We start from the raw sequence: 72,089 nt of genomic DNA on the forward strand, positions 1-72,089 counted from the left end.
TCTGCAATAGGAAAGAAAATTGAATTGCATTAAATTAAATTAACATATTTGGTTTTATTTTTCAGTAATATACATGGCACGGCTCTAAAGAGCAAGTGTAATATAGGTTACACGGTAAAAATAGAAAAGTAACAGATGCTGTGTGCGCTCTCCAGTCATCAAGAAATTTAAATAATCTTACAGAATGTTGCTTCTTTAGGGGAGACTCAAAGTGGAGGATTCAGAAATGGATCGGTGGTGCTTAAATTTAGCATTTGACTTTTATAAGCCTACCCTGTGTGATGTACTGGAATATTTGACATACATTGTAGATATTATGTATGGAGATGAAAATAATTAGGAGAAGCATTTTTTGATATGCATGTTCACAGATACAATAGTTAATCTCCTCTCGAGAACAGCAAGATTGATTCAGTTGGAATATCTAGAAAAGGAAATGTTGTTTCACCTGGTCCTTGCTCTTGTTAATTTACATGTTAAGCAATAGTGCAAAACATGACTTCCTGGAGATGATCTGAGTTACTTTCAGTAAAGTAATAACTATCCCAAGTAATTAGTTTGTTAAGAAATTATTACAATAGTGAATATTGACCAATACAAACCTTTTCTAAAGGCGAACAAACTTAGAAGCAAATTTACTACAACTTGAAAATTACTTGGGGCCTTCTGATCTTGGAAACTGGCTTGTTTTGAGATTTTTAATTTCTGTATCCCAGAAGAGAGAGTTACTACACAATACTGCGGCCACCAATATTTCCTGCTTAAATTAGGGGCTCCATCCAGACTAGATGGACACTAGATGGGACTAGAACAACAGTCACTGTTCCTCCATAAGCACTACCATTCCTAGCAATTGAAACACATAATTGCATATCAAAGGCCATGCCACCTTTCTTCCTCCCTCTCCAGCCAACATACATACAACACTCTCCTATGCTTCCCACTGCATGCACTAGCCAAGCTAAGGCCTATGGAGACCTCTTCCATAGAACACAGGATTGCAGAGTGTGGCTACTTTGACTGCACTTCTTCCCAATGTAGGGCTCTGTGACAAAGGGCCTTTCACTGACCACCCACAAGGAGCTAAATTTCACCCTGAAAGTAGGTTCCATTCTTTGGGTCCAATTCCACACTGGCTAATGGTTCATAAAATCCAGTCCAGAGAGCTTATGTCAGCAGATATTTGCTCACGTACCTCATTTGCTGATTCATGGCATCTTCACTCAAAAGTTTTCCTTAGTTTACCAGAACACATTTAAGGATGGTCAGACTAAATAAAACTGTTTCCTTGCACTAGATGTTATCCATCAGAAAGCATTCTTGAGATTATTTTTTAAAATGCTTTTTGTGAATCAAGGAAGACAAGGAGGAGTTCTCTAGTTTGTATTTGTGGAACACTACAGGTATCTTGATATTCTGTCCTACCACCAGCACAAGAGCTTTTATCTAGGGGTTAGTCAGCAGCATTGTACGTGTCCAGTGCATGAAGTTCAGTTGCCAAGGTTAGTATGAGTGTAAAATGTTAAATAAAAATAAGTGATGGTATCAACTCTGATTTGAATTAGTCCTCCAAAAAATATTCCCAGTGAGCTTTAATATTAAGCAATTTATATTCAGAGACATCTTTAACTTAGAGCAAGAAGAGACAATGACCCAAGTGTCTATTAAAGGCCCTGGTTCCACTGAAGATGTTAGAAAACAGAGTAGCATTTTAAATGAGATACACATAGTGTAGTCTATCTGGTTCTGACTCCCTGGTCTCACACCAGTCTATAGATGCCTCTACTTCTGTTTAATCACTTATAGATTTTAAGGCCAGAAAGGATCATTATGATCTTTTAATGTGACCTACGGAATAACATAGGGCATAAAATTTCACCAAGCCATTCCTGCATCAAGCCCACAATCAACAACCTTCTTAAGCAACCAGAAGGTCATTGTTCTGGAACTATAGCCAATGCAGTTACACTCCAATTAGAAAGCCATTACTCTTAATAAATTCAGACTTTTGCCAGATTAGTAATTAATGTGCAGCTGTTTATGACTGATCAATAAAATCTACAGTTTAAGAACATAGGTAAGATATCAATCAAGGTGAAAGTTTATTATATCAGGATAAATCATGGGTTTGTTAAATAGCACATTCATTTTTATCAGCCCTATAGGTAAGGCCCTACAGCCATGAAATTCACAGCCATGAAAAACACGTCACGGAAACTTGGTCTTTTGTGTGCTTTTACCCTATACTGTAGAGATCTCATGGGAACAACCAGCATTTCTCAAATTGGGGGACCTGATCCAAAAGGGATTTGCCAGGGTTGCAAGGTTATTTTAGTGGGTCATGGTATTGTCACCCTTACTTCTGCACTGCCTTCAGAGCAGGGCAGCCAGAGAGTGGTGGCTGTTGGCCAGGCCCTCAGCTCTGAAGGCAATGCCCCGCCAGCAGCAGCACAGATGTAAGGGTAGCAGTACTGCAACCCCCTCTACAATAACCTTGTGACACAAACACCCCTCCTTTTTAGGTCAGGACCCCTACAGTTACATCACCATGAAATTTCAGATTTAAATATCTGAAATCATGAAATTTTTTATTTTAAAAACCTGTGACTATGAAATTGACCAAAATGGACCATGAATTTGGTAGGGCTCTACTTAGAAGGGAGTGTATTCACCGCAAAGGGTTCTCAGATCTTGAACTTGCTTTTCTCCCAATAGCCTGTCAGAACCAGTATCTGACTATAGTAAAGTGTGATGCAAGATTCTCGTTTGGCCTGACTGTGAGTTCTTTCAGTTGGGTATGCTTTATGAGTCACTGCATAGACAGTGGCTCAGAGCTGTATTAGTTTAGCTATTGGGTAGAATAAAGTTTCTTTTCTAAATATGAATGCAGAATTACTAATAATTTATATATTTTAATAGGTTATGGATCACAAATTAGCATTCATTTTCCCACAAGGCACACAAAGAGCAATTAAAGAATTCCATGGTCTTTTTAAAGAAAGGAGTTAGTGTTTCATTCCATTCAACAAACTATAGTGACCTGGGAACTTTCTCAGTAAGTAAGCTTGAAAGGAGAATAGAATAGAGCAAGGTACTATTCTTGATAAGAAAAAGTAAATTAAGGTATCATCTGTCAATTCAATACCACTCATAATCCTGTTTCCTAGTGATTAGACTTGTGAAATAAAGTAAAATTCAAAGCTGACTTCTGAGCAACAAATACCATGTAATGACAAAAAATTAGTATTTTACAAGTTACTAGAATTAGTGATTTTAATGATATGTGAAAACTCCCTCAAGAAGGGAATCCTTCTGGAAAAGAACCAAAAAACCCAACCAACCAAACAAAAAGCACAGGACAGGTGCATCAGTATGCCTGTAGCTAAGGAAGCAAAAGGCTAATTTTCGTAAATACAAACTAAACATAGAAAACAAAATCACTAACAACATTGCATGCTGGAGACTTCTTCATGAATGCTCTAAATGATCTCAAGTTTAGGAGAATTTTAGATTGAACATTTTAAAGTTTGCTGTACAACTGTACAGCAGACAGACATCTATTACATTGTCATTTTCCCATCCTCTTGGAACTTGTAGTTGACATTGAGCTTCTACACTCCAGAAAAATAGGAATCACCCCTATCATTAGTTGCTGCAGCTCTCCCTAGTTTATCTTTATGCATTTGGAGTGTCATCAGACTGAACTTTGGGCAATATACTGCCCTTGCCTTCTACTGATGTTAGAGACAGTTCTCATCTGTGCTTACTAATATATAGTCATTGATTAAAATTTGCTGTTATCCCTTTCAATGAGCATAGTACATTCTGAGCCATTCATGAAGGCATACTAACTGTTTGAAGTTCATCTCTGTGAACAATCACCTGCAAACTGCAACATCTTGTTAGGGTGAATTTTTCCATGGAAAATAATTCTTCTGGTCTTTGAGAGGACTATTGGACATTTACTTCCGTGTCTCTTGAATGGGGGTAGTGGGAATCACTCCAGAGGGAATGACCCAGCACTCTATGAAGAATTTGTGTCAAGATCTTTGCCTTCATAGAAGCATATGCTTATTTTAGCATTTATCCTTTCAAACAGCCTGGGTGAGATTGTGAGGAATTACCTCATGTTTAAAGTTCTGAGTACTGTGGTGTAGATTCCTCACTTCACTCACATGGATCTGCTGATTGGACTGCATGGGGGTTAGACTGGATGATCCTTACGGTCCCTTCTAACCCTATGGTTCTATGACTATGTCAACCAGCTAACATTGATCCTGTTCATAAACACGGTTATCACACACAGTGACCTGGCCTGTTTTGAGAGACTGGAAGCTGCTACACAATCTGGATCCTGACCCACATCCACTCCAAGTTTGGGAGCGTTTGAATCCAGGCAGCTTTAGGTCCATTCCCAAACCCTCTCCCCCCCCCCCCCCCCGCCATCCTCCGCTCCAAGACTGTGCTCTCTTAGAATCATAGGGTTAGAAGGGACCAAAAGGGTTTAGTCTAACCCCCTGCCAAGATGCAGGATTTTTTGTGACTAAACCAATGGCTATCCAGATGGCTATCCAACCTCCTTTTTAAAACCTCCAGTGAAGGACCTTCTATGACTTCCCCAGCCAGTTTGTTCCCTTGTCCTAATGTTCTTACAGTTAAGAAGTTTTTCCTCAGATTTAATCTAAATCTGCTATGCTGTAGTTTGAACCCACTGCCTCTTGTCCTGTTCTCTGTTGGAGAACAAAACAACTTTTCTCCATCATTTTTATGGCAGCCTTTCAAGTATCTTATCCTCTCCCCGCCCTTAAACTCCTCTTTTCCAAACTAAACATATCTAGTTCCTTCAGCCTTCACTTTTATGGCTTGCATTCCATCCCTTTGATCATCTTTGCTATTCACTTCTAGATCCTTTCTAGTTTCTCTATATCCTTTCTATACATTGGGGACTAAAACTGGACACAGTACTCCAGACAAGGCCTAACCAGCGCTGAGTAGAGCGGTACTGTGTCACCTCCCGTGACTTGCATGCTATGCCTCTGATAATGGAACCTAAAATTGCATTTGCTTTTGTTGCAACAGCATGGCATTGCTGACTCATGTTGAGGTTGTGATCCACCTCAACTCCCAGATGCTTTTCAGCAGCGCTGCTACCAAACCAGTGATTCCCCCATTTTGTATTTGTGCATTTGGTTCTTCTTCCCTAACTGTCGCACCTTACATTTGTCTTTGTTGAATTTCATTTTGTCCTCTATAGCCCAGTTCTCCAATTGATCAAGCTCCCTCTGACTTTTAGCTCTGTCTTCCAGAGTGTTTGTAACCCTCCCCCTAGCTTTGTCTCATCTGCAAGCTTCATCCTATCAGTCTCCGCTACACGGTTGTACGGTAAACTTTTGATAAGATCAACTCCTAACAGTGAAGCGTCCTGTGTCGTTTCGGAAAGTGGGAGGCTTTGAACTGCCTCCCAGCTCAGAAATGCAGAGGTGCCCCCCCCTCACCCCCCACCCCGGGGTCAGAAGGAAGGCAGCAGGGAGCGCGTCCCTAGTGACTTGAAATCCAGTGGCCGGGGAAGCGGCTGAACCATCCTCCACAGCAGGCAGCTGGGCAGGGGGAAAGCGAAGGGGCTCCGCGCCCCCCCCACCCCCCCGTGATCTCCCCGGCGGCTCCATCTGTTCCCCGCCTGGGCTCCCACTAGCAGCGCTCGAGCGGCCCATTCATGCCGAACAAAGGGCCGCCCGGCCCCCTGCGCCGCCCCGCAGCATCCCAGGTACCAAGGTGGGCGCGGGAGGCGGGGAAGGGAGCGAAAAGCGGCCGCCGCCGGAGGGAGAAGGCGCCGACTCGAGCGCCAACTCCCCGACCGCCCGGCGGCGGCGCTGATTGGCGGGACTCGCCGCGGGAGCTCCCCGGCCGGCCGCGCCTGATTGGCCGGATTGTAAAAGCGAGTCTCAGGGCGCCAGAATAGAAGCTTTAGCGCCGAGCGGCAGCGGCCGGGCACAGGGCGCTCTCCTCTCCTCTCCTCTCCCGTCGCTGCCCCCATGCACCCCCCGCCTCCCGGCTGCTCCGGAGTGCGTGGCAGGCCGCGAGCGGCTGTACCCCAGAGGTAAGGGCTGACGAGCCGCGGCCCCCCAACAGAGCCCCGGCCGCTTCTTGAGGCTTGCCGCGCACTCCCGCTGGCGCCCCAGGCTGCCGGACATGGGGGAGGGGGCTGCTCTGAATTGAGCCTCCAACTGCATCGGCAGGTACGAGCCTCCCCTCCTTTGGTGCCTGCGGACTTGGGGGTTCAGTGCCACGGGCAGCCCCCACCCCCGCCCGCCGCCCAGGGGGAGCGGGGCTCCGCCGAGCTCTCCCCGCCCGGGGCTGGCCGGCCGCGCTCCTGTCCCATTCGTTCAAAGCTGCGATTCCTCCGGGTTCTTTGCGCCAAAACTAACTGCCCCCGCCGGAGACCCGCAGCGCCGCTGACTCGGTCGCCGCCGGCTCCCACCGAGCTGGGGGGAGCTCGCTCAGCCGCCTTCCCTCCTCGCGCGCTGCAGCCGTGTCCCACGGGGCTGATTTTACAGCCTTTCTGCCGGCAAGGCTGATTCGCGGGGCTCACGCTGAGAGTTGGTGACGGTCACAGGAGGGCAGCTGCAGGCTGCCGCGGTCACCTTTTGGGGATGGGAGGGAAACGATAGATTAGCCTCTGGAAATCGGGGTGCGTGGGTGTTTTAAATGAAGCAATATCAAACTTAACCTGTGCAATTTTATAACTTGCAGATGGAGGCAAGTTGCTTAACACTAAAAGACTTGATCAGCCCAAGACACACAAGAATCCATCGGGCAGATGAAGATGGGGAAAATGCACAAAAAGTGAGTAAATGGACACAGATAACACTTAACAGTCTTTTTGAGCAAGATTTATGGCCAATACTGCAATACCAGCACCTGAGGACTTCGAATTTTGTTGCAAAATGTGTTGTACCTTGAACTACCTTTGCTATTTTTTTTTCCAAGTGAATGGACTGTGCTAGGTTCTGAAAATGGTTTTAGCACATTACAAAAGTGTACTAGTACTTCTGTAAATAATAGTTTTGTATTCTTAGCCACAGACTAGCAGGTTATATTCATCTCTAGTACAGGACTGTTTGTCTAGTTCCCACTGACCTTTGAGATAAGGCCCAAGGTAGTAAGTTTGCCCTCTTGAACACCAAGACTAAAATATAACATTGTAATATTCTTTCCTCTCTCTGCCATTTTAGTTTCCTTCCTTCACAGCTCAGTTGCTCCTGCCAGCATGTCAAGTTGATAATTTTGGGGTGGGAAATAGGAGACATCTTAGCTTTTAAATTGAATGAAAGGCCCATTTCCACTCCACCCCCTTCTCCTTTCAAGGAAGCAGTCAAGAATTTAGTCAGGATTAATTAAAGAGGATATTAACAATACCTTTGCCATCTGGGGAAAGGATTACAGAAAATCCTATGTATAAAGCCATATTGGGTAACTGTATGGAGCACACTGAGACCCAGTCACATATGGTTGTGAAAGGATGCAGAAAGCACAGGCTTAGATGAGGCAGGGTTAGACCCAGCCAAAATAGTTTTGAAACAGATCTAAGTTGAGTAATGAGGCAGATGCACCTGAAGATGTGCTTCCCATTTAGTCAGGAGCACATCATTTAAATATCCCCTCCCCAGAGCATTTCTGTAAGTTTCCTGCCGGCTTACGACAGAGCAAAGAATACGCATATGTGCACTAGGAACTGGTTGTGTGTATTAAAGTTAAAATCTTATGGGTCTGCGTGTTTAAAAAAGCTTTCAGGATTGGTAATATTGTTGTTTGCAAATCAAGACTAACCAGACAGCTGCATCACTGCTCTGGCTAGCCTTTAAATGGATTGATGCAGTGTCTTAGCTGACAATGTGACCACTTCACCTTGGCCCTCTACTTCTGATGGAACATTATATTATATGCACATAATCAAAATTGTTTCTACCTGTTCTACATTCCCCTTGTACTTTCAACCTCCTTGGAGCAAGAGGCACCCCAGAATCTCTTCTTTTCACCTTTTTTACACGTATTATGAATCCATACGGGTAACAGCAAATTTGGGATCTAAAGACCTCTCAAGGAGTATATGGGACTGGGAGAAAGATGGAAGGGTTGTGGTTTGTTGGTTGTTTTTTTTTTTTTTTTTTTTTAAGATAAACTGGGATGGGTGAGTCAGTGAGGAGGATTAAGATGTCAAGGATAGGTAGTAGGTACATGTTCTGCATCCCTTTACAGCTTCAGCCATTATTTATTGCTGCTCAGTGTAATGTTTGTATTCCTGGGTGAATTAATGGGAGCTCAGAGGGATAACTTTCAAGTAACTTGATTGCTAGTTCTAGGTATCTGCTTTTGTTATAACGACATTAGCACCAAGCATAATGAAAAACAGCTTTATATAAAAGTGGGGTTTTTTTTTTCTATTTTAGATCAACTGTTGAATCCTTGCCACATTTGAAATTGCAAGAATATATTAAGTGGATTAACTAGACTGAACATGTATACCAGGAAGAACCATGACCCCTACCTTGAACCCTTTTTGTCAGCGTATTAAGTCACAACACTTAGCTGAAATAAAAATATCATCTTTTACATTCTTGTGGATAATCCAATTGGGCATTATAATATTTGATGTAATCATTCTGAAAGTCCAGAGCACAGTGCCTTTTCCTACTCTTTGGATATCTGTCCTCATCCCCAGATAGCAAACTATGGAAGGCTTTCTATTGGGAGCAGTAACATCTGGCTAATTTTTGAAGTTTAAAATCCAGTTTCTGCATTCCAATTAAATTGGATAAACTAGTGCACTAGTTTAAACAACATTCCATGATGTCTCCTTAACAATTAGCTATAATTCTCGAGCCACTGAGAATTGAACGGAGCAATAGTTTTAGCTGAAATTCATATAAAAACTTATGCCTTTTAGATAGCTATTCCATCTTGTACATTTTTCTGTGAACTTATGCCTTGCAGTACCAACAATGAAAATGAGACCACTATTATAACAATATCTATCCCAAAAGTTCTATTATGTATATTTGGTTATGTTTTTAAAATTTATTTTGCAGAGATTTTAAATCACCACTAGTCTGAGGTGCAGGAATTTGTTCGGTTCAGGACAAACACCAAGAACACTGCTTGGCTGAGGGACCAGTAACTGTTTCAGGGTCTCATTTCTAGTCCTTATAGTTTAAGAACACTTTCCAGTGATACTAAAAGCTTGGCTTCTAAGAACAGCAAGTTGTAAAATCTGATATTATTTTCTGGTTATCATTTTACTTTCTTCATCTCTTACCTCTCACTTCATCTGAGATATCTGCAACCAGTATTTCAAACGGCTAGATTGAGAAATTGAGTCATACCATTTGAAAGCCAGAAACTGCCATTTTTAATCCATGTAAAGCATCAGAGAGAAGTTATTAAACGGTAATCAGAATGATTTAATGTCTGATGTCTTGTGATCGCTCAGGGCTAAAAAAATTTTGGTAGGGCTTTAGTACCAATGGCTTTCTCTAGGTACTGGTCAGTCCAGAATCAGTGATCAGAACAATAACAAAGAAAAATCCAGTGGTAGCTGGCAGATTCAGTAAACAGATTAGATCCATCAACTTTAGGTTAACTGTGTGTGATGTGTTGCCCACTGGTAATACTCTGTTGCAGCAAACGAAGCCCAAGTAAGATTGTCATATTTTTCTCATTCTCTCCATCCTGTTAGTGTAGGGCAGGGGTAGGCAAACTTTTTGACTCAAGGGCCACATCGGGATGCAAAATTGTATGGAGGGCCAGGTAGGGAAGGCTGTGCTTCCCCCAAACAGCCTGGCCCCCACCCCCTATCCGCACCCTCTCACTTCCTGCCCCCGACTGCCCCCCTCAGAACTCCCCACTCATCCAACCTCCCTTGCTCGTTGCCCCCTGACCACCCCCTTCCAGGATCCCACCCCCATCCAACCCTCCCTATTCCCCATCCATTGCCCCCCCCGAACCTCTGCCCTATCCAACCACCCCCTCCTCACTGTCCCCTGTCTGCCCCCCGGAACCTCCTGCCCCATATCCAACACCCTGGCCCCCTTACCATGCAGCTAAGAGCAGCATGTCTGGAGTCGCACCACCCAGGCTGGAGCCAGACGCACTGCCCTGCATGAGTGTGCAGCCCCGCCATCCAGAGTGCTGCCCGCACAGCGGCATAACTGTGGGGGAAGGGGGAACAGCAGGGGAGGGGCTGGGGGCTAGCCTCCCCAGCAACAAGCTCAGGGACCAGGCAGGATGGTCTTGTGGGCCATAGTTTGCCCACCTCTGGTGTAGGGTGAGAAACCTGTTCAACTGGGGGAGTACCTGTTGCTCAAAAGCAGCTTTTCCCACTAATTAAGGAGTGACATTGATGCCTACTTGAGTCAATCCATCTAAGTAAGTTGGACTGGAACACTACTTTTGTGGTAGGGAGAAGGGACAAAAGGGTAATCGCAGCCTCATTTCTGTATAAGAACCTAAGTGAAAAATGAGCATCAGATCATGTAGCTGGGGGCAAGGAGGTAATTCCTGTTCTTGCCTTACTTTGAGAACAAGTCATATGTAGATTTCCCCTTCCCAGCAGCTTGCTTGATTATAGTTAATACTGTTTTAGTTATATATTTTCATTGTTTTGAGCAGCAGATACTTTAGCAGTCAATTTGCTTCAATTGGGGAAGTGTTTCATCTGGGATGAGTAGCCTGCAGTGAAATCCCCAAAAAGGGCTTTCCATTATGGAGATTCCAAAATAGAATGCTATGTTTTTTTCTAAGTGCAATGTAACTAGAGAACTATTTAAGCTTCAGTCCAAATTCAACAGGAAGACATATGGCTCCAGGAGATAAACTGGGTTCATAATTTGGACCAGTTGGTTTACAATTGTGGCACAGTTGGCTCATATGAAAAGGCAGAACATATAAGAAGTCTGACAGACAACAGGTTTGACTGATTGATTTCATCTTAAGCAATTCATGGTGGTATCTTATCTGCATTGTACACCATACACTGATGTATGGTATACACTTTGCTGCATCTGATGCTAATAAGAGCTGTGCTAAATATAACCTTGGACTGTCAAAGTATGATGGGACTCATTACCTTCATATGAACAATGGCATTGACTGGTGGATTGTTGCTTCTCTTCAACCCTAAACAATCCTCTCTTTTTCATAGGAAAACATATTTGATCAATCCAGAATGACTCCAAAGACTCCCATGAAAAATGAACCAATTGATTTATCAAAGCAAAAAGGCTGCACCCCAGAAAGAAATCCAATTACACCTGTTAAGCTTATCGACAGACCACTGGCAGATCCATGGACCCCCACAGCTAACCTGAAGATGCTTATTAGCGCTGCTAGCCCTGACATGAGGGACAGGGAAAAGAAGAAAGAGCTCTTCAGACCAATTGAGAACAGTGAGCAGAATGATGTTTTTCCTGATTCCGTACAGGTAAGAGACTTAATCTAGTAAGCTTGGACATAACTGACACACAATGCCCTCTACCTGCTTCAGGCTGACTAGTTAATTGATATTTATTATTTGGTTTAAAAAAAAATACTATTACTTCCCCAGTCTTCCTGCCACTCACCTTTACTAGGAGTGGAGAGCAGCACTATTTGAAAGCATCCTCAAAGATGACCATTTATATAGCAACGCCAGCGTCCAAGCCATTTCAGACAAAGATCACCATCTTAAAAGCTTACTGTCTAAGTATTTCTTCAAATACTCTGAGACTGGACATGGTTATTTCCCCTCCCTTGCCAATTGATGTCCTTTTCAAACTAAGGCCTAGCCACAAGGAGAGAAACTGCCAAGTCAGTTAAACAGATTCAGCATAACAGCGCAGTTGGCTACTGTACAACTGTTTTAAAGACAGACTAACCAAGTCTTGGACATTTTTAAAAATAGGGCTGTAGAAGCTGTATTCCTTAGCCACACTGGATTGGCAAACCACATTTTATACCTCATTCAGCAAAACACCTCCACATCTAACAGTCAGGATGAGAGTAGTCAAAAATTACACCTGAATGGTTTCCTGATTAAGCAGGAGTTTAACGTGGTGTTGGGTTTTTGCTAGGGGATTCTGCTCCCCATCCTTCCTTTTTAAAAAAAAAACAAAAAAAAAAACCCACACCCTCCAAGCAGCTTGGAGCGGGAGGAGAGCAATTTCAGCTTTCATCCAACAGCAGCATCCCCTCCTTTTGTTTCTTGCTCCAGGAACCACTAGCTCCCCATCCCAAGTTATTGCTCATAAGATGCCCCTTTTGCCAGTGATTCCAACAGCAGCAACATGAAACTAACTAGAGTCTAGTCACTAGGCCCTCGTTCTAAGAAAATGCTATTTTATAGGCATAAAGGCTCACAATTCTTTAGGAGCGAGTACGGCACTGAACCAGTTTATAGCATTTCCTTGTTTGAATAATGGTGGGGGAAAGACAAACCTGGGGCAAACAGACTAACAAAGTTATTGAACGATCACACATAACTTAGCTTTCAACAAGCAGTGTGTACAAAAATATGCTACATTAAATTTTCCTTCTCCAAAATGTTTCCTTCTCCAAGGAACTCCAAGGATAACTGAAATAACCTCCCCACAGGGCTTCTGCCCCCTGCTGCTCCAGCCGGGTCTTGAGGCAGCCCAGGCTTGGGGCTTCCTCACCATCACCCCGGCTAGGGTAATCCAGGCTTGGAGCTTCGGTTCTTCTCTTCCCCCCCCATCCCCCCAAACTTGAGGCAGTCAGGGCTCAAGGCTGCCCAGGCTCGAGGTTTCTTCCCCCAGGGCTCCTGCTGGGGCTCAGGGTGACCTAGTCGGGGTTTCTAGCCCCAGGGTGGGGCATCTATTTTTCCAGGAGGCTCCCAAATTGGCCAGGGGCCCCTGCCTTAATTGGTCACTACCCTGGACTAGCAGCTAGGAGCCCCAGCTGGGGCACTCCTAGCAGCATGGGGGAGATCCTACCCACCTCCCAGAACTGCAGGCAGCTCGGAGGCTGCTGCCTAGGCAGCACAGAAGTGAGGGTGGCAATCTTGGGGAGGCTGCCCCCCACAACAACTTTGCAAACCCCCCCCCCCCACGGTCTCATTTTGGGTCAGGACCCCCACAGTTACAACACAGTGAAATTTCAGATGTAAACATCTGAAACTGACCAATTTTAAAACCCTCTGGCTGTGAAATTGACCAGAATGGACAGTGAATTTGGTAGGGCCTTATTTATAAAGCCCTTTGAGAGCTACTGCTGAAAAGCCATGTAAGTATTATTATTAAGCATTTTTAAAGGTAGTTATTGACTAAACAGTTCAGTAAAGCTTGTTTAAAATGGAGTTTAACTCAGCTATTGTGCATGTGACTGCTCCAAGTATTCTGAACTTCTTCAGTATGTTACTTGGAACAAATTAATAGACCATATTTCAGTTTTTGTTAAAATTTATCCTCATGAACAAAATCTTGTCTGTGGAAAATAGATTACAAAAACATTAGGTGAAAACTGCAGTTTTCAAACCATTTGAAAACCAAGGGCATTTATTCCCAAACATAATCTTGGGGGTTGCATGAGGGTTCATTACTTATGCTGCAGCAAGAGGTAGCTGAGATACTGAAAGTCTTAAGAGTTAAAAAAGCTCACAGGCAATTGACATACACAACTTCACTCCAACAAGAGAATCAAGACTTCAGAATTACTAGTCCAAATAAAAATTAGTCAGTTCATTATTTAGCAGCTATTGTAACAAACATACCTTCTTATATATACCTGAGGTCTCCAGCTTTCAGGAATACTACAAGGGCCTACTAATTCTTTTCTACAGGATTTTATTCAGTTAACAACCTGCCAAAATGTTTTTTAAAAAAAAAAGCCCAAGATGCTGAGACAGCTGAATTTTATCCCCCAGAATTCGGGTCACATGCCTCTGAGCTCTTAAAGCAATATACCCACAAATAGAGGGATGGTGGAATTTCTGTGCAGAGGTTTTTCAGGAGCCCTCTGGTGGTTGCTAGACCTCTACGGTCAGTGACACTCCAAGGTGTTTGCAGAAATCCTCCTTTTTATGGTCTCAAAAGGGAATGTTACTTCCAAATAGGATCTTATCATCTGTTCATGGTGGGAACATAGTTACACCTTTTGTGTCCTCCAACACCTGGCCACCATGGGATGGCCTTGTAAATGCTTTCATAATCTCCACAGTCTCTGGATTTTGGATAAAACAAGTTCATGAGTCAAGACACGTGACCCAGGTGCTTAGAGAGAAGATCACATTCTAAGCCTGTATAAAGGCACTTAGGCATGTGTATTTTATCCTTTGTAACAGTAGTCTGAGCTTGAATGTTAGAATCTGAAATGTTCCCTGTTTTGCTACTGTCATGCCTGTTGAAGCTCTACAATAAAGGAATAACATTTATTTTTCAACAGTATGATATGGTAGATGATGGCACAGTGGATGAATTTGAAAAGCAGAGACCCAGCAGAAAACAGAAGAGCTTAGGACTCTTATGCCAAAAGTTTCTAGCTCGCTACCCAAGTTACCCTTTGTCAGCAGAAAAATCTACCATTTCTTTGGATGAAGTGGCTTCTAGTCTTGGTATGTATGCCTGAAATAAATGCTGCAAGAAATGGACAACTTCAGTCTTTTAAAATATGTCTACCACATAAAGGCACTTAAAGTAGATCCCATTTAAAAGAACTGACCTGTTCGTAGAATACATTTAAGGTCTGGGTTTTTTTGTTTGTTTGTTTGGAGGTGCTGGATGCACCCTTCTAGTTAAATTTAAGCAAGAGCTGCAGGTGCTCAATACTTAAAAAAAAAAAAAAAAAAATCTCTACCACTACATTATTACATAACCCTATCATTTTAAAAAAAAAGTTGCAAATCACTGAGTGCTCTCATGGTGAACTAATCGTGCTGCTAAATATGTATGCCTACATTTTTATTTTCTTGCTAATTGAAGTCTGAGCAGTAAGCAGCAGGGTTTATAAAGAACAAATCATGCAAAAGAACTGTGGCGAATTTTTGGATAGAACTACAAATTGGTGGCTGAGGGAAATCAGTAGGTTTTATGTCTTGATTTCAATAAATCGTCCGATACAGTATCTTCCAGAATCCTAAATAGCCAAATTGTCTTGGATGTGAACAATGTCTTGCACATTGAAAACTGGCAGAAGGACTGCAAAAAGGGGAATGATAAATGGCAATGTGTTGAACTGGGTGGAGGCATCTGGGTGGTGTGGTTCAGGGACCAATGTTATCTTTGGTCATCTTTAACATCCTCTTTAGTTATCCGCAAGTAGTAAACTGCGTGTTAACTAAACTTGCAAGTCCGACTTAATTTGGAGCTATTGTGAACCTCATCCATGACAAAGAAATAATACATAGGGACCCAGAGAGACTATAAATAATAGAGATAGCAAAATAAGACTCAGCCTGAATGAATGCAAAGTATTGCATCTGAGAAAAATAATTCAGATCACAGATTTATTTCATAGGAAAGAGACAGCAAATTAGATAAAAACTTTCAGAAAATTCGATGCAGTTTTTATATTTTGGGAAGGAGGATGGAGAGGGAACAGAGATGGGATTTCCTCCCTATGTGGCTCTGGTGAGACAGCTCCTAAAGTACTGTATTCATTTTTTGGGCACCTCACAAAGACTTAGCAAAACAGAAGAGAATGCAGAAAAGAATAAATCAAATAGATAAGGACTGATTTCAATGGTAATCATTTTTTAAGAATTTTTTATAGGAATTGTTGTTTTAAGTATTAGAGTTATCCCCATTTAGTTTGAAATCCCAGTGCTCTGCCCTCATGAAGCTGAACACATGTAGTCCTCCACTGCTAACTGGACATGAAATTACTTGGATTTTTTTCCTTTTGAGGAATATTTCATTGGTGACTTAAAACAAAGGAGTTTGTTTAAATGTACTAGTAGAGTTTGTGTCTTATTTAAAATAGTGTTTTGTTTTCCCCTTTGGTTTTCATTTCCCGTACCACTCCTGATCTTTGTGTAGCAAATAATGGCTTTAATGTAGATTTTTGCCATCAGTAGATAAAGTTGTATTCACTCAGCTCCTGGCTATGAAAAATCCATTTACGAGTCACAGCAGTACACAGTGCTTCCCAGTCTCTGCTTGGGGTCTCTGGTACCTGGGCAGCCTTCATTAATAGGATTCCCAATAGTTCTCTGGCCACAGATTAAAGCTGCACTTCTCTGGCTGCACCCATGAGAGACGACAGAGGTGCAAACACCATCTCCCCTCTCCCAGGGTTAAACTGCCTGGGAGATGGTCTCGCCCTGTGATAGAAGTGTGTGAGTCAAGCCTACAGACTTTAGCTTAGATGTGTGTCTGTTCTCTCCCTTCCTGTTTATCTACAAATTCTTCAGACATCACTCCAGCTCTCCTGCTAAATAAATCTTATTGTGAGGGATTTGATCCTGCATTCCTTGTTTGCCCAAAATTCCCACTGAAGTCCATAAGAATGTTAAAGCAATGTTAAGAAATGCAGGATCAGACTGCAGATGGAGACTAAATTTATCTCAATACATTACAGGGTGCATAGATTCTCACTGACTCTAGCAACTTAATCTTGTTTCTACTGAACAGCTTCTTAGCCTATTGGCAGATTACTGAGGATTGGGATGGGAGGGAAGGTGACATTGGTGCACTTTGCTAAAAATATATATCTTGATCTTATTTGTTTTTGGGCTCCAGTGTCTGTGTTTGGGGACAATGTGGGGCTGGGAATCATTGTACAAATATCTTGACAATGTGCCATCATCTCCTTTCCCATCAACATACCTTTGCTAAAGGCACTGGGATTCTATGCAGAGAATCACGTAGGAGAGGGTTTATGGTACTGGTGCTCAAAGGAACTAGTCTTGTAAATTATGTCTATGTATAGCACTCAGCACTTTCATAGCACATTTCACTCAAAAAATCTCCATGCACTTTAAAACACTAACAGATTGGAAAATCCCATGAGACTGGTAAATATTATCTATATTTTACAGATGGGTAAACATGCACATAGAGAACCTGTCTACATTAGGGAAATCTTTCAAAACTTCCCACCATTACCAATGCTTGTTCTGCTCCAGTGCTGGTAGCACTGCTGTGAGTCCTAAGGCAGACAGGTGTTACCAGCACTTTCACTTTTAGACCTAGCTCTTAGTGAGATTAGATGACTGTTTAAAATGGTGACTGCAGGCATTGGCCTGGAAATGGTTAAGGCTCCGAACACTGCTAACACCAGTAGAGCTGAACCAGAGTTGGTACCTATTGGGGAATTTTTGAAAATTTCCCTTTGTGTAGATGAGGTCAGGGATTAAAGTCCTGCTCTTGCTCCCATTGAAGACTATAGGCCCAGTTCTCCATTACTTTACACCTTGTGACGTATTTGACGGTGCCTGTAATTTACACAGTATTACACAAGTTCAAGGCAATGGGAAATCGGGCCCAGTGACTATACTCCCATTGATTTAAGTAGGAGCAGACTCTGTGACTTACCCAGGGAAATGATGAAAGAGGGAACTTGCTGTGAGTAGATCTTGTTCAGTGCGTGATTATACAAAAAGGAGGAGTGAGTAGAAGCATGTTTAAAAACGGGCATGCTTTTAAGTCTTTCTTCCTTAAAACAGGAGTTGAGCGTAGGCGCATCTATGACATAGTGAATGTTCTGGAATCGTTGCACCTCGTTAGCCGTGTGGCCAAGAATCAGTACTGTTGGCACGGACGACACAGCCTGAGTCAAACTCTGAAAAACCTTCAGGAAACAGGAGAGCTCCAGAAGTATGAAGAACAGATGGCTTTCTTCCAGCATAAAGAGCAGGACCTTGAGTATAAATTTGGAGAATGTAAAAAGGAGACCTTTCCGGATTCCCAAGACAGACAGTTACTTGACTTTTCAGAGGCAGATTGCCCCTCTGGTAAGATGACTAATGGTTGATGTATACAGATGCAGTCATACTGTTCAACATACACTGTAGCTTTTTTTTCTTTAATTGATTTGTTTATTAATGTAAAATACACGATATTGCTTGTGAAAGGTGCTGAATTCACCACATTGGAGATGAGGCTCCTCTTTTTATTCACAGTGCAGGTACAGCACAGATGGCAGCAATTCCAGTCTTTCCCCTCACACTCAATGGCCTGTCCTTGACAGGTCCCTTGAAACACATGTTAACTAGTTACTGTATATACTCGATCATAACCTGGTTTGCTTATAAGCCACCCCCCCGCCCCCAAGATGAATAAGTAAAAATGGAAAACTTTTATGACCCATTCATAAGCTGACCCTATAATTCAGGGGTCAGCAAACTTTGGCTCCTGGGCCATCAGGATAAGTCGGCAGGCAAAGATGGTTTGTTTACCTCAAGTGTCTGCAGGCATGGAGGTAAACCTAAGTAAACAAAGTGTCCTGGCGTGCCAGCTGCTTACTCTGACGGGCCGGGACAGCAACTGGTGGGGGAAATTTTTTGGCAGGGAGAAGCTGAGGGTCAGGGGAGTAACCCCTGTGACCACCCCCCACACATGACCCCACCCCTAGCCCAGGACCTCTACACTCTCCCCGTCCCATCCCTTCCCACTTTAGCTGGGGCAGGCCAGGGCAGGATGTCTCTGGCCTGGCCGCAGCCTACTCCGGCAGGCTGGGCCAGACCGGGAGGTGCAGCCGCAGCCTGCCAGCCCCAGAGCTGCAGCTGCTTCGGAGGCTGGGGGGAGAGCAGCGTGGCCAGAAGCAGAGAGACTCTGGCCCTGCCTCTTCCCTTCTGAGTCTGCTGGCTGTGCTGCCTCTCCTTGCTCCCTCTGTTGGGGGGAGGGGCTGTGTCCCACCTCTCCCCTGCTCTATACCCGTTCATAAGCTGACCCCCTTCTCTGGTGCTTCCCTTTTTTACTAAAAAAAAAAAAAAAATTCAGCTTATGAACAAGTATATACGGTATGTTAAACAATCTGTTCCACCTTGTACGTAGCTATGACACTCTGAGTAAGTTTCCAAGATCTGAAGAAGAGTTCTGTATAAGCTTGAAAGCTTGTTTCTCCCACCAACAGAAGCTGGTCCAATAAAAGAGATTCCCTCACCCACCTTGTTTCTCTAGTTTCCATAACAGCCTTTTGTGAAGGACTTTGTCAAACATTTTGTTTCTCTCTTCTCCCTGTCCCCTTCTGACTGGTAAATAATGCTTTGTCCTTTTCTATAACAGCGGGCCAGATCTTCCACTCTGTTACATTGGTCAAATGTTGGTATAAACTCCATGGCACTCAACAGTTATACTATAATGGAGCAGAGAATCAGGCCCGTAACAATTAAAACCAATTCTTTACACTTTAATTTTTATTACCTTTTGAAGATTGCTAAAATGCTGATGTGCATCTACCTTGCATAATTATTTGCTGCCTGGAAAAAGATTTGTTTTTCAACAAGGAAACACTTTACCCTTGTTGTACATGAGAAATCTTCTTAATGCTTTTTTGTCTGTAATAGATGACATATGCTAAGAGACTTGCGTTTTGTTTGTAACGCAGCATCTGCAAACAGCAGAAAGGACAAATCATTGCGGATTATGAGCCAAAAGTTTGTCATGCTGTTCCTTGTCTCCAAAACCAAGATAGTCACTCTTGACATAGCAGCAAAAATACTGATCGAAGAAAGCCAGGATGCAGCAGATCACAGCAAGTTTAAAAGTGAGTATCACTGTTAAGAAATGAATTAATCATCCAGTCAGCAGGGAAATGGAGGCATATTCATTTTGACATCTGAGATTTTTTTTTTCCCATCTCAGACAACATGGATAGAATCATCTGTGATTAAGGGTTTTTTAACTAGAACATATAAAACTTACCCCTGCCTTGAATATTCAGATATGGGGGGGGCGGAGATGGGGGGAGAAGAAGCGTTCAGCTGCACAATTTATGGGTGTTGTCATCCAGCTACATCATCATTCAATCCATTGGAGTTGTAGGGATTATAAAAACAAAAAATGGATTGATATGAGTTTTCTCCTATGCTGCTGCTTTCAGGATGGGATGAAACATTTTTATCGAGCAGTTCTGCTCTTGCTGGGGAATGCATCCATTGGACAGAAGGAAGAAAGGATGCTTTTCCAAAGTGACTTGTGAATAAACTGACGTACTTACTTTTAACCTATTTCCAAAAGTTACCTTGGCATAATGGCAGAAATTCATTAGCTTGTACAGCAGTGGTCCCCAGAGGAGCCTGGGGCTCAGGGCCGAGGCCAGGGCTGGAGCTGTGGCTGAGGACAGAGTGGGGCTGGGTGATGCTTCCTCCCTGCCCCCCGTGGGGGCTAACCTGGGCCCATCTTGCCCCCCCCAAAAAAATTCCTCCAGGCCCCCCAGGGGGGCGTGCTGCACAGTTTGGGAACCACTGTTGTACAGGCATATTTACAGTATATTTCTTTTGTTTACCTTCCAGCAAAGGTACGAAGACTCTATGATATCGCCAATGTTCTGACCAGCCTAGGGCTCATAAAGAAAGTGCATGTCACAGAAGAAAGGGGTCGCAAACCAGCCTTCAAATGGATTGGGCCTGTGGAATTCAGTGGAAATAGTGGTAATTTGTGTAGTTGGTGGTTGGGAGGGGGAGGGCTGTCTGTTTATGTATTTTTGTGGAACTTTCTTCCAAGGTAGATTGATTTAAATCACTAAGTGGAAAGCCTCAGTGTAAAAAAAGGTTTTAATAATTTTCCATTTGTACTTCAGCTATTTTCTAAAGAAAGATACATTCTCACTGGTTAATATAAGCATTAAAATATGTTGATTTACAACTAAATAGAGCCTTTACATTCAATTTTGAACCTTTTTTTTGGCTACCTAGGAGGGTACACAATAACTATATACATTTATATAAGCAATTATATAGCTTAATTTTGTCAGACTCTTATTTATTAATTGTATTAATAAATTAATAAATTGTATTAATTAGTGCGTTAGAAAATGGTGAATAATATATTGCTTATTTACTACATAATTAACTTTGTGCTCATGATTTGTGTCAAGCTGCATTATGATGGTAACTGGAATTTAATTAAGCACACAACCTCATATAACATTTATTTTTATTAAACAAAATAAGCCCTTAATACAGTACGTGACCTAGTATGCCAAATTTATAAAGCCAGACCTCAAAAGTTAACTTTGTTATTCCCTGATTCTTTCTTTTTATAGAAAAGCAGCCTTTCATTGTTGTTGGGGGTTTTTTTGATAGAGGCTCATGGATTCAGCATATTTTATTTTTTATGTAAGAGATTATAATTTTAGGCCTCTACAAATTTTGTATTAATATCAGATTTCTTTTTAAACTGGTTTATTTTTAAAAGGAAAAACTTATTTAAATAACAAAATCCAATTTAAATAAAAAATTATATATTTTTTTTTTATTTAAATCAATTGCTTTTTCTTCAAAACAATAAAAAAAAATTTTAAAACCACCCTGCTCTTTCCCAAATTTTATGTGGTTGTTTTCTAGTTGAAGAGCGAGTCAGAATTCATTACCTTCTGTATCCATAAATGTGTAGTGTCTGATTTCCTAATGTAGGTCATCTATCTAGGCAGCCTTTAAAATCCCTGCCAAAATGTAAGGGAAATGTGAGAGTGAAGATATTTATGGATACATTTGGGTTTTTTGTTTTTTGCATGTTACACTAGTTTAAGGTACAAGGCAGTGGAAAATCAGGTCCTTAAGGCCACATTCTGGCCCATCCAGTGGCCCCCTTTGTGCTGCAAAGGGTCAATAAATCTGCCCTAAATAGGCAGCTGACTTTTCCCCCTACATGGGGAATCACCTGGGTGGTGCAGAGCTGCTCCTTTGCCTCCTGTCCTCTGACATGGAGGGGTTTGTTTCGGGAGATAAAGGGCATGACCATGGTGTACCTACATCCTGGTGATCCTTGGCTCCCAGACATGCCCCTGAGAGACAGCTCAAAGTAGAGCACATATGCGGCTGTATTTTTAGGGTGGGCCAACCCTAAGATAAAGGAGAAGTAAGGATTCATGTTAATGATACTTTGCCCCATCTTTTCATTTTACTCCCCACAGCTGCTCCAAGTAGAGCTTGGATGTAGCCTAGGATCTTGAGCTATATACGGTCCTGGAGTGGGTGAGGGGGACCTTGTCTTGTCTGCTAGCTCTGACATAGTTTTGTGGTGTTTAAAGGGGTTTTCTTCTGCTGTGTCTGTAGCAAAGCTCCACGACATGGCAGAAGCTACCATGACATGTCCTTCAGGTGATAACTTTACAAAAACCAATTCCTTTAGATGAACCGAGAACTGATGTTCCAACATCGGCTGCTTTACCAGAACTGAAAAGAGGGGCTTGTGCCCAACATCAAACCTGTGCTAATGGAAATCAGAGGCTTGCACGGCATGCTTCATTTAACACTGTTCAGCCTTCTGAAGGGATCAAAAGGAAGGTCAGCTCTGAACCCAACAGCCCACATAGGGAGAGGCAAGGTAACTACCAAGAATTTTTGCTCTTTCCTAACCCATTGTCTGCCATTAATAGTCACTTTCAGCCTTGGAGCAGTACTCTTATTTTTCAGTAAATTTTATTCTCTACACACTGAAAGTACAGTGCTATTTCTTCTGTTGAAATCTGGCACAGTCAGATTAAGATTCTTTAAATAGAAAGAGAACAGATTTTTATTGTCTGGTTCCTGGTAAGATGGAGTTTACTGTAACAATCCAGTTTATAGCACTTTCACAATTTAGAATTGTAAAGTTATAAAGCAATTGCAGGTCCTTCCAGAATTCCCTGTCAATTGTCCCAAGTCTGCATGATGCTGAGGTGATTCTTGCAAGGAATTGAGGGTGCTCCACTCCTCAGAGGTGCTGCTCAAACCAAATAGTGAATGTTATAAAAACATGCCTTGGTAGAAAAACTGCATTCCATTCTTTGCATTACCAATATGAAAATGTGCTTAGTAAATCTGTAATTTAATTCAATGTCCCATTGTTCTCTCAGCTTGCATTGTAGGTTCAGATGAATATTGCTCCAGAATGATAAATCTAGCAGCTGTCTGCAGACAGAAGATGGAAAAGGATACAAAGTAAGTTTGGTCTTAAAACTTGAAGTCTGCTCAGTTCCCTGCCCTCTGCATTTTAATTTAAGGTCAAGTTCTGTACTTGAGATGGAGATCTATAATTTCCAGTGACTTCCATTAGAGAATAGAAATTGGCTCTCCGGGTGACTTTTTTGTTCTCCCAGGTGCATGTAAAAGATTCACACCAACATGCGTCACATTTTAATAGAGAAATAAAAGAGCTATTGAGATTTTCAAAGCAGTCATGGGGAATTAGGCACATCTTCCTATACAATTAATGGACACTATATGTATAAATCCCCTGGAGTGTTTTGAAATTTTCATGCAATATATTTGTTGGACGCTTAGGGCTACAAGCTCCCCTACCATGAGTAGGGCTCCGTGTCAGTCACGGAAGTTGCAGAAGTCACAGATTCTGCGACATCTGACTTCTGCAGCAGCCAGTGTGGCTAACCCCAGGGCCAGCCGCTCAGGTGGCCCCGCAGCCAGCTGCAACAGCCACTGCTCAAGTAGCCCCTGGCATCTGGCCCTGGGGACCACCTGAGCAGCAGTGCTGGGGGCAGCTGGAGCAGCTGCTGTTCAGCAGCCCCCGGCAACAGTCCCAGGGCAGGCCCTGGCAAATGTTGCTCCTGGCCCCCCTCCCCCTACCATCAGGCAGCGACTCCCCCACAGCAGCGGTCCCAGGGATGGCCAGAGCAGCCACTGCTTGGCACCCCCTGGTAGCTGGTGGGCTGGCTCTGGCGCCCCTCCCTCCCAGTAGTGGCCTTCCCCTTCCCCCCCCCTCCCCCCAAGATTTAATCAGGGGTATTTATAGTATAAGTCATGGACAGGTCATGGACCGTGACTAAATCGTAGCCTTAACCATGAGCTTTTTCCATCCCAATGGGGCAAGAAAACTGAATTTGTACTCCTTCATTCTTTCGTCAGGGTTGTGGGGGTTCAATTCCCTTAACCAGTTTCAGATGAGCTATCAATAGGCTTGGGTCATCCACTGGCAGGCCCAGGCCCAGAGTCACAAAGGTATTTAGCCACCTAACTTCTACTGTGACTTTGGGCCGCAGTGCCTCTGTACTGGTTCCCAGCCCTGTGTCAGCATGGTTCTTAAAAATAGCCCATGCACACACTGGCTGCTGAATCCAGAACCTTTACAGGGGGTTTTGGACTTGTGGAAGTGCAACCTGTACAAGTAGAGCTTGAAACATTTTTTTGTCAAAAATTTCAACAATCAAAATTTTGAAGCAAAAAACAGAATTTCCATCTTTCAATTATGAAGAAATAATTCTTCCTCTCCCCTTTTTAAAAACAAAAAACCCTCATTTTTTTTTTCCAATGGAAAAAAGGAGAAGTTTTTAATAGCTAAGAGATGAAACAAAATATTTTTAACAAAATAACAAATCTTTTGGGGTTTTTGATCAACTCTCCATGCAAGTTAATACTGACTTTACTCATTAATTTGGAGCCAGAATATACTAATGAGAGCTACTGTTTCCTCCCCATATAAAAGGGTGGAAGTTAAACCCCACAGAGAGGCTTCTGTGGAGGAAAGGGGTAAGCATGCTACAGAGCCGTTCTGCTCCACTGCCAAATTCCAAACACCCTCTGCTAACGTAGGTGAGAATAGCATGGAGTCCTTAATATATGGGTGCATGTTGTATCTCCCTGCTAGCACTTATTGAAAGAACTGAATGGTAGCACAGCAAAAGAATCTGTGAGTCAGCTTCTCTGTGGTTTGACATGATATGTAAGTGACTGATAAAGTGTTGGATAATTACTACATTCTGTCAGGTAGTCTCCACATACAATCCCAGAGAGCCTCACTGTTTTATTTTAAGGGTGGTTTATGGGGATGTCATCCTGAACTAAAAACATTTTTTCCCCTCTTTTCCTTACATCTTTTAGGAGTAAAATTTGTGCCACTGAAACAATCTTAAATTCATCAAGGAACCCAGCCATAATTTCTCCTTTCTCTGTTCTTCCGGATCCTGGGGACTCTGATTTTTGCCTTAACCCCTTACCTCACCCAGTGTTTCCTGTTGCTCACTCAGACATGTCATACCTCTCTCTGCCAAATGGTGTGAATGGCCAAGTTTTGCAGACTCCCACTTTGGCAGCCTCCAAAACAGAGATTGGGAAACCTGCTCTGCTCCCCAACCAGCCTTTTGTTTACCTCCCCTCTGCATCTCTCTTCATGCTATGTGGCAGTCCTCAGGAAAGTCTGTCAAGGAAGAACCTTCCAACTGCAGGAGAAAAGTGCAACAGAAGCCCTGAGGGGCAGGTCTCACCCCTAAAGCCACAAGCTGCTGTATTTGCTGTTAACTGTCACAAGCGTAGTTCCCAGAAGTGTGTGTCTCTCTCCACACCTGCAGCCAGCATAGAGCCAGCTGCTAAAAGGAAGACTATGGAGCAGAGTGATGTCCCCCTCTCATTGGTGCTACCCAAGGTAGGGAAGTGCATTTAATTGACACCCAGATTTGTTGCTAAGGCTGAGAGCAGGGGAAAGATACTTGTGTTACTTGAAATGGTCTTTTCTGCAGATGAACATTCACTGCAGATACCTATTTAGAGAAACAAATGCCACCTCCTTGCACAAGTATAATCGGGGCGGGGAGAAATACATTTGGTGAAGCATTAATTGGAAGATGTGTGCCTCTGGTGAAAAATGACTGCCTCACAATGAGGCACAGATCACCTGTTGCACAGAGCCACGGCCCAGCTCACTCCCTACCACAGAAAAACCTTCGAGAGGGGAAGAAATCTGTCAGGATTCCTCTCCACATTGTCCTGTCACTGGAGCTGCCTCCAAACCTGGCAGTTCCACAGGAGACATTGATCCTCCACACCAGCTCTTGTTCCAGCAGGGTTCACCTTGGCAGCATGGCTCATTCTACAGAGCCATAGGGGAGGTTATATGCTCTTCCCCTCTTCCCTGTCTCGCCTCTCTGTTCTCCCAGGCCAACTTCTCCCCTCAGCAGGATGAATGGCTGGGGAGAGGATGAGGCCTTGGAGGCCAATGAGCCACTTTCTACAAAGGGAGGAGGATCACATTCAGAGTCCACTTCAGGTGCTGAAGTAGAGGGCAGGTCCTGGCACCAAGTCAGTGTTTGTATCTGAGTTGTCTGGGGCATCTACAAGGTATCTACAAACCTTGTCGAGTTTTTCCTTCAAATTAAAAAAAAAAAAAACACACCCCACTTCAGGGGTATTTCTGCAAGAGAACTACATTTATTTAATAAGTCTAAACCTTTACGGTGAAATTCAGCCCTGTGCAGATGGCCCGTGCACTGTGCAGCCCTCAAACCATGACTTAATTGGTGCATAGACCTTGTGCTGGCCGTCTGCACCTGGGTGAATTTCACTCTTCAGTCAAGGAAAATATGTGAGAGATGGTACCTCATACACTATTTTAATTTAATTTGGATTCTTCCTTCCTAATTCTGTTTTTGCTCAGAAACCTTTTGAGCCATCTGATGTAGAATATCCCCTGGGAAGCAGCTGTGCCTCTAATGTGCATCTAGGAGCTTTTCATCTTGACTTAGGAACTCTTGCTGCTGCTGCTGCTGCTGAGGCTGCAGAAGAGGATACAACTAAACCTTTAGATTCTCAGGAGCAGGAAAAGCAATCTCAGAACAGAGACCTTGAAGATCCCTCACAGGGAAAAGAGCACATCTCTCAAGAAAATACCAAACAACCCTTCTTTCCACAGTATCTCTATGTGCAGCCAGCTGCAGGTAGGACTATACAGATACACAGGGATACATTATGACTAATGAGGCCTAAACTTGAAAATTTAGGCATCTTAAGTGAGTTTCTTAAATCCAGATTTGGGCACCTAAATAAAAGTGACCTGAATTTCAGAAAACCTGATCACTCACAATCCCCAGTGAAGTCAATGGGAGCTGCTTGTACTCAGAAACTCTCTCAAAACCAGTACACTTTTATTTAGGTACCTAAATAAGGATTACAGTAAAGTGAGCTGTAGCTCACGAAAGCTTATGCTCAAATAAATTTGTTAGTCTAAGGTACCACAAGTACTCCTTTTCTTTTTGCGAATACAGACTAACGTGGCTGCTACTCTGAAACCAGTAAATAACGAGGGCTTCCCGTATTCCTAAAGTAACACATGTTATCCATCACAATAGTCCTGTTCTTTGGCACCAGAGCTGCTTTTTTTAATGTTTTAGCCCTTATGGTTGTAAAGAGAACCTTGAAAAGGAGAATGTATGTCTGGTGCTGTAGTTAGGACAACCTAACCCCCACTGCAGGCACAACTAGGTCAACCTAGCTACCACCTCCTGAGCGGATGGATTTATGACAGTGACAGAAAAACCCCTTTTGTCACTGTAGTGTCTACATACAGCAGTGTAGCTGTAGCTGTGCCACTGTAGCACTTGTAGTATAGACGTAGCCTTAGTGTTTGGTGTCTTCATGAGCCTGAAATAATAGCTCTAGCAGGTGAGAACTGCCTCGCTCATCTCAAGCAGGGCTTTGTGGATTCCAGTCATGGAATTTGCTGCTGCAGAATTTGTCCTATTGTTATTGCCAGGCACGTAAATTCTTGTTTTCTGGTTCCCTGCCCTATCAGGAGCAGTTTGCAGGTGGCATAAGGGGTAGTTACTTGCATTACAATGTATGCGTTGGTCCATGGAGCTAAACAGCAGGGAGCCAGAGCTGAAGTCCAGCTTGTAGCCAAGAGTGTGGAGAACTAGAAGATTAGGCTGGTGAGTTTAGCAGCCTGGAGAATATTGCAGCAACTGAGGCCCAGGGAGTTGAGTTGCTCTCCTAAAGACAGTTACAAGCTTTCCCCTTTCCAGGCACCTGAGTGAAGTCTAAGAAAGAGGATTTTATGGCAACAGAGTAAGCTGCTGTGGAATGGAGAGGTTGCTCCCTTGGAATTTAGTCCTATTGTGACACTGAGTCAAAGACATTGGAGCTCCACATGGATGCAGGGGTTCCCCTGTGTGGAGCAACTTATGTGCTGGGGGTCTTACTTTGAAAGGTTGATCAAGGTGTTCAGAAGATGCAATAAATTGGGGGCCAGTTCAGATCCTATTGAAGACAATGAAAGTCTTTCCATTGATGGCAGTTACTTTGATTGGGCCCTTAAAAAGTGGATTTTATTTCTTTAAAGTAGGGCTGTCAAACGATTATAAAAATTAATTGCAAGATTTTTAAAAAATCATGATTAATCACAGTTTTCATCACACTGTTAAACAATAATACAATACCATTTATTTAAATATTTTTGGATATTTTCTACATTTTCAAATATATTGATTTGAGTTACTACACAGAATACAAAGTGTACAGTGCTCACTTTATATTTTTGATTACAAATATTTGCACTGTAAAAATAATAAACAAAAGAAATAGTATTTTTCAATTCACCTCATAAAAGTACTGTAGTGCAATCTCTATCGTGAAAGTGCCTGACAGGGTGGGGAATAACAGGTAGCACCTCATAAATGTAAACAAACTTGTTTGTCTGAGCGATTGGCTGAACAAGAAGTAGGTCTGAGTGGACTTGCAGGCACTAAAGTTTTATATTGTTTTATTTTTGAGTGCAGTTATGTAACAAAAACAAATCTACGTTTGTAAGTTGCACTTTCACAATAAAGATATTGCACTATAGAACTTGTATGAGGTGAATTGAAAAATACTATTTCTTTATTACAGTGCAAATATTTATAATAAAAAATAATATAAAATGAGCACTGTACACTTTGTATTCTGTGCTGTAATTGAAATCAATATATTTGAAAACAGAAAAACATCCAAAAATATTTATAATACATTTAAATTGGTATTCTTTTATTGTTTAACAATGCTATTAAAATGGCTAATTTTTAATCATTAATTTTATTTTGAGTTAATCACTTGAGTTAACTGCAATTAAGTGACAGCCCTACTTTAAAGTTGTGTATAAGTTGTTGTTGTTGTTTTTTTAAGTAGTTCAGTAAATTATTTCTATTAGTAGGAAAACAAGTACTAAGCTTGTGTATACAGGGTGCAGCTTATGGTTCTTTTGTTATTTATATAACAGCAAATGGTGCTTGGTGCATTACAGATGTTGGCAATCTAAAGAGAAAAATATAAAAGGAAGATGAGAGGAAAGGTGGGGATATAACAAATGTAGGGAGATTGAGCAGCTCTCTCGGGCTGTTTATTACCTTTATGTTTTGCTTTTTCCTAAACAACTTCACTTTCTGCTTCTCCCTTTTACTGAATAACTGTGTAGTATGGTTAATGTCAGTTAGCAAAGTGCATTAGTTCCTTAATTTGCTCTTTTTTTTTTTATTTATTTTTTTTTTTTGGTTTAGGATTAAGTGGGTTTAACTTCCTGTTTTCTGCAAACCAACCCCCTGGTGCTGTTGGTCTGTCTGCAAGCCAGTTACCATCTCTTAGTGTTCCCTGTGTGGTAGTGCCGTCTACAGCCTTGGCACCCTTCCCTCTTATCTGTTCTCCAGCAATCACCAGTCCGCTTTCTTCTGCTCCTCCTGGCTCTTTTCCAAATACTGCATCCCCGAATTTCAGCATGCCTGGCCTAACGTCAACAACACCCGTCTTTATTGGCACCACAGCAATGGTTACTCCGAAAGCCTCCAAAATATCTTCAGTGGATCCACAGCAGCCAGTTCCTTCTGCTATACATTTGAGCCCTGTACTTGGAAGATCTTGCAGCACTGTTAAACTGGAATCCCCAGTTTGTACGGGGCCTCCAGTCACCCTTCTGAAACTACAACAGGTGAGGAATTAATTAAAGAGAAGCTATACGAAAGTGCAATCCTGGGGTGAAGTGGCTGAGACTGAATGAAAGTGAATTGGTTTTGGAGTTATTTACTCAGCTTCAGAGTGTGTGTGTGTGTGTGTGTGTGTGTGTGTGTGTGTGTGTGTGCGCGTGTTCCTCTGTCTGAAAGTAAGAGGATAACAAACCCTGGTGCAGTGGTTACCATTACATTTCAGCCTGTCAGGGTTTTTTTTTTTTTTAAATATTTAACTGTAACATTAAACAGCATATGTGTATCTGCAAGTTTGCTAGCACCATATATTGAAGTAGAACAAATTATTATTCTTTCTCAGAAATCAGAGTCTATGCTTTTCCCTGGTGCTCTGATTGGTAATGCTGTAAGAAAGTTGTGGGGTGGTTTTAGGGAGGGCGGGAAAGGTTTGGTTCAAAAGGTGCAGACTTTTGTTGAAGTTGTGGTTTAAGGCATGCAGCCTAACTTCCAAAGCAGGGCAGCAGCACAGAAGAGATATGAGTCCTGTTTGGCTCTCAAAGGCAAGCATGACAATGAGGCAGCCAGGTAAAATTTGAGTGGTGTTGCAACCATATGTGCCAGGTTACACACCATTCACTCAAATCTGGCATGGTCACCCCCTCTGCCATGACGTCTATGAGTGGCATTGCAACCAGTGATGAGCTGTCAAAATCTTAACAACTGGTTTCCTCCTCACCTCACGAGGGGCTTGTGGCCCGCCCCCTGGGACTCCTGCCCCATCCAACCCCCCGCGTTCCTTGATGCCCCCCCCAGGACCCCTGCCCTATCCACTCCTGTCCCCTGACTGCCCCCAGAACTGGGCAGGAGGGTCTCGTGGGCCACTGTAGTGGGTGCCCACCCCGCCCTGCCCCTAAGAGCCAGAGGAACCTGCCGGGGGGTGAGGTGGGGAGTCCCGGTGGGGCTCACCTGGGGCGGCTCCCAGGAAGCATCCGGCAGGTCCCTCTGGCTCCTAGGGGTGGGGTAGCTTAGCTAGGGTGGGAGCAGCCGCTCCCTCCACTGATCACATCAAAAGTGGTGCCTTAGGCACCGATTCTGTGGGTGGTCGGGCTGGAGCGCATCCACAGGGAAAATTTGGTGGGTGCAGAGCCCCCACCCATCAGCAGCTCCTCACCCCACACCCGGCCCCAGCTTACCTTCGCTCCGCCTCCTCCCCTGAACGCGCCGCCCCGCTCTGCTTCTCCACCCCCTCCCTCAGCTTCCCGCAAATCAGCTGTTCGCACGGGAAGCCTGGGAGGGCTGAAAAGCAGGCGGAGGTGAGCTGGGGCGGGGAGCGGTTCCCCTGCGCGGCCCCCGGATTATCTGCTGCAGCGCGGGTGTCCATCCTCGGGGTGGGGGCCCCCTCCACCGGCCCCAGCTCCCCTCCGCTCCATCTCTTTGGGCCTGTGTGCAAAGCCGCCACTTGCTTCTCAGCCCTCCTAGGTTTCCTGCGCAAACAGCTGATTCGTGGGAAACTGGGGGGGCGGAGAAGCAGAGCGGGGCAGGGCGTTCAGGGGAGGAGGCGGAGCGGAGGTGAGGTGAGCTGGGGCCAGGCGGGAGCTGCCGGTGTCTACTCTGCACCCACCAAATTTTCCCCGTGGGTGCTCCAGCCCCAGAGCACCCACGGAATTGGTGCCTAAGGTGCCACTTTTGGCCAGTTAAATTTAGAAGCCCTTTTAGAACCGGTTGTCCCGAGGGACAACCGGTTCTAAAAGGGCTTCTAAATTTAACAACCAGTTCCAGCGAACTGGTGTGAACCAGCTCACCACTGATTGCAACCTAGCATTAACAATAATGCCATTAACACTGTGTTTGTGATTTTTCTTAGGTAAAGAAATCACAAATACAAATTCAGAATGGGGAGGAAATCGGCTGTGTTTAGTACTATAAATGAGATCAAACTGCATTCATTATAGTTAAAGCTACGATTTAGTCACAGGTATTTTTAGTAAAAGTCATGGACAGGTTATGGTCAGTAAGCAATAAACAAACTATAAATACCCCTGATAAAATCTTTGCGCTCAGGCCCAAGGAGGCGGAGTGGAGGGGAGCTGGGGCCAGGGAGGGGGGCCCGAGGAGGGCCACCCGTGCTGCAGCAGGTAACCCGGGGGGCACACAGGGGAACAGCTCCCCGCCCCAGCTCACCTCCCTGGGCCTGAGTGCGAAGCCGCCGCCTGCTTCTCAGCCCTCCCAGGCTTCCAGCACGAAGGGGGGATTGCTACTGAGAGAGGAGCTAGGGGCCACTGCTGCGCAGGGTGAGTGCCCTGAGCCAGGGGCACCAGCTACCAAGGGCCAATGAGCAGTGGCTGCTCTGGCTACCCAGGGACTGCTGCTCAGGTGGTCCCTGGGGCCAGCTGCCCAGGGCTGCCCAAGCAGTGGCTAGTGTGGCTGGCCTCCGAGCCTCTCCAGCAGCAGCCAGTGCAGCTGGCCCCGGGGCCACTCCAGCAGCAGTAGGTGTGGCTGTCATTGGGGCCACTTGAACACTGGCTCCAGAGGCAGCTGCTTGGGTGGTCCTGGGGTCAGCAACACTGACTGCTGCAGAACTCACAGAAAGTCATGGAATCTGTGACTTTCGTGACAGACATGGAGCCCTACTTGTAGTACATCACTACCTGCTTCTCATATCCACTACGCTTGTTTTTGCTTTAGTTTTACTTTTTTAAAATTATTATTTCGCTACTGGGGAATGGCCGAGCCATTAAAAATAAATTATATTTTTGGATGTTTGCAAACTTATGAAAAATGTTGTGACAGAGAATTCAAAAATCAATCACAATATAACCACTAAAAAGAGTGTTAGGCTGCATATCCAAGGAAAAGGATTGTGTTATAAAGCTCTCGCTAAAGTTTTTAAACCAGATATCTAGCACTAGGCACCTAAAATCCATATTGGGCACCTGACAGTGAGGTAGGACAGGCACTTTAAACTGAATTTGTATGATTTTTTTTTTTCAGTTGTGTAAATATGAATTTAGGAGCCTAATTTTAAACACCTGGTTTGAAATTCTCACTTTTGTGTGTTCTCACTTTTGGATAAGACACTTCTGAGTTGCTTTGTTTCATTTTTATAACTAGCCATCATCAACCCCACTTACTCCGAAGAGCATTCGTCCTACACATCACGAAGCATTTTTCAAAACTCCCGGCAGCCTTGGAGATCCTATTGCATGGAAGAAAAATGAAGGCAACCAGACCAGAAATGCCAGTTCTGTTCAGAGAAGACTAGAAATCTCCAGTAGTGGCAGTGACTAATCCAGCTCATTGCAAAGGTGTGGTCATAGTGTAATATGACTTCATAGTTGTTACAAAAGAAGCAGCGATTGCATAACAAGAGGAGCATGTTAAACTATCATCCCTATTGGCACACTTCCCTGTTGTGTATTTGCCCACTAGTTCTTTAACTTTCTCTTTCATGAATCATCCCTATCACTGAAATATCTTTATTAGTTGCTCATTTAATACTAGTTAGGATTCAAACTTTGTGCACGGTGCAGCAATGTGAGCATCAAATTGCATTTGTGGTTTTAATTTGAAAAATATCATATTGCTATGAGGATATGCAAACAGACTTACTGGAGCCTCATGGAGCTTTTTTTGTTTTTTCTTGTTTGTTTAGGTGGTGGTTTTTTAAATGAACTGTTTAGCACTTATCTAGGGTGAGTGTTTTTTTACATGTCCTCTACTTACCCTGAGTAAATCTGTGGTAAAAAACAATAACCTCCAGCAGTTGTAAAAGCAGCTGCTTTCTGGGTTCCAATCTGTCAAGTTCTGCCTCAGCAATGCAGCCTCTTGTTATTTATTTTGTACATTGGAATGGGATTTAGTGCAAAATTTTTGCAGCCTCAAAATAACAGATTTTCTCAGGGTACGACTACTTGAATATTGATTGGCTGTTGTACAGTTTTCCCTGCACTTGTTTTACAAAAGCCTAATAAACTTACAGTATGGATGAATGTATACATATGAAAAATATTAAGACCAAAATAACTGTGAATCTTAACTTTTGTTGGTAGTTGTATAATGAACTGTATTAATCCTTGTCTTGTGTCTTTTACTGGGCAAAAAGTACAAGTTAATTGACAAATAGTCCAGAAGCTGATTCCTAAATAACACAATCTGACAAATTAATTTGGGAATAGTGAACCTTTGAAATGTGTGTATTAGGATTTAATCTCCAATTGAAATATGTGGCCTAGAATCTCTCTCTCAAGACAGATTACAGTGATGAGCAGTTACTCACAAGATTAGATCCAGTTTCCAAAGGGAATACTCGTGTGCATAACTGTTCACCAATGACAGTAGGGGGTTTTGGTAACTCTCATTAGAAAGAACTGTTATCCAACTATGTTTTAATATGGCTGGAGATTAACAACAGGGACGGTCCACCATGAATGGCATATTTGAATACACTTGAAAAATGGGAGGGTTTGTATTTAGGCACATATGTGGCTAAATTGTAGAAAGAGAATATCAATGAGCGGGAGTCATGAATGTGGAAAGGGGGAGATATGCCTTTCTTTATTCCTACCTTTCCTCCAGGAATAAAGATAGCTATGTCACACTTAGCATTCAGAGTCCTCAAAGAGTGGAAATAATGTAATGGTTAGTACTGATTTGAGATGTTTTCACAAACTTAATCTGCAATTGTATTTTTCAGTCTTTTTTAATATCATGTTGTTTTGAGGTTTTTATCAGAAATATGGGTAGCCACATCAGCTCTTCTTTCATGCAGTGAGAATGTTGTGTGTTTACTGGTATTGCTGCCTTGAGAGCAGACAGTCTAGTGTGCTACTTCTCCAGTCTTGGGAGTGAAGGATGTTGTTGTGGGGTTTTTTATAATGAAATGTGTCCTTACAATATGGAATTTAAGAATGAGTTTTAGTGGAGCTGGAATTGGGAGTACAGTGGCCTTATGTTAGAAGTAGACCAATAACGGCCTTATAAGGAGGGAGTATTTTAATCCCTTTTTAAAAACAAAAACAACTTGAAAGGAGAATTATAACAGAAAATTTCAGGTGTGGGGAAGGGAAACTTTACCACTGTTAAAACTTGTTTTATTTTTTACACTACAGTTTTGCAAGTTTACATGATTGTATTTGATTCATTTTTTTTCTTACACACCCAATTATAAATTGCTTTTCCAAGTGAAATGAAGTCTGTAGCTAAATTAATATTGCCAAGCATAAATTGCAGCTACTGATGCTGTGACTCTTCCTCAGCTAGTACAAGTCAGTACCTGTTCAGGCTTGAAACAGACTGCTATTGCTCCAGATTGTGAGACTAGTATAGATTCTCCGTACAATCTGTTTGCTCCTGTGCTTGTGAGCAGCATGTTAGTGAAATGGCAGTCTGGAAGGAGGAGGAGTGAGCTAAAATATTAAGCCTTTTTACTCCACAGTTAAATCATCATTGCAAAGCCCATCTCATTTTGTCAGTAAGGGTGTTCTGTTTCATGACTGACCTAACTATACTTAAACATACAGGGACAGAAAATCTTCAGTTTCCAATATCTACTTCCACATGTTGACTTTTCATTAAAACACTGGGCCTGATTCTGATCTCATTTTCGCCAATTGCAATCAGGCAAAACTCTACTGAAGTCAGTGGAGTTAGACCAATTATTGTGAGAGCAGAATCGGGCCTACTTAGCTTTTGTAATATACAGAGAGTGCAAGGGTTGCTAGGGGGCTTGACACTGTCCCATTTATGTCAATGGCAAGACTCTCTCACCCAGGTAAATAGGAGCAGGAGCGAGACCACTGTGGAGTGTAAAATAACCTATCAAACCATGCTACCTGCAGAAGAATTTGCAGCAGTTAGGCCTGCTGCACTTGATTTGGGGTATTTCTGGTAGTCGAGGCAATGGCAGTCTACACTTCCTCTTCCATTGTGTTCAGTCAAACAAATAAGCAAAACTGCGAAAGAGAAGCAGGATTTGAATTTGCACTGAGGAAAGTGCACGTGCACGATATTGTGCAGGGTTTGTGAAACCTTTATGTTCTGGTACAAGTGTTTGGGGGGGGGGGGGGGTGTATAATTTATATACTTGAATCTACCTACCAGGTTTACATTTCTCAATTTCTTTTGTAAAAGGTGCTATTTCTGTATTTAAAAAGCTGTATTTTTAATGTAAAGCTGCTTCCTCTTTGTATCATTGCACTGCTAGTTTTATATAGATATTAATTTTATTGCTGCTTGTAACTGTTCTTCACTGGTTAGACATCACTTCCTCCTTTTCCTCCTATCTAGCAATGTTCTTTGTAGCTACCTGCATATAACTGTACTACAAGCGCACTGTTGTTCGTTACATTTTTTTAATACTTTTTAGAAAAATCTTAAAACTACAAAATAAAAAAAAAGCGGCAATGGTGGAAGTGTGGTTTTTTTTTTTTTTTTTTTTTTTTTTTGCTTTTACCTACCTAAAATGTATCCAGGTTGCTCATCACTTTAGCATCTGAACACCAAATACAGTAACTGAGATCCACACAGAGCACCTTAGAGTGGCTTCCAGGGTCAGCAGCTTTCCTTACCATGGGTGAGATTCTCACCCTTTCTTTGGCCCCTGTATACTGGGTAAAAGCCCCAGAAGAGGGCAAAGGGGCTCCATCATAACTATACAGCCAAGGGTAGCCTAGAATTCCCTCTTACCTGTAAGAGGTTAAGAAGCTCAAATAACCTGGTTGGCACCTGACCAAAAGGACCAATGAGGAAAGAAGATGCTTTCAAATCTTGGGGGGTGGGGTGAGGTGGGGGAGGCTTTGTTTTGTGTGTTCTCTTGGGAAGCAGAGAAGCATCAGGTCATAAAACTCCTCCTATAAACCATCCTAAAAGTCTCTCAATATTACAAAAATTGTAAGTAAAAGCCAGGCAAGGCGTGTTAGATTATCTTTTGTTCTGCTTATGAATTTTTCCTTTGCTGGAGGGAGGTTTATTCCTTTTTTTGTGTGTGTGTAACTTTGAAACTAAGCCTAGAGGAAGTTCTACTGTGTTTTTGAATCTTTTGTTACCCTGTAAAGTTATTTTCTATCCTGATCTTACAGAGGTGATATCTTACCCTTTTTATTTTTTTTTAATTAAATAAAATCCTTCTTTTAAGAACCTGACTGATTTCTCTATTGTCCTAAGACCTGGGGTTTGGTTCTGTGATCACTTTGTAACCAATTGGTTAGGATATTATTCTCAAGCCTCCTCAGGGAAGGGGGTGTAAGAGCTTGGGGGGATATTTTGGGGGAATAGAAACTCCAAGTGGTCCTTTCCTTGATTCTTTGTTAAATCACTTGGTGGTGGCAGTGTACCGTCCAAAGGCAAAGAATTTGTGCCTTGGGGAAGTTTTAACCTAAGCTGGTAGAAATAAGCTTAGGGGGTCTTTCATATGGGTCCCCACATCTGTACCCTAGAGTTCAGAGTGGGGAGGAAACCCTGATGCTCTAAAAGTCCCAGTACAGAAATTGAGGGAGACAGCCATAGGCTGTCCTTCAAAAACTTCCTCATAAGGCATGTATGTTAAGGGGCTATGGGTCAGAGGGGAGTGTCAGGTTAGGGCCATGGCACGTGCTGCAGAGATTCTGCGCAGTGTGGTGCCATAGTCAAACAACAAACTGAGGGTCTCCCTAAATTATGCTAGAGGCTGTTCTGGCTTCCAGAGTAGCTCAGAATCAGCAGGGCTCAAGAATGGCTTAAAGCCATCTTAGCCTCCCTCAGCTACAAATTCTGGGCTGTGCCTCTCAGGAAACTTAGTCCCGAGTCTCACACCATGTGTTCTTTGCTCTGTAATGCCTTGACTTAGCTATTACAAAAAGGGTTTGCAAAGAGACAAGTTTTGTAATGTAACCCTTCTACCAGGTGGAGCCAGCAGCAACAAGGGCCAGGTTCAGGGTTCTAGGGGTTCCTTTTCAACAATACAACACAAAACTTGAACCCCCACCCAGTGACCTGGGACAATTACACTCACCCCCTGGACACCTCTAAGAGGCAATACTTCCCCTCTTGCAAGCACAGAGTCTTAGTGTAGCAAAAACTTTTAATAAAAGGAGGGAAGTAACTCAGCATTAATTTGGGAAAACACTGCAACTAGGGTTCATAAACATAAACCATGAGCAAAAGACCTACCCCCAAGTAAGCTGGGTAGTATCCTTTTCCCCTTAAGTCCAGCAACCCAAAAAATCCCTTTAACATGCCCATCCCTTCTCTGTACCCCATTCATAGTTGCTGTCCTTGGCCAGTGTGGCCCCAGAGTTCAGAGGTTCATCTGCAGAGTTCACCTCCCACCCTGCACTGCTCAGGGCACTCACTCGTCGCCCTAACAGTTGATTGTCACGCCTCTGTGGGGCTCTACCCTGGCCCTCTCCACCAGCTTCTTTGCCACGCCTCTCCGCCAGCTGTCCTCGGTTCACACAAGGATAACAACTCTTTATTACTCCTGCTCCAGGAGACCGGGGATCCAACACCAGCCACAAGTGATCATTTGGATAAGCAATCCCATCATTCTGAGCACCTAGGCAGGGTAAGTGTGTTCATGCAAACAAGATCCGCTTCTGAAATCTTTTTCCATAGCTTGCCACTAGATGTCAGGGGAGAGCTCATCCAGAATCCGCTTACACTAACATGCTCTGACGCATGGTCAGGTGTGGATTCAGCCTAGTCTCCTGCTACATCACTCCATAGACAAGGATGCTCTGTCCCCTGCTTTCAAGAGTGTCATCCTGGGTGCTGTTATATGCTCTCTATTGTAGCTGCTCTAAGCCGATGGGAAAGAGCTCTCCTGTCTGCTTAATTACTCCAGCACCTATGAGTGGCGGTAGCCATGTTGCTGGGAGAAGCTCCCACACCAACATAGCACCGTCCACACCGGCGCCTAAGTCAGCATAAGTATGTCACTCAGAGGCGTGGCTAATTCACACCTCTTAATAACATAATTAACGTTGACTTAGGCTGTAGTGTAGCCATAGCCTTAAACTGCGTGGAATTCTGGAGACCTGGGTTGTATTCCTGCCTCAGTCACTGGCCTGCTGCATGACACTGGGCAAGTCATTTCTCCTCTCTGTGCCTCAGCTTCCGTATCTGTAAAATGGGGATGATGAGACCACCCTTTGTGATGGGCTTTGAAATCTACTGATGAAATATGCTATGTAAGAGCTAGGTATTATTATATGACATCAGGAGCTCCCTTGCGTTATTCTTTTCTACTTCTGTACCAAATGTGCTATTTTCAAGTAAAAGAATAGGATTTTTTTCTTCCTAACTTACAACCCTCCAAACTCAGGGTCCAATTCTGTGCCTCCAGAAAGTTTTACTTCACTTTTGTACCTTGATTCTGGGATGCTCCAGGGACAGGAACAAGCCCTAGTGTAAGTTAGAGCATCCTCAGAGTCACTACAGAACTCTGCATTACTAGCCTGCTCCCTTCTCCACTCCAACCCCTTGCCAACACTGCAGGTTGAGGGGCTGGCGGTGTAGGGTGCCTGACAGAAGCCCTATACTGTACTTATGCTAAGGGAATTCCCCCCACAACCAGCTGTATGGTTGCTATATGCAGCCAGAACAGCATCTTCAATGGGCCCCAACAGGAGTCAAAATTTGTCCCCTAGTCTGAGATTCAAGATGGGTTTTTCCACTTTGTGCTTTACCTCCACTAAATAAACGTTCTGCTGTCTAAATCAGTCCCTCAGTTGACGAGTGGCTCTTGCACTACCCAGAAGCCACCCCAATCCTCGGAACCTACACAGTGAAGCCCGTGAACCTGGGTGAGTGGGCCATGGCTTTCTAATACATGGAGTAGGTGGTGCACCCCACCTTGTCCGTGCATGCAGCACATCTATATGCAGCTTCTCTGGAATGTAGAAATTGAACATTTAGTGACATGACAGATTGTGCATTAATTATGCTGGTCCATCCCATCCCACTAGCAACCACGCACTATTCTTGCCCTTGTTCTCCACGAGATGGCACTAGTGTCTATGTGACAGCTATAGTTATAAAACTAAACACTTTTTTTTTTTTTTTAAAGTCAGCCACCTGCATATAGCCCATCATTTTCAAAGGGGGTGGGTTGCTGAGAAGCGCAGTCAGGAAAGTAACAAATACTTTCCTCATGGATTGAATTTTCTAACTAGACAACCTACCTAACTCTCAATTACTGAAGGACAATCTCCACTCATTGATTTATTTTGCTTTCCACAACCAAATCTCCATATAACTTTTCTTGAGTGATGAACTCGAGTATTCAGATTCTAATATCTAAACTGTATTCTTAAATCTATTCACCTAAATTTGCGTTATTGCTGATTATGTACTCTATGTATCATATGACTTTTAAAAACTAACTTTATTTGTGGATAATCTAAGCACTATACCCAGATGTACAGACACTCTTTCCCAACCTATGTATTATATAATTTTTTTATTAGCTTTAATAAAAAAAATTAAATCTGTTCTTATTAAAAGCATAACGGTCCAGTCTCCCTGAATGTATGTTCACACGCTCATGTGTTTCATCGCAGTGCTTTCATACTCTATTGTCTGTTTTCGTTGCCATGCAACTGCAATCATATTGTTGTGCATGCTTATTAGCCATTAAATGCCTCCCCCCACTCCCCCAAAAAATGAGAATATGGCAGTAGCCCAAGACGCCTCTTTCTCACAAAGGGCTATGTGAACACAGAAGGTTGTGGATTGTTTCTCTGTGTTAAACTGGTGAATCACAATATGTCTTAATAGGCGGGTGTAGGCAAACAATGCAAGGTATTATACGTTAGCATTCACCCAGAGACTCACCTAAAACAATTATAGACATGTTACCTGCAAAGAAGCTTAATGTGAGATGGGGCAGTCGGTCGCTTGCATTTTCTTCTTCCATAATGAGTCAAGGTCAGCAGCAATTCTGCAATATATTTTTAATGTGTAGAATGTAGAAAACTTGCTATATTTGTGAAATCAGCGAAAGCATTTCACTTTCTGTTGAGTTTTCCATTTTTTTAATTGCAAAAGAACAAGTTGATTGCTTGACCTGCAGCCTGATCTTGTTATCATTAATGTCAATGAGAGTTTTGCCATTGATTCCAGTTCGTGCAAAATTGGGACCCCAGCATTTAACAGAATGTGAACTAGTAGCCTGCATTGGGAACAAATGTTTGTAGTATGCAATGAACCTGTCAGTTATGACTGACTGTATGTAGCAAAAATCACTGCTAGTATTCCCAGTGGATTCAATAGTGGATTTTTTCCTGAGTCCTTACCAGTTTTAAGTTTTTCTTTTTAATTGAAAAAGATAACAAGTGTAAATGTGGTGTGAGGACCATTAACTCTGGTCCAACTCTATTACAAAGAACTGAGTTTTAGTTTTCATATGAAAGAGAAGAAATGCAAATCGCAGTAGCTTATCACCTGCACTGTGCTTTTAACTCTGCTTTTTGAAGTAAAAATAGCTAATTAGAGCAGGAACGGTAAATAGCCCCTGATTTAGCTCTTTTAATAAGAAGGGAAAATTAAAAGCAGCAGCTTTGTGGATAAAAGTCTGGAGGGCCCAATGTCTTGGCTGAGCAGTCCAGAGCAGACTGAAACTAAGGATATGTCTACACTACGAAACTAGGTCAAATTTACAGAAGTCGTTTTTTTAGAAATTGTTTTTATATAATTGATTGTGTGTGTCCCCACACAAAATACTCTAAGTGCATTAAGTGCATTAACTCGGCGGAGTGCTTCCACAGTACTGAGGCTAGCATCAACTTCCAGAGTGTTGCACTGTGGATAGCTATCCCACAGTTCCCGCAGTCTCTGCCGCCCATTGGAATTCTGGGTTGAGAGCCCAATGCCTGATGAGGCAAAAAACATTGTCGCGGGTGGTTCTGGGTACATGTCGTCAGGCCCTCCCTCCATCCCTCCCTCCATGAAAGCAACGGCAGACAATCGTTGTGCGCCTTTTTTCCTGAGTTACCTGTGCAGACCCATAGCACGGCAAGCATGGAGCCCGCTCAGATCACTTTGGCAATTAGGAGCACATTAAACACCACACGCATTTTCCAGTAGTATATGCAACATCAGAACCTGGCAAAGTGAAACAGGGCAAGCAGGCGACATCAGCGCGGTGACGAGAACGATGAGAACATGGACACAGACTTCTCTCAAAGCACGGGCCCTGCCAATGTGGGCATCATGGTGCTAATGGGGCAGGTTCATGCAGTGAAACACCAATTCTGGTCCCGGGAAACAAGCACAGACTGGTGGGACTGCATAGGGTTGCAGGTCTGGGATGATTCCCAGTGGCTGTGAAACTTTCGCATGTGTAAGGGCACTTTCATGGAACTTTGTGACTTGCTTTCCCCTGCCCTGAAGCAGATGAATACCAAGATGACAGCACCCCTCACAGTTGAGAAGCGAGTGGCAATACGCCAGTGGAAGCTTGCAACGCCAGACAGCTACCGGTCAGTCGGGAATCAATTTGGAGTGGGCAAATCTACTGTGGGGGCTGCTGTGATGCGAGTAGCCAACGCAATCAAAGATCTGCTGATATCAAGGGTAGTGACCCTGGGAAATGTGCAGGTCATAGTGGATGGCTTTGCTGCAATGGGATTCCCTAGCTGTGGTGGGGCCATAGACGGAACCCATATCCCTATCTTGGCACCGGGTCACCAAGCCAGTGAGTACATAAACCGCAAGGGGTACTTTTCAATGGTGCTGCAAGCACTGGTGGAGCACAAGGGACATTTCACCAACATCAACGTGGGATGGCCGGGAAAGGTACATGATGCTCGCATCTTCAGGAACTCTAGTCTGTTTCAAAAGCTGCAGGAAGGGACTTTCTTCCCAGACCAGAAAATAACCATTGGGGATGTTGAAATGCCTATAGTTATCCTTGGGGACCCAGCCTACTCCTTAATGCCATGGCTCATGAAGCCATAGACAGGCCGCCTGGACAGTAGTCAGGAGCTGTTCAACTACAGGCTGAGCAAGTGCAGAATGGTGGTAGAATGTGCATTTGGATGTTGAAAAGCACGCTGGCGCAGTTTACTGACTGAGGTTAGACCTCAGTGAAACCAATATTCCCACTGTTATTATTACTTGCTGTGTGTTCCACAGTATCTGTGAGAGTAAGGGGGAGACATTTATGGCGGGATGGGAGGTTGAGGCAAATCGCCTGGCTGCTGGTTACGCACAGCCAGACACCAGGGCGGTTAGAAGAGCAAAGGAAGGTGCGGTGTGCATCAGAGAAGCTTTGAAAACCAGTTTCATGACTGGCCAGACTACGGTGTGAAAGTTCTGTTTGTTTCTTCTTGATGAACCCCCCCCGCCCCTTGGTTCACTCTACTTCCCTGTAAGCTAACCACCCTTCCCTCCTCCCTTTGATCACCACTTGCAGAGGCAATAAAGTCATTGTTGCTTCACATTCATGAATTCTTTATTAATTCATCACACAAATAGGGGGATAATTACCAGGGTAGCCCAGGAGGGGTGGTGGAGGAGGGAAGGACAAGGCCACACAGCACTTTAAAAGTTTAAACTTTAAAACTTATTGAATGCCAGCCTTCTGTTACTTGGGCAATCCTCTGGGGTGGAGTGGCTGGGTGGCCGGAGGCCCCCCCACCGTGTTCTTGGGCATCTGGGTGAGGAGGCTATGGAACTTGGGGAAGAGGGTGGTTGGTTACACAGGGGCTGTAGCGGTGGTCTGTGCTCCTGCTGCCTTTCCTGCAGCTCAACCATACGCGGGAGCATATTAGTTTGATCCTCCAGCAGCCTCAGCATTGAATCCTGCCTCCTCTCATCATGCTGCCGCCACCTTTCAGCTTCAGCCCTCTCTTCAGCCCACCACTTACTCTCTTCAGCCCACCACCTCTCCTCCTGGTCATTTTGTGCTTTCCTGCACTCTGAAATTGTCTGCCTCCACGCATTCGTCTGTGCTCTGTCAGTGTGGGAGGACAGCATGAGCTCAGAGAACATTTCATCGTGAGTGCATTTTTTTTGCCTTCTAATCTTCACTAGCCTCTGGGAAGGAGAAAATCCTGTGATCCTTGAAACACATGCAGCTGGTGGAGAAAAAAAAAGGGACAGTGGTATTTAAAAAGACACATTGGGTACACTCTTTCACGGTAAACCTTGCTGTTAACAGTACATACATAGCACATGTGCTTTCATTACAAGGTTGCATTTTGCCTCCCCCCACCGCGTGGCTAGCCTCTCACCCCTCCCCCCTCCCCGTGGCTAACAGCGGAGAACATTTCTGTTCAGCCACAGGCAAACAGCCCAGCAGGAACAGGCACCTCTGAATGAAAAGCACCCTATTTCAACTAGATGACCATGAATGATATCACTCTCCTGAGGATAACACAGAGAGATAAAGAACGGATGTTGTTTGAACGCCAGCAACATACGCTGCAATGCCTTGTTCTACAATTAATCCCGAGTACATGCTATTGGCCTGGAGTGGTAAAGTGTCCTACCATGGTGGATGGAATAAGGCTGCCCTCCCCAGAAATCTTTTGCAAAGGCTTTGGGAGTACATCCCGGAGAGCCGTGAATGCTCAGGCAAATTAATCATTAAACATACTTGCTTTTAAACCATGTATACTATTTTAAAAGGTACACTCAACAGAGGTCCCTTCTCCACCTGGCAGGTCTGGGAGGTAGCCTCAGGTGGGTTCGGGGGGGGGGGGAGTACTGGCTCCAGGTCCAGGGTGAGAAACAGTTCCTGGCTGTTGGGAAAACCAGTTTCTCTGCTTGCTTGCTGTGAACTATCTACAACCTCATCATCATCTTCCTCATTCCCAAAATGTGATTCCATGTTGTCTCCATCTCCATTGAAGGAGTCAAACGACACGGCTGGGGTAGTGGTGGCTGAACCCCCTAAAATGGCATGCAGCTCATCATAGAAGCAGCATGTTTGGGGCTCTGACCCAGAGCGACGGTTTGCCTCTCTGGTTTTCTGGTAGGCTTGCCTCAGCCCCTTAAGTTTCATGTGGCACTGCTTCGGGTCCCTATTATGGCCTCTGTCCTTCATGCACTGGGAGATTTTTGACAAATGTTTTGGCATTTCGAAAACTGGAACAGAGTTCTGATAACACCAATTCCTCTCTCCATACAGCGATCAGATCCCATACCTCCCGTTCGGTCCAGGCTGGAGCTCTTTTGCGATTCTGGGACTCCATCATGGTCACCTCTGCTGATGAGCTCTGCATGGTCACCTGCAGCTTGCCACACTGGTCAAACAGGAAATGAAATTCAAAAGTTCGCGGGCCTTTTCCTGTCTACGTGGCCAGTGCATTTGAGTTGAGAGTGCTGTCCTGAGCAGTCACAATGGAGCACTCGGGGATAGCTCCCGGAGGCCAATACCATCTAATTGCATCCACAGTATCCCAAATTCGACCTGGCAAGGCCGATTTCAGCGCTAATCACCTTGTTGGGGGTGGAGTAAGGAAATCGATTTTAAGAGCCCTTTAAGTTGAAAAAAGGGCTTAATTGTGTGGACAGGTGCAGAGTTAAATCGATTTAACACTGCTAAATTCGACCTCGACTCCTAGTGTAGATCAGGGCTAATACTGTTATGCTGAAAGGCATTAATGGCTGCCTTCAAATGTGTATTTGAGCTATAGGCCATCACAAACCACATTAAAGCTGATGTGCAAGCCACCCTTCATTCAGACTAAATGGAAGAAGCAGTTGAGTCCCCTTATGGCAGAGGTCCCCCAATTGTGGGGTGCCTCCCCCAGGGGGGGCTCAAAACATTTTGTGTGGGGGCCTGGGCCAACCCTCATGAGGGACAGAGAGGGAGCAACCACCCAGCTCCACTCCTGGCCCCAGCCTCTCACCCAACCACCTTTACCCCCCGCCCAAGGCTCCGTTCCTGTCCCTGCCCTCACCCACAGCTGTGGTCCTAGCCTCAGAAATCCTCACCCTCGTCTGGGTCCCCCCCCACCCCAAAGCCGTGGCCCCCTCCCAGCCCCAGCTCCAGAGTAGGTGTGCAGATAGGAGTAAGGGGGGGCATGAGGTAAAAGGTTTGGAGACCACTGTTTATGGAGTAAGATAGCTGAAGCTATTGTCAAGGCACTGGGCCACCTGCTCAAGAAGTAACTCAGGAGGAATCAGAGCATGTCCCTGGGGCAGATTGCAAATGCAGGGGCTGAGACATTGATTGTTTACAGATGTGTTTGTGTGGGTGGCAGAGAGAAAAGCAGTCAGAAAGCCAAAGAGAGCGGTATGAGTGTGGCTGGCAAGCGAGCAGAGCAGGACAGCTCCTTGGGGCACAGGACTGGCTGGCAAGGCAGGCTTATGGATCACTGAGCAAGGAAGCTGCCTGCTGGTGTTTGTTCCTACTTTGTTCAGGAGACCAGGACTCTGTGTGCATTCTTTGTAAACAAACAGGATTGTACCAAAGAGATACGTGACTCAGATAATAAATTTCTTGTCCTAACAGAACAACGCAGCAAAACCCCAAATACTGGGTCAAAGAGACAATACATATTTAAAAAAATGTGGTAGACCTGTATTTTCATTGAAAATGTATCAAAATTAAAAGAAAGGAAACTTGGAACTACAACACTACAAACACAATGGGTTAAATTCATCCCTGGTGCAACTCTGTTGTTAAACGTGGCCTGTCGAGAGGCTCTGGTGGCATTATTTATGAAAGTCCTGATTCTCTTCTCATCTACAGCAGTGTAACTCCCCTCACTTTAGGCTACTGTTCAAGTATCTGGTGCAAAGCCTGTTGAAGTTGAAGGAATGAGTCCCATTGATTTCCATGCGCACTGGCTCAGGCCCCAAAAGCCTCAGCTGTGATCCTGCTCCCACTGGGAGTCAATGGGCATTTTGCTATTGACGTCCATGGGGAATGGATTGAGTTGTTAGCTTGTTAACACTGGGCCAGGTCCTCAGAAGCATGGTTTCTTGCTTGACACAGCATCGGTGGGCTTAGAGCCACTTTTAGCTTCCTCCCCTGCCTCCCTCCCCGCCCCGCAAACACAAAGCTGGGGTTGTTAGCTTGGTTCTGGGGTGCAACTTACTTAGAGCACCTTACACTGGCTGGCATTGGCCACTAAGAGGTTGTTCAAGCCTCTAGGAATTGGCCAGCCATCATGGCTCCCTGGCTATGCCCCCATTCCAAGGATCAGAAAATGAATGAGGTAGGAGCCACTGCCCCAGCATTCCACCACCAGGGGAACCCTCAGGCACATATCAGCCAGACAAGGGCCAGGATCTTTAGGCTGCTGCTGTCTCAGTGTTTAAGTCCATCAGGGTCTAATGCACCTTCAGTGAAATACCAGCCATCAGAAGTGGAGGAGCTCCAGGATTTTTAAAACTCTGATCCTAGGAGTTAGGATGGAATGGAGGTAGAACTAATATGGTAACTCCTGACCTCCCAGCAATAAAGCTACCCCTTCACTGTTTCTTAAAGCCTGGTACACAAGCAGTATAAATGGGTACTTGGCTATAGCTGTCACTGCACTATTTGCTGCTCGGGAATGGCTACAACCTCACTCATTCGTGATCATATTTTGACTTCTATTGCACATGTTATGCTGAGCTTTGTTTTAGTCTTTGTTAAATGGAAGCTTGATGACTGTTCTACTGTCCAGATGGCCGATCAGGAAAAAGTCCTGGAGAGACTGCGGCTTGTTCTTAGGATACCATCCTCAACTCAGTTTCATATTAGAGCAATATGAGGTTGATTTACATACATGTTGGAATACACGAGTGTCCAATATTGTGGTGTAAGATGAAGGCTTTATCACCATGAAATAATATGTTATCTCAAACAAACGCCAGTGAAATGTTAATGCCACACTGTTCCACTGTATTTATATGTCACGTTTTAAAAAAACCTTGAAAAATTCTACTGGGACTATTTTTTGTAAACTTCCACTTGTGGTCAGATTCCTTTGTTACCATGAGTCTAACTGTACTGAGGATCAGAGAGAAAGAAACAATATAAGTGGTATGGGGCACGTCTCAGCAGCCCTGGGACTCACTTCCGGTTTATGTCCTATGTGCCTAAAAGCTCATGGTTCAGGGTTTCAGCAGGCTACCTGCAGGAGTTAGGAAGGACTCCACCCTCACCCCCTAAAGTATTCTTTTTCTTTTTTTTAATCTCCATCCTCTGCAGCATCAAGGATGTCCACATCCGGAGATGGGACATTGGACGAGGTGGGCCAGGGCTCTGAGGTAGAACCGAGCATTCTCTCTTTCAGGTGCTCAGCTGGCTAGATCTGTCAGGGTCTAACAGATCACACCTCCCCTCCCGCAAAGTCAGATTAGCAGAGATAGCGGGGCGGGGGGACGGACTGTTGCCTTCCTCTGTAGCATGTGGGTACAGGTCATTCGCCAGGACTCACTTAATCATTTTCCTGCCATTGTGCAGGCCTTGGGCATTGATGCACCTCAGTCCCTCCTATTCTCTTCCTGTGGCACATAATAGTCTAGTCTCCCATGGGCTGTAATACTTTGGGCTAATATCAGTGGCTCAGTTTAGTGTGCAGGTGCTGGGTGTTGGTGGTGGTCAGACTAGCTGATCTGATGGTCCCTTCTGGCCTTAAACTCTATGACACTACAATATATTTAACAAAAGAGCTTTTCTATATGTAAAGATATCTTGACTTCAACGTCTGATATCTCAAGACCTTCTGGTGCTTTGTGTCTCCTTGGGAAACTGTGAATAGGCACTTTCCAAATGAATAAAGCTTCCATTTTTCCTCCACAAGGTCACACAATGTCCAATCTTAATCCTGTCCCTGGTCCAAGTCTGAATATTGCCCATCCTGGATGGGAGACCATTTTAATTTTGGGGAGAACATTCCATATTTGGGGAAAGGATGAAACATTTTTTGTGTGAGGCTGGTTTCTTTTTTTTAAATGATAGCTGTTTGAAGCTGTTCAGTAGTTTGCAGAGCTAGAAAACATGCATTAGTGGGCAGACTGCAAGTAAGGCAGTCAAAAGTGCAGTAGTTCCCAAAATATTGTAATTTGCTACTACAGAATGCAACCAAAACATCCATTGCAATGGGCATATTCTGGACATGATTAGTACTTTAGGGCTTTGATCCAAAGCCAGTGAAGTCAACGGGAATCTTTCCATGTACTTCAATGGGCTTTGGATCAGGCCCTAGTGAAGGGAAAGAGTTTGGGGAGTGTAAAAGTGAGCTGTGGAGATAAAGACTCTCCTCCACAAAATGAATTGATTAGAGGAAGAATAAATATTTCTTGTTTGCTTTTTTGTGAGTTCATTCTCCATCTCGTATTGGAACAGTGGCAGTACAATGCCATATGTTTTTTTATTGTCCCAGAGCCTCAACAGATAGCCCAACAATATGTGGTTTAATGACCCTATTCCCCTCTACTATCTCTGTTAACTGGTAACAATTAGTTGATGCTAAAAGCATCTGCATGTGCCTGGAATGCAAAGTGGCTTTAATAAATGTAGCATATACACAGAAATGAAAGTCCTGGGCAGGATTTGGATTAGAGGCGGAATGAATGGGACTCATTCTCCTCTCATTTACATCAGTGTAACTTTATTAATGTCCATGGGATCACGCCCAACTTGCATTGGTATCAGAAGTGAATCTGGCCCAGTCGTTCTTAGCTGGAGGACATAACTTGGGTCTTGTGTACACTTAATATTTTTTTCAGTTTCAGTTTTTCAGCTCTAGTTATCCTGGTTGTAAAAGCATCGACATCTGATCTACACTAGGGCACCCATTGCTTCTAGCATTGGGGGAGCTGCACTGGTGTTAGAGCAACTGGGAGAATTAGAAAAAAATGCACAGCCTATGACTGCTGGTCTGTAGACATGGCCTAGGAGTAAAAACTCTTGGGTCTGGATTCTCCTCTGACTTACACCAGTTTTACATTGGCATAACACTAATAATTTCAATGGAGTTATCACAGATGTACACTGGGGAGAGTGCAAGAAGTATCAGGCTACTTTGTTTTATTCCAACTCTGCTCCCAACATACTGTGAGACCTTCAACAAATCACTCTATGTTTAGCCATCTGTAAAATAGTTATAATAATTAACTAATAATACTTTCCTATCTCACAAGAACTCTGACATTGATTAATGCTGTGAAGGGCTTTGAGAACTTCAGATGAAAAGTTCTAGTACAGTTAATGCAAAGTGTTAGTCTCATTCCTTTAATATATTAGCACCAAATCTGAACTTTCCTGTCGTAGCAACTCCTTTCCTCACGTTACCCTGGGCCCTGCAAGTAGCTGATGAAGTTATGAAAGCATGACAGTTCCAACCAACCTGCAATATAATAAAAATCTACCATTGTGTTATTTCAGTACACGTCTGAGAATCTTGGAATAACCTTATCTTGCTGGTTGACCATTAGTGCACCATTGATTTTTAATGACAGGTTTCAGAGTAGCAGCCGTGTTAGTCTGTATTCGCAAAAAGAAAAGGAGTACCCGTGGCACCTTAGAGACTAACAAATTTATTAGAGCATAAGCTTTCGTGAGCTGTAGCTCACGAAAGCTTATGCTCTAATAAATTTGTTAGTCTCTAAGGTGCCACGGGTACTCCTATTGATTTTTAATGCAAGTTTCCTCTTGAAATGGGTGAGGTTGAAATCAGATGAATTGGAACCTATTAGTTCTAATAGACATCTGCAAAATACTACAAGATGCATTAGATACAGGATTACCTGTAAGAAACTGAGGCAGCAAAAGCTATTGCAGCCTTCCTAGTGTATGATATTGGAGAAGAGACTGAATTTCAGGCTCAGTCAGGCATCTACTGAGTACCCAGCCATATAGAGGTGCTGGGGACTAGAGGTCTCTGCAGAAGAAGCAAGGATCCTCTCTCAGGCCAAAAAACAGCAGTGGGGCTAGTCAAGAGGCTTCTGCTGCCTCATGGCTGGAATAGCCTCCATAACCCTACAGACCTAGTGCACCAGAGGACTCAAATAGAATCTAAATCTTTTATGTCTACCCTACCTGCTGGATCGCCAGGCAGCAATCAATCTAGTGGGGATCAATTTATCACGTCTAGTCTAGACGCGATAAATCGACACCTGAGCACTCTCCCATCGACTCCTGTACTCCATCGCCATGAGAGGCGCAGGCGGAGTTGAAGGGGGAGCAGCAGCAGATGACTCACCGTGGTGAAGACACCATGGTAAGTTGATCTAAGTACGTTGACTTCAGCTACGTTGCATAACTTAGATCGATTCCCCCCCCCCCCAGTGTAGACCAGGGCTCAGTCTCTTTCTACAGAAGTCTAGCCATGCCACTAATCATTCTCATTACCCATGTCTGAAACCCCTTTCTTTCTCTCCCATATCCTTTTTGAACTCAAGTGACCTGAACTGAGCCAATCAAAACATTCCCTGAGGCTTTCAAACCTTTCAAGTCTACCTAGGCTCACAGTCGAGCAAACTTAGGCCGGTTTATGGTTATGCACAAAAAACGGGTGAACTTTGCAGTCCGATGTGATAGCAGGTCATACTTGTCCTTTCCCCTGTTTCACTTTGAATCTGGAGGTTTGATCATAGTTCAAACTGAAAGGGAAAGAGAGGATGCAGTGACAGGAGTTGCAAATCAAAAAACAAAGAATATATCCGTACAAACTCACGTACCTGAAAATGCATGGGATCATGCCGGTCTAGTTAAAAAACAGAACACTCACATCAGTTCCGGCAAAACAGCTCTCAAATGAGGGGGTTAATAGATAATATCTGAAGAAGCTATAGCCCTAAAGTTTGGTGTGAACTAATAGAGTTCCATCCTCAGGCAATGAGAGACCCAGCAATTCTAGTACAGTGACAAGGATGGGGTAAATGATTAGACAGATTGGACAGACATAATGGGGCAGAACCCCAGATGGTGCAAATTGTCCTAGCTCAATTGATTTCCATGGAGTTATGAGAATTTACTCCAGAAGAGGAACTGCCCCAGAATTCTTGAAGTCATGGTGACTATGGCACTAATGAGAATGTGTAGCACAGCTGTCAGTAACAGAAAGTGTTTGTGATGGGTTGGATCACAGAAACCCCCTTGGGGCTGCCAAATTATGTGCCAAGACTACTTCTGCCCCTGCTTTCCCTGCCCTCCCAGCTTGGGTCTTCAGTGCCCAGCCTGGTTTGAGCCAGACCCACTCGCCTGCTGCAAACCCAGACCCAGGTCTGAACCAGGTCCCCTAACAGTGGTGGGCTTAAATTGAAAGCAGCTTAAGAAGTGTTTCTGTCTTTAACACTCAGATGCTCAACTCCCAGTGGGGTCCAAACCCCAAATAGATCTGTTTTACCCTGCATAAAGCTTATATAGGGTAAATTCATAAATTGTTCGCCCTCTGTAACACTGATAGAGAGATATGCACAGCTGTTTGCCCCCCCCCCAGGTATTAATACATACTCTGGGTTAATTAATAAGTAAAAAGTGATTTTATTAAATACAGAAAGTAGGATTTAAGTGGTTCCAGGTAGTAACAGACAGAACAAAGTGAAATACCAAGCAAAATAAAATAGAACATGCAAGTCTATGTCTAAGAAAATTGAATACAGACAAAATCTCACCCTCAATGGTGTTCCAGTAAACTTCCTTTTACAGACTAGCCTTCTTCTAATCTGGGTCCAGCAATCACTCAAACCCCCTGTAGTTACTGTCCTTTGTTCCAGTTTCTTTCAGGTATCCTTGGGGGTGGAGAGGCTATCTCTTGAACCAGCTGAAGACAAAATGGAGGGGTCTCTCATGGGCTTAAATAGATTTTCTCTTGTGGTTGGAGACCCCCCTCCTCTCTCCTATGCAAAGTCCAGCTCCAAGATGGAGTTTTGGAGTCACATGGGCAAGTCACATGTTCATGCATGACTCAGTTTTTACAGGCAGCAGCCATTGCTTACCTGCTACCTTGAACATCCTCATGTAGACTTCTTATGTGGATTGGAGCCTTCCAAGATCCATTGTCCCTTAAGTGCTTCTTGATTGGGCACTTAATTTGCACATTCTCAAGAAACTGACCAAATGTTTTACAAAGGCTACTTAAAAATCAAGCCAGTACACAGCCAATATTCATAACTTCAAATACAAAAATGACACGTACATACAAATAGGATTAATAGATTCAGTAGATCATAACCATTACAGAGATATGTTACATGGCATATGTAGCATAAAACATATTCCACTTATGTCATATATACCTTCATAAGCATATTTCCATAAAGCCTTATGGGGGGCACCATCACAGTGTTCACTCTCTGTCTCTTTCTTGCTCCCTTTCCCGTTATCGGCCAGTTTGTAGCTAATAAATCCCACAGCCACCCTGGGAGTGCAGTGAAGCACCATATCAACAATAGTGGTGTCAGCGACAATGTCTCTGGTACTGCTGCTGGAGTGACGCAGCTCTGCACGCAATCCCAGTGCCAGGATGCCTCTGGCTTTCACAACATTCAGGAGCAACTCTTAAGTCTCTTTACTGCAAGTGTACAGCATTTTGCATTGGTGGTGTACCTCCACCACTAACCTAGAGTCACCACCAGTGCACACAGGGGTCAGGGCCATGGGCCCGTCCTTCTCAGCTCATCCCAGGGGAGGGAGGGAAGTGTAGTGTGGCTAGTGAGCTAACAGTCCTCTACACTTTGCACTCAGGGATGTGCAGGCATCACACCAGGCTGCCCCCTGGAAGACATCTATGCCCAGCCCCATTTGTGCCCCCTGCAGGGCAGTCAGAATCTTTTCCCTGTAATTCACTTATTTTAATACCTGCCAGCCAGTGGGTGACTTTTTATGATTGTTCACACTGCTTAGAATACCTATTTGGGTAAGATGAACAGAAAACAACATGGAAAGAAGCCCAGTGAATCTAACCCTCCTTATTACCAAGTGCAGCACAAATATGCAGTGAGAACAAAAGCCTCCAGTTATTTGTTTACAGGATTTGGGAGCTAGATCTGAAAGACAACTTGTTGATCGGGCTCCATCCTGACTCCCATTGGAGTCAATGCTCCCACTGGAGTCAATGAGAGGTCGCACTGAATAAGGCTTTCAGGATCAAGCCCCCACCTTAAAATAGTGAAACACCTTTTATAGAGCTGGCTCCTGCTCCCATTGACTTCACTAGGGAGGGAGAGAAGCCATAGTTAAGTCCCATTGTACAAAGAGCATTTCAGGCTGTAGCAGATCACTGCTTTGGGGGCTCCTGAGTAGAGTGGGGCTTACACAGTTTTTACACCGGTAAAATGCTCAATAATTTCAATAGGAACTCAAGATTTGGCTGTTGGGAAAACTACATGCACTGGGGGGCAGTATTAAGAGGCTTTTACTTCATTTTAAATACTTGATTTTGCCAAGAAGAAATGGACAAGGGTAATAATTTCCATGTTGTATTATCCAAGTTTAAGTGACTAATTAAAAGAGCAAAATTGACATATTTAATACCTGAAGTTCTTTGTATAGCCATATTCATCCGTTCACACAGCGTTCAATCACACTGTCAAAAGGAAATTGATTTACATTGTGCAGAACTAGATTCTGAGATAGAGGAAGAAGGTTACAATGACTATTTAATCCAATGGGCAGATAATGAGCCAAAGTGAGTAATTATACCTCAATAATGAGGAAGAGACTGTGTATGGGCTTGAATGATTTTTAACATATTACCTTGAAAATTGATTGTATATTCACATACACCATCTGGGATTTCTTCTGTCTGCAGACACACTGTAATTATTAGTGCTACAAGCTATAGCCCTAAATTCCAAAGTAAGACACCTGCGCATCTACCAATGTGATATATGCCATCATGTGCCAGCAATGCCCCTCTGCCATGTATCATAGAATATCAGGGTTGGAAGGGACCTCAGGAGGTCATCTAGTCCAACCCGCTGCTCAAAGCAGGACCAATCCCCAATTTTTGCCCCAGATCCCTAAATGGCCCCCTCAAGGATTGAACTCACAACCCTGGGTTTAGCAGGCCAATGCTCAAACCACTGAACTATCATTGGCCAAACTGTACAGTCTCTACGTAAAAGAATAAATGGACACAAATCAGCCATCAAGAATTACAACATTCAAAAACCAGTCAGAGAACACTTCAATCTCTTTGGTAACTCGATTACAGACCTAAAAGTGGCAATTCTTCAATAAAAAAGCTTCAAAAACAGACTCCAACGAGAGACTGCTGAATTGGAATTAATTTGCAAACTGGATACAATTAACTTAGGCTTGAATAAAGACTGGGAGTGGATGTGTCATTACACAAAGTAAAACTATTTCCCCATGTTTATTCCCCCCAACCCCCGATTGTTCCTCACATGTTCTTGACAACTGCTGGAAATGGCCGATTATCACTACAAAAGGTTCCCCCTCCCCTCCCCCCCCCGCTCTCCTGCTCGTAATAGCTCACCTGATCTGATCACTCTTGTTACAGTGTGTATGGTAACACCCATTGTTCATGTTCTTTGTGTATATAAATCTCCCCACTGTATTTTCCACTGAATGCATCTGATGAAGTGAGCTGTAGCTCACGAAAACTTATGCTCAAATAAATTTGTTAGTCTCTAAGATGCCACAAGTACTCCTTTTCTTTTTAGGGAGAAAGGACTGTTTAATGCCTCTCCCTGGCCAAAGGTAGACTAGATGAAATAATTTGTCATAACTGGGGGAAGAATAAGATAATACTTTCCTCTCCAAGTAATACTTGAAACCTAAAAAAGACAGTGGTCTGGTAGGAATCCAGCAAAATAATAATAATTTCACATTTATGTAGCACCTTTCCTCCCCAATGATCTCACCATTTTATACACTGGATACATAAACCATCACTGACATGCTACCACCTCTGAGGAGGAGGAGAGCAGCCAAGTAGACAATTAGTGCACAGTGAATGGCTTCCCACAGTGGGATACAAGGGAAGTTTTGGCCAGGAACATCAATTCTTATGAACACTGTTGTAAGATATTTCGTGTTCACAAAGAGTAGACAGGATATCTGCCTTTCAGGTACCATCTGAGACACACTCAAAAAACGACACTAAGCTCAAGGGCTGAGCTGACCCTAGCAGGCTTTGAACCTCTGATCAGAATCAGAATTTCTATTGATTGAGCAAATTTTGTACAGTCTACATGTGGCTGCTCCGGAGTTTCTGCTCCGTAGTTAGCTCTTAGAAACATTACCTATAACTACAATAAACCAAATCACTATTCTAAATAAAAACATTCAGTTATGAATGGCACTTGTGCAAATTCTGATATCTATGTTTTATTTAGAAAACACCTGCGGTGTTTTACTGTCCTAGAGGCCAGAAGTAAAGACTCCTATGCATTCTTAAGGAAACTGATAGGGATGATTTTTGCTGGTCTTAGCCTGTTTTCAAAACATTCCTCAGCTATTCTCCAACATACGACATTATGTGTCTACCGCAAGCAGTAGGAGTTCAGGCTGTTCTCCATGTTATTTACAGTGGATTTCATCAAGAGTTCATGCAATAAAATAATTAAGAAAGACATTTCTGGGCTGTAATAATTTTGCATCTTGTAATGAATGGAAACACTGCCTCCACACCATAAAGCATGGTAAGGCAACCTGGGCTGCAGTAGACCCTAATCATCTCTTTTAATGTGTTCTCATTAAACCAGACACCTTAGCATCCAAGAACGGTGCATAGAGAGATGCAACATATTGCAAATGAAAGCCTCTGTCTTGTCAGCCCTGATTCTCAGAGAGCTACTGGCTGGTGTATGGCAGAAAAATGGGGAGGGGAATTCCCCATATAGGGAAGCAGCAACTTCAGAGATCTTGTAAAACTCCCTTAAGAACGTAAATGTATCTACGTGGTGGCTGCTGCCACGAAGGGCTCTGATTTGCTCCAGCATTACTTAAGATCCCAAACAGCTCTGCTTCCTCCTGCATTAAGACAGAGATTCCAGTTTAGCTCTGAGGTAAGGTCTGATGGGCAGGTCACTCTCATCCTTGCTGCTGTCCTTACTATCCTCAATGATAATGAATCTTTCTCTTCTTCCCTCTGTCTTTTTAAGGGCAGCAGCATGTGAGCAGATGTAGGAATCCCACTGAAACCACTACCTCCTCCTTTTGGGGAAAGCAGAAAAACATGCAAACATGGAAAGGGAGACAAAATGGCAAAGGAACAAGCTGAGGAGCTGGAAGAGGACAGGGAAAAAGAGCCATTTTTATGGATTCATGCAGCACAAATGTGGATTTATCCTGTACCTTGGCAAAACAATATACATAGCCACAGAAATGCACTAGCAGTAGGACTATGCCTAATGCTAAACACTTTACAATAATATCTGGTTCCATTCCTGATCGCTATCTTAAAGCCCAGTGTCAATTATCATAAAGTTTATGCCAAGTATGGACACGGTGAAGACCATTTAGCTAGGACCATCATAACTTTTTGTAAGGACCATAGCATCAAAATCACTGATCACAGGGGTAAAGAGTATAATAATGCAGGTCATATTGGCTTTTAGGCAAGTTTTATAACATAAATCCATTGGCTCCATTTGTTCCATGTTCAGCTCACCTAAGGCAGCAGCATCCAAAGGGGACAGCCGTGGAGTCCAGTGGATACCACACCAGACAACGGGTTCAAGAGACCTGGGCCCTACTCTCAGCACCCTCAAAGATGTGCTGTGTGACTTTGCATAAATCACTTAGGACAAGATTTTCAAAACTGATTGGTGATTTGGGGTGCTTCAATTTTGGGACCAATGTGAGACACCTGAAAAGGTCAAATTTTCAAAAGTCCTGAGCACTCACCTCTGAAAATCAGGCCCCTTTAATGTGGCTCACATTGGGCACTCAAAAATGAAGGCTTCCAAAATCATGAGTGACTTAAAATCTTGGCCCATACCTCTCCATGCCTCAGTTTCCACGTCCGCAAAAAGGAGATAATGAAGATACTTAACCAGTTTATAAAGTGCTTTAAGAACTATGGATGAATAGCACTGCCTAAGTGCTAATTATTACCTACTATGTTTTGACACAGTTTCAGTTTTCTATGTTCTTCATATCCTCTGTAGCTTTTTTTCCCCTACATCCACTCACCAAGACACAAGCTGTTGAAAGCAGCTTGGAAAAGTGTATGGGAAACAAGAAATGACTTTGAAAACACTTTGAAAACAGGGTAATAAACTGAAACTGATGCCACAAGGTGTGGGATAAGTGGTGTTTAAAAAGCCCTGGCACTAATAACACAGAGTGCCAACAAGTCCTCCACATCTGAACCAGAATAGAAGCTAGGTCACTTCATTCAAACCTAGGAAAACATGAAACAGCTGTGGTATGATACTGGAAACAATACTGCAAAAAATGCACAATGTCAGCAAAACACTGTAGTCATTTAATGGGTATCTCGCTATGGTGCTTGCTCACTACAATTCCCTGAATCAGTTCATTCTGTCCTCTGGATAATTACACTGGGATGAAACTCAGAAACTTGTGGATGGTGACATTGGATATGTAAATCCTACCAACAGAACTGCAGTAAGGAGATTCTCTTTGATGCCTGAGATAGCTTTGTCATTCACAGTATACTTACAATAGGACCAGCTTCTCAACTGTTGTAAAAGAGCATACATCCATTAAAGACAACGTTTACATCAATTGAGGAGCTGGCCAGACGTGTCAAACACGTCCCAAATTCGTCAAGAGGAAACCAAGATATGAACATGTGGACTCACTATATGGGGTCATAATATGTTCCTGCACAATGACACAGACTAAGGTGCCCAATCCTGCCAACAAACTGCAACCAAAGTTCCCAGATCAGTTCCATCAAACGGGAGAGATTTTACTACTTGAAGCAACTGCTTAAGCTGTATCACCCCATAAGTAGCCTAGGATGTGTAAGTATGACTGCTTAGGCAAAGCCCTCTGAGGCACACTTCCTTCCCTGTTTCCCCCTTGTTCCAGAGGGTGATAATCATTTAATGACAGGTTTCAGAGTAGAAGCCGTGTTAGTCTGTATTCGCAAAAAAGAAAAGGAGTACTTGTGGCACCTTAGAGACTAACAAATTTATTTGAGCATAAGCTATAGTGAGCTACAGCATCCGATGAAGTGAGCTGTAGCTCACAAAAGCTTATGCTCAAATAAATTTGTTAGTCTCTAAGGTGCCACAAGTAATCATTTAATGCTGGCCTATACCAGGCCTACACCCTCTGTGATGGCTAGCACGCTGTGGGGTGGAGAAAAGGGTCTGCCTGTCTCCTGCCCCACCCACTCACCTGTTTTCGAAGGTCTGCAGTGCCTACTACCTGTGCATAGTCCAAGTCATAGTCTAGCTCACAGCAATACTAAAGAAAGGAAATCTAGAAAAAAGTCTTTCACAGGACAAGACCATTAAATAAGCATCGGGGTGTGTGGGGGTGTGTGTGTGTGGGGGGGGGGGGAATGGACTGAGTGGTTCCTTAGAAGGAATCCTAGAAATTGGAGATGGAAACAATCTGTTAATCATCTAGTCTGTCCCTCTGCCAACCAGTGTATTTTCCAAAAGAACTTTTGTGTGGCACAACTAGTACTTTTTATAGAATGAAGAGAATCCATGCCAGCTTGGTCTCAGAAGCTTTTCTGTTTCATTTTAATCAAATAACTCGATTGTTGCAGAAGGCCTATGTACCTCTGCTTGCCTAAATAAAGAAATTTAATAATCTTTTCTCCAAGTTATTAACCCATTGATTCCATTGGCATATCGAGATATTATTTTCGCTGGTTTAGATGAAATCATGAGTTCTGGCAGCAGCAATTAATAAATCAATGTACAGCCGTGATTTCTATTTGAGAAGGACTGGAGTCTCTCAGTCTCTGGGCTCTACACATTACAAGATTACACAATGTTTGAAATAGCGATATAGCCACTCAGAGTGCCCAAAGTAGCATACAAATTAGTCACAATATTTTAACATTATATTTAATTGTGTGTGGGTATTTAGCATTTCCATTACAATCTTCTATTTTTAAAGTCTGTAATTCAGCTGCATGATTTTGATATTTCAGGGTAGATATTCAAGAGGTGTGTTGGGCTTTAGCCCTGTAACTCCCACAGACTTTAGGGAGGCTGTATCATATAAAGTGGCCACCAATCCCACTGTATTTTAAATAACAGTCCCACTTTGGACATGGATGTCCTATGTCAGGCAAGGCATTAGAACAGTCCTGAAATATCTTCAGGCTGATTTTGTGCCACAACAAAGACATCACAAATTATTACTTTCCATCTCTCACTGGAATGAGTTTGTCCCTGAGTGCGAAGTACGAAAAGTGACAACCCTGTTTGCTTTGATAGTGTGAGGCTGAAGGAAACTGTTTTAGGCCAGGAGTGATTATATTAACAAACTTGGGGAAAAAATTAAGTCATGGGATTTATGTTTTATGACAATGATGGAGGGACAGATCCTTATTTACACCAAGGCTTCTTTACACCACTCTGACAATGTAAAAGGTCCTCAAAGTGGAGTAAATTACATATGCACCTACTGGAATATATACATATATAAGTTAAGAATTACTTAGACAAATTAGATGTCTTCAAGTCGGCAGGGCCTGATGAAATACATCCCAGAATACTTAAGGAACTGGTTGAAGAGATCTGTGAGACATTAGTGATTACTGTTGGAACACATGGAGGACAGGAGAGATCCCAGAGGACTGGAAAAGAGCAAATATAGTATCTATAAAAAGGGGATTAAAGACAACCCAGGGAATTACAGACCAGTCAACTTAACTTCAGTACCTGGAAAGATAATGGAGTAAATAATCAAACAATCCATTTGTAAAAACCTAGAAGAAAATAAGGTGATAAGTAACAGTCAACATTTGACAAGAACAAGTCATGTCAAACCAACCTAATATCCTTCTTCAACAGGGTAACAAGCCTTGTGGATGGGGGGAAATAGTAGATGTGATATATTTCAACTTTAATAAGGCTTTTGCTACTCTCTCACGTGACCTCATAAACAAACTAGAGAAATATAACCTAAATGAACCTATTATAAAGTGGGTGCACAACTTATTCGAAAAGTATACTCAGAGAGTAGTTATCAGTGGTTCACAATCAAGCTAGAATGGCATATTGAGTGGAGTTCCACAGGGCCCTGTCCTGGAGCTGGTTCTATTCAATATCTTCATAAATGTTTTGGATAATGGCATAGAGAGTAGGCATATAAAGTCTGTCAAGGATCTCAAGCTGGGAGGGGTTGCAAGTGCTTTGGAGGACAGGATTAGAATTCAAAATGATCTTGATAAACTGGAGAGATGATCTGAAATAAATAGGATGAAATTAAATAAGGACAAATGCAAAGTACTACACTTGGGAAGGAACAATCAATTGCACAAATGCAAAGTGGAAAATGATTGCCACAGAAGGAGTACTGCGGAAAAGGATCTCAGGGATATAGTGGATTGCCAACTAAGTATGAGTCAACAATGTAATATTGTTGCCGGGGTGCTGGAACAATTTATATAGTGGAAGTGCTGAGAACCATTGAACCAAACTGTAAACACTGTATATATGATGGAAACCACATTGAACCAGGTTGTGTGGCAGCACCCCCAGTTCCAGCACCTATGATTGTTGTAAAATAAAGCAAACATCATTCTGGGATGTATTAGCAGGAGTGTTGTAAGCAAGACACAAGAAGTAATTCTTCTACTCTACTCCACGCTGATAAGGCTTCAACTGGAGTGTTGTGTCCAGTTCTGGGCACCACTCCACACTTCAGGAAAGATGCGGACAAATTGGAGAAAGTCCAGAGGAGAGCAAGAGAAATGATTAAAGGTCTAGAAAACATGACCTATAAGGTAAGATTGAAAAAACTGAGTTTGGTTAAACTGGAGAAGAGAAGACTTGCCGGGTGGGGGGCGGGAGATATGATAACTGTTTTCAAGTACATAAAAGGCCATTATAAAGAGGAGGGTGATAAATTGTTCTCCTTAATCACTGAGGATAGGACAAGAAGCAATGGCCTTCAATTGCAGCAAGGAAGATTTAGTTTAGACATTAGGAAAAAAATTCCTAACTGTCGGGGTAGTTAAGCACTGGAACAAATTACATAAGGAGGTTGTGGAATCTCTATCACTGGAGGTTTTTACAAACAGATTAGACACCTATCTGTCAGGGATGGTCTAGATGAGTGGTTCTCAAAGCCAGTCCACCGCTTGTTCAGGGAAAGCCCCGGCGGGCCGAGCCGGTTTGTTTACCTGCTGCTTCCTGCAGGTACGGCTGATCGCCACTCTCACTGGCTGCAGTTCACCGCTCCAGGCCAATGGGAGCTGCGGAAAGGGCTGTCAGCACATCCCTCGGCCCGCGCCACTCCCTGCAGCCCCCATTGGCCTGGAATGGCGAACTACGGCCCGTGGGAGCTGCGATCGGCCAAACCTGCGGACACAGCAGGTAAACAAACCAGCCCAGCCCACCAGGGGCTTTCCCTGAACAAGCAGCGGACCGGCTTTGAGAACCACTGGTCTAGATAATACTTAGTCCTGCCTCTGTGCAAGGGACTGGATTAGATGACCTCACGAGCTCGCTCTCAGTCCTACATTTCTATGATTTCTGTGATTTATGCCGTTTTTACACTGACAGACCAGCGTAAAGGTACCTTTATGTACATGTGAATATGACTCAGAGTGTTTGTTGGGTTTTTTTCTGTTACATCTGAATAAACATACGGGTTTCCTTTTAAAGAGATTGATGAACAAATGTGACTACCTTGAAGTCAGTGGAGTTATACCAGTAATTTACATAGTCCCAGTAGATTAAAGGAGATAAGGTAAACACTAATTGCCTTCATAAAACTGAGGGAAAGGTACACCAAGGAGTGATAGAAATGTAAACTGAAACTGATACCACAAGGTTTGGGATAAGTGTAGATAAAAAAGCCCTGGCAGTAATAACACAGAGTGCCAACAAGTCGCCCACATTAAATGTATAAATTAATTTTAAGCAGAGGCTATGTGTATGTGGGTATGTTAATAATAGAACTTCTGTGGAAAATAGCATGTAAATATGTCAGTAGCCTGCTATTCAGTTCTGGACCTTTTACTGAATGACATTTTATTTACAACTGGCTGCAACCAGGTGACAAATTTTCCTAAATTTGTCTCAGTGATGTCTTGTCTTTTCTGTTTGATCCTGGGGACAGATACGACCCTGGTGATCCATGCATTTATAACCTCTATGCCTGATTATTGAAATGCATAGCTAGAAAGGAAGACATACAGGCTGAAATAGCTCCAGATGATACAAAACACAGTAGCACATCCATTTAGCAACAAAAGTTGCTGTGAATATACGTCATTTCAGTGTTTAATACCATGTCTAAACTGGCCAGGGAAACCATGTTAATCCCTATCTAGTGAATGATGTTTAAACACTGTGGTCTAAAAAGATGCTAACTAGTTTCTTTAGCCAGTGAAGACAAAGATTAATTCTTTTACATATACACCATTCACAAAACTGTATGACTGCTTATGTAGGGACCTGATATTTTGTATTATGAGAATAGCAGAAAGAAAAGGAATACTTGTGGCACCTTAGAGACTAACAAATTTATTAGAGCATAAGCTTTCATGAGCTACAGCTCACTTCATCAGATGCGGAATAGCAGAGAGGCAGTGTTGGTGTGTTTTAACCAGTTCACAGTTACACAGTTAGTCCCTTTCTGTGCTGTGCAAGAAAACTGCTGTATTCCAGTGCATTCTCGCGAACCAGCTGAGCGGCAGCGAACCAGCGGAGCAGCGGGGACAGCAGAGCAGCTCACAGCAGGAGTTTGCCTGGGACTGGTAAGTATCCGAGTGTGTGTGTTTGCTTGCTGAGGAAGTATCCGAGCGTGTGTTTGCTGGGAGAGAGCCTGAGTGAGTGTCTGATTGGCTGCTAGCCTGCAGGGGGCGGGCATTAGGGTGTCTGTGTGTTTGCGTCAGGGAAGCCTGGCTGTTTAAAAATAGCCAGAGCCTCGCGAACCAGCTGAGCGGCAGCGGAGCAGCGGGGACAGCAGAGCAGCTCACAGCAGGAGTTTGCCTGGGAGTTCGCCTGGAGTGAGCCCAGTGAGGCTTACATCTTGCCAACGTCTCTGAGGAAGCTCATAGTAGGTAGGTGATATGGAAGGGGGGGTTCAGCTGCTGTGACCTGCACTGGATGTGCCATGTTTGTCTTTCTTCCACAGGACAGAAGCGACTTTGTCTGTACAAAGTGCAAGCTGGTCTCCATATTGGAAGAGAAGATTGAAGGTCTGGAGCAACAGGTAACGACCCTGCGTTGTATACGAGAGACTGAGGATTTTCTGGACCAAACTCAGGATAGCCTTCTAGGGGCACAAAGCTCTAAAGATATAGAGCAGGTTGCACAGAGGAGCCAAGAGGCCAGTGAAGAAGCTTGGCAACATGTGACCTCCAGAAGAGGTAAGCGGAATGTCCGGGTTCCAGTAACACAGACACAGGTAACTAACCGCTTTCATGTTCTCTCCACAGGTACCAATGCGGAGAGTGGACCAGATGATATGTCTGGGGGGAGAAAGCAGAAGGAGACTCCGCTGGTTGGGAGGCATGAGATGCGATGTCCTGAGGTTGGGGGTTCCACGACCACCACTCCCAAGAGGAGAAGGCGGGTGGTGGTGGTCGGGGACTCTCTCCTCCGGGGGACTGAGTCATCTATCTGCCGCCCTGACCGAGAAAACCGAGAAGTCTGCTGCTTGCCAGGGGCTAAGATTCGTGATGTGACGGAGAGACTGCCGAGACTCATCAAGCCCTCGGATCGCTACCCCTTCCTGCTTCTCCACGTGGGCACCAATGATACTGCCAAGAATGACCTTGAGCGGATCACTGCGGACTACGTGGATCTGGGAAGAAGGATAAAGGAGTTGGAGGCGCAAGTGGTGTTCTCGTCCATCCTCCCCGTGGAAGGAAAAGGCCTGGGTAGGGACCGTCGAATCGTGGAGGTCAACGAATGGCTACGCAGGTGGTGTCGGAGAGAAGGCTTTGGATTCTTTGACCATGGGATGGTGTTCCATGAAGGAGGAGTGCTGGGCAGAGACGGGCTCCATCTTACGAAGAGAGGGAAGAACATCTTTGCCAGCAGGCTGGCTAACCTAGTGAGGAGGGCTTTAAACTAGGTTCACCGGGGGAAGGAGACCAAAGCCCTGAGGTAAGTGGGAAAGCGGGATACCGGGAGGAAGCACAGGCAGGAATGTCTGTGAGGGGAGGGCTCCTGCCTCATACTGGGAATAAGGGGCGATCAACAGGTTATCTCAAGTGCTTATATACAAATGCACAAAGCCTTGGAAACAAGCAGGGAGAACTGGAGGTCCTGGTGATGTCAAGGAATTATGACGTGATTGGAATAACAGAGACTTGGTGGGATAACTCACATGACTGGAGTACAGTCATGGATGGTTATAAACTGTTCAGGAAGGACAGGCAGGGCAGAAAAGGTGGGGGAGTAGCACTGTATGTAAGGGAGCAGTATGACTGCTCAGAGCTCCGGTACGAAACTGTGGAAAAACCTGAGTGTCTCTGGATTAAGTTTAGAAGTGTGTGCAACAAGAGTGATGTCATGGTGGGAGTCTGCTATAGACCACCGGACCAGGGGGATGAGGTGGATGAGGCTTTCTTCCGGCAACTCACGGAAGCTACTAGATCGCATGCCCTGATTCTCATGGGTGACTTTAATTTTCCTGATATCTGCTGGGAGAGCAATACAGCGGTGCATAGACAATCCAGGAAGTTTTTGGAAAGCGTAGGGGACAATTTCCTGGTGCAAGTGCTAGGGGAGCCAACTAGGGGGAGCGCTTTTCTTGACCTGCTGCTCACAAACCGGGTAGAATTAGTGGGGGAAGCAAAAGTGGATGGGAATCTGGGAGGCAGTGACCATGAGTTGGTTGAGTTCAGGATCCTGACGCAGGGAAGAAAGGTAAGCAGCAGGATACGGACCCTGGACTTCAGGAAAGCAGACTTTGACTCCCTCAGGGAACAGATGGCCAGGATCCCCTGGGGGACTAACATGAAAGGGAAGGGAGTCCAGGAGAGCTGGCTGTATTTCAAGGAATCCCTGTTGAGGTTACAGGGACAAACCATCCCGATGAGTCGAAAGAATAGTAAATATGGCAGGCGACCAGCTTGGCTTAATGGTGAAATCCTAGCGGATCTTAAACATAAAAAAGAAGCTTACAAGAAGTGGAAGGTTGGACATATGACCAGGGAAGAGTATAAAAATATTGCTCGGGCATGTAGGAAAGATATCAGGAGGGCCAAATCGCACCTGGAGCTGCAGCTAGCAAGAGATGTCAAGAGTAACAAGAAGGGTTTCTTCAGGTATGTTGGCAACAAGAAGAAAGCCAAGGAAAGTGTGGGCCCCTTACTGAATGAGGGAGGCAAGCTAGTGACAGAGGATGTGGAAAAAGCTAATGTACTCAATGCTTTTTTTGCCTCTGTTTTCACTAACAAGGTCAGCTCCCAGACTGCTGTGCTGGGCATCACAAAATGGGGAAGAGATGGCCAGCCCTCTGTAGAGATAGAGGTGGTTAGGGACTACTTAGAAAAGCTGGACGTGCACAAGTCCATGGGGCCGGACGAATTGCATCCGAGAGTGCTGAGGGAATTGGCGGCTGTGATTGCAGAGCCCTTGGCCATTATCTTTGAAAACTCGTGGCGAACGGGGGAAGTCCCGGATGACTGGAAAAAGGCTAATGTAGTGCCCATCTTTAAAAAAGGGAAGAAGGAGGATCCTGGGAACTACAGGCCGGTCAGCCTCACCTCAGTCCCTGGAAAAATCATGGAGCAGGTCCTCAAAGAATCAATCCTGAAGCACTTAGAGGAGAGGAAAGTGATCAGGAACAGTCAGCATGGATTCACCAAGGGAAGGTCATGCCTGACTAATCTAATCGCCTTTTATGATGAGATTACTGGTTCTGTGGATGAAGGGAAAGCAGTGGATGTATTGTTTCTTGACTTTAGCAAAGCTTTTGACACGGTCTCCCACAGCATTCTTGTCAGCAAGTTAAGGAAGTATGGGCTGGATGAATGCACTATAAGGTGGGTAGAAAGCTGGCTAGATTGTCGGGCTCAACGGGTAGTGATCAATGGCTCCATGTCTAGTTGGCAGCCGGTGTCAAGTGGAGTGCCCCAGGGGTCGGTCCTGGGGCCCGTTTTGTTCAATATCTTCATAAATGATCTGGAGGATGGTGTGGATTGCACTCTCAGCAAATTTGCGGATGATACTAAACTGGGAGGAGTGGTAGATACGCTGGAGGGGAGGGATAGGATACAGAAGGACCTAGACAAATTGGAAGATTGGGCCAAAAGAAATCTAATGAGGTTCAATAAGGATAAGTGCAGGGTCCTGCACTTAGGATGGAAGAATCCAATGCACCGCTACAGACTAGGGACCGAATGGCTCGGCAGCAGTTCTGCGGAAAAGGACCTAGGGGTGACAGTGGACGAGAAGCTGGATATGAGTCAGCAGTGTGCCCTTGTTGCCAAGAAGGCCAATGGCATTTTGGGATGTATAAGTAGGGGCATAGCGAGCAGATCGAGGGACGTGATCGTTCCCCTCTATTCGACACTGGTGAGGCCTCATCTGGAGTACTGTGTCCAGTTTTGGGCCCCACACTACAAGAAGGATGTGGATAAATTGGAAAGAGTACAGCGAAGGGCAACAAAAATGATTAGGGGTCTAGAGCACATGACTTATGAGGAGAGGCTGAGGGAGCTGGGATTGTTTAGTCTGCAGAAGAGAAGAATGAGGGGGGATTTGATAGCTGCTTTCAACTACCTGAAAGGGGGTTTCAAAGAGGATGGCTCTAGACTGTTCTCAATGGTAGCAGATGACAGAACGAGGAGTAATGGTCTCAAGTTGCAATGGGGGAGGTTTAGATTGGATATTAGGAAAAACTTTTTCACTAAGAGGGTGGTGAAACACTGGAATGCGTTACCTAGGGAGGTGGTAGAATCTCCTTCCTTAGAGGTTTTTAAGGTCAGGCTTGACAAAGCCCTGGCTAAGATGATTTAACTGGGACTTGGTCCTGCTTTGAGCAGGGGGTTGGACTAGATGACCTTCTGGGGTCCCTTCCAACCCTGATATTCTATGATTCTATGATTCTCATTCTTGTACTGCACCCATTAACACGGGTGTCTGAACACCAGCAATTAGTCCTGGTCTACACTACGGGGTTAGGTAGAATTTAGCCACGTTAGGTCGATTTTAAAATGACTGTGTCTACACAACCAGGCCCATTCCGTCGACCTAAAGGGCTCTTAAAATTGACTTCTGTACTTCTCCCCGATGAGGGAAGTAGTGCTAAAATCGACCTTGCTGGGTCAAATTTGGGGTAGTGCAGATGCAATTAGAAGGTATTGGCCTCCAGGAACTATCCCAGAGTGCTCCATTGTGACCGCTCTGGACAGCTCTTTGAACTCCGATGCACTAGCCAGGTACTCAGGAAAAGCCCTGGGAAATTTTGAATTTCATTTCCTGTTTGGTCAGCATGGCGAACTCAGCAGCACAGGTGACCATCCAGTCCCCCCAGAATCGCAAACGAACTCCAACATGGACCACAAGGGAGAAACTAGATCTGATTGCTGTATGGGGAGAAAAATCTGTGCAGGCCAAACTCTGATCAAAAAGAAGAAGTGCTAATATATTTGCCAAAATCGCACAGGCATGATGGAGAGAGTCTACAACAGGGACACACAGCTGTGCCGCGTGAAAGTTAAGGAGCTCAGGCAAACCAAAAGACAAAGGAGGCAAACGGTCGCTCCTGGTCAGAGCCCCATATGTGACGCTTCTATGATCAGCTGGATGACATTCCAGTGGGGGACCCTACCACTACCCCACCACTGTCAATGGACACCTGCAAGGGGGGAGTCTCACACAACAGGGAGGAGGATTTTGTGGATGAGGAAGAGGAGGAGGAGGAGGAGAATGTGCAGCAGGCAAGCGGGGAATCTGTTCTTCCCAGCAGCCAGGACCTTTTCATCACTCTGGAGCCAATACCCTCTCAAGGCAGGATCCCCAACCCTGAAGCCAGAGAAGGCACTGGTGAGTGCACCTCTGGTGAGTGCACATCTCTAACTACAGTACAGGGTTTAAAAGCAATAGTGTGTAATGTTTCATTTGCCCTGAAGAATTGGGATGAATTTGTGGCCAGTACAGCTACTGGAAAAGTCTGTTAATGTGACTGGGGATGGAGCGGTGAATCCTCCACGGACATCTCCATGAAGCTCTACTGGAGGTACTCTGAAAGCCTTTGCAGAAGGTTTCTGGGGAGGGCTACCTTATTTCGTCCTCCACGGTAGGACACTTTACCACGCCAAGCCAGTAGCAAGAAGTCTGGAATCATTGCAGCACAAAGCATGGCAGCGAATGTTCCTGGGTTTTGGTTGCATTCAAGCAACTGTCTTTATCTTTCTGAGTTAGCCTCAGGAGAGTGATATCATTCAGGGTCACCTGGCTGAAATAGGGGAATTTTTGTAAGGGAACAGTAAAAGGACCCCGTTCATGCTGGGCTGTTTGTGCTTGTCTAAAAGGGATCATCCCGGAGAATAGCCACGTGGTGTGGGGGAAGGGTGAAGGGTTCATCCCAGAGAATAGCCACACAGTGGGGTGGGGGGAGGTGAGTGCTGCACATCCACCCAAAAACCACAGTCCCTCCTTTTAAATGTGAAACCCAACCGGCATTGCTTGCTATGGGAAAGGATGGTGCTGCAGTTTGAAACAATTCCCACATGTTATGAAGGCATAAGAAGCCAACCCCAGGTACCCTTTGGCTTATTGTGGCTGCCTGGAAACCGAATTCTGTTGCCCAGGCGTGTGTGATGTGTCACCAAAGCAGCAGGCACTCAATATAAAAGGCAAAATGCAACCTTGTACCTAAAGCACATGTGCTGTCTGCTGTGAATTGCTTGATTCACTGTGAAAGAGTCTCCTTTTTGTTCTCAGAAATGTATCATCTTAAATTTTACTCTCCCTTTTTATCCCCCCGCAGGTGCAAATGTTTCTATGCTCCCCCTATCATCTCCGTCCCTGAGGTTATTGCAGATTAGAAGGCGAAAAAAAGGCACTCGCCATGACGAGTTTTCTGAGCTCATGCAGTCCTCCCACACTGATAGGGCACAGCTTAATGCATGAAGGCATTCAGTGGCAGAGGCCAGGAAAGCATTAAGTGACCACAGTGAGCAGAGGCAGGAGGCAATGCTGAGGCTAATGGGGGAGCAAACGGACATGATGAGGCATCTGGTGGAGCTTCAGGAAAGCCAACAAGAGCACAGACCCTTGCTGCATCCATTGTATAACTTCCTGCCCTCCTCCCCAAGTTCCATATCCTCCTCACCCAGACGCCCAAGAACCCGGGGGGGCGGGGAGGCTCCAGGCACCCAGCCACTCCACTCCAGAGGACTGCCCAAGCAATAGAAGGCTGTCATTCAAACAGCTTTGATTTGTAGTGTGGCTCCAATAAGCAATGTGGCCTTGTCCTTCCCTCTTCTCCCATCCCACCCCACCCCACCCGGGCAACCTTGTCAGTTATTGCACTTTTTTTTAATTAATAAAGAAGGAATGCATAGTTTCAAAACAATAGTTACTTTATTTCCTTTGCCAGCTGTGATAGAAGTGGGGAGGGTGGTTGGCTTACAGGGAATTAAAATCAACAAAGGGGGCACGTTTGCAGCAAGGAGAGCACACACAACTGTCACACTGTAGCCTGGCCAGTCATAAAACTAGTTTTCAAAGCTTCTCTGATGCTCAGCGTGCCTAGCTGTACTCTTCTAATCGCCCTGGTGCCTGGCTGCTCAAAATCAGTTGCAAGGCGATTTGCCTCAACCTCCCACCCCACCATAAACTTCTCCGCCTTACTCTCACAGATATTCTGGAGCACACAGCAAGCAGCAATAACAATGGAAATGTTGGTTGCACTGAGGTTTAACCTAGCCAGCAAACAGCGCCAGCGAGCTTTTAAACGTCCAAAGGCACATTCTACCACCATTCTGCACTTGTTCAGCCTATAGTTGAACTGCTTCTTCCTACTGTCCAGGGTGCCTGTGTACGGCTTCATGAGCCATGGGAGCAAGGGGTAGGCTGGGTCCCCAAGGAGAACTATTGGCATTGCAACATCCCCAATGGTAATTTTCTGGTCTGGGAAGTAAGCCCCTTCTTGCAGCTGCTCAAACAGCCTGGAGTTCCTAAAGATGCGAATGTCATGCATCTTTCTCAGCCATCCCATGTTAATGTCGGTGAAACATCCTTTATGATCCACCAGTGCTTGTAGCACTATTGAGAAGTACCCATTGCGGTTTACGTACTGGTTGGCAAGTTGGTCCGGTGCCAAGATAGGGATATGCATTCCAACTATGGCCCCACCACAGTTAGGGAACCCCATTGCAGCAAAGCCATCCAGTGTGACCTGAACATTTCCCAGAGTCACTAACCTTGTTAACAGAACGTCAGTGACTGCATTGGCTACGTGGATCACAGCAGTCCCCACAGTAGAATTTGCCCACTCCAAATTGATTACCAACTGACCGGTAGCAGTCAGGCGTTGCAAGCTTCCACAGAGCTACCATCACTCCCTTCTCTTGTCAGAACAGCTCTCATCTTGGTATTCCTGAGCTTCAGGGCAGGGGAAAGCAACTCACAAAGTTCAAAGGCACATTCCATGAAAGTGGCCTTACATATGCGAAAGTTTCACAGCCACTGTGAATCATCCCATACTTGCAACACTATATGGTCCCAACAGTCTGTGCTTATTTGCTGGGCCCAGAATCGGCGTTCCATTGTATCAGCCAGCCCCACTGCCGCCATGATGTTTCATTTGCCACAGTCCATGCTTTCAGGAACGTCTGTGTCCATGTCCTCCTCACAATCGTCCTCATGCTGGCATCTCTTAGCCAGGTTATGCACATACTGCAGGATAATGTGCGAGGTGTTTACAATGCTCACCACAGCAGTGGTGAGCTGAGTGGGCTCCAATCTTGCCATGCTATGGCATCTGCATGGGTAACCCAGGAAAAAAGGTGTGAAACGATTGTCTGCCATTGCTTTCACAAAGGGAGGGAGGGAGGGGAGACTGACGACATGTACCCAAAACCACCCATGACAATGTTTTTGCCCCATCAGGCTTTGGGAACTTAACCCAGAATTCCAATGGGCAGTGGAGACTGTGGGAATTGTGGGATAGTTACCCACAGTTCACTGCTCCGTGAGTCGATGCTAGCCATGGTATTGAGGATGCACTCTGCCGACTTAATGCGCTTAGTGGGGACATACACAATCGACTGTATAAAATCAATGTCTAAAGATCAACTTCTATAAAATTGACCTAATTTCGTAGTGTAGATATACCC

General features: G+C 44.1%; 1 protein-coding gene across 5 annotated transcripts; it reads left to right on the plus strand.

The window, feature by feature from the left end:
* Positions 1 to 5,931: 5,931 nt before the first annotated feature.
* On the plus strand, positions 5,932 to 36,905 carry E2F7 (E2F transcription factor 7). 5 transcript variants are annotated; one of them, XM_038387925.2, is made up of 13 exons: positions 5,932 to 6,097; positions 6,751 to 6,843; positions 11,198 to 11,476; positions 14,431 to 14,599; positions 17,651 to 17,938; positions 19,534 to 19,692; positions 20,441 to 20,578; positions 22,281 to 22,475; positions 22,987 to 23,071; positions 24,965 to 25,505; positions 26,514 to 26,793; positions 29,383 to 29,807; positions 32,893 to 36,905. In XM_038387925.2, exons 2-13 carry the CDS (start codon positions 6,751 to 6,753, stop codon positions 33,067 to 33,069), a joined length of 2,829 nt encoding a protein of 942 aa, XP_038243853.1. In that variant the 5' UTR covers positions 5,932 to 6,097; the 3' UTR covers positions 33,070 to 36,905. The 5 variants fall into 5 exon arrangements, with proteins under 5 accessions (XP_038243853.1, XP_043348908.1, XP_038243855.1 ...); XM_043492973.1 differs by having other exon boundaries at positions 5,950 to 6,097; positions 22,323 to 22,475; XM_038387927.2 differs by having other exon boundaries at positions 5,959 to 6,097; positions 29,530 to 29,807.
* The last annotated feature ends 35,184 nt before the right edge of the window (positions 36,906 to 72,089 follow it).

Source organism: Dermochelys coriacea, chromosome 1, assembly GCF_009764565.3.
Source record: "Dermochelys coriacea isolate rDerCor1 chromosome 1, rDerCor1.pri.v4, whole genome shotgun sequence".
Classification (NCBI taxonomy): Eukaryota; Metazoa; Chordata; order Testudines; family Dermochelyidae; genus Dermochelys; species Dermochelys coriacea.

Excerpts from the sequence above, each read along its gene's own strand:
- E2F7 (XM_038387925.2), top strand. The coding sequence starts at position 6,751 with ATGGAGGCAAGTTGCTTAACACTAAAAGACTTGATCAGCCCAAGACAC. Across the intron at positions 6,844-11,197 it reads ATGGGGAAAATGCACAAAAA|GAAAACATATTTGATCAATC; the intron begins GTGAGTAAATGG and ends TCTTTTTCATAG. Across the intron at positions 26,794-29,382 it reads CTATGTGCAGCCAGCTGCAG|GATTAAGTGGGTTTAACTTC; the intron begins GTAGGACTATAC and ends TTTTTGGTTTAG.